General features: G+C 34.6%; 3 protein-coding genes across 4 annotated transcripts in view; 2 read left to right on the plus strand and 1 right to left on the minus strand.

Annotated features, from left to right (window-relative positions):
* Positions 1-1,701: 1,701 nt before the first annotated feature.
* LOC148939475 (zinc finger matrin-type protein 2-like) lies at positions 1,702-44,757 on the minus strand. 2 transcript variants are annotated; one of them, XM_089106977.1, is made up of 4 exons: positions 44,663-44,757; positions 39,844-40,048; positions 17,368-17,593; positions 1,702-2,219 (listed from the first exon to the last, which is right to left on the minus strand). In XM_089106977.1, the coding sequence occupies exons 3-4, from the start codon at positions 17,429-17,431 to the stop codon at positions 1,942-1,944; spliced, it is 342 nt and encodes a 113-aa protein (XP_088963103.1). In that variant the 5' UTR covers positions 17,432-17,593; positions 39,844-40,048; positions 44,663-44,757; the 3' UTR covers positions 1,702-1,941. The 2 variants fall into 2 exon arrangements, with proteins under 2 accessions (XP_088963103.1, XP_088963102.1); XM_089106976.1 differs by having other exon boundaries at positions 1,712-2,219; positions 17,411-17,593.
* On the plus strand, positions 6,190-11,729 carry LOC148939476 (zinc finger matrin-type protein 2-like). The gene is made up of 4 exons (XM_089107226.1): positions 6,190-6,207; positions 6,925-7,157; positions 9,524-9,597; positions 11,374-11,729. The coding sequence occupies exons 1-4, from the start codon at positions 6,190-6,192 to the stop codon at positions 11,727-11,729; spliced, it is 681 nt and encodes a 226-aa protein (XP_088963352.1).
* A 9,712-nt stretch (positions 44,758-54,469) lies between the features above and the next one.
* Positions 54,470-72,089, plus strand: part of LOC148939477 (uncharacterized) — a 100,180-nt gene continuing 82,560 nt past the window's right edge. The window contains exon 1 of the mRNA XM_089107021.1: positions 54,470-54,517. The gene's annotated coding sequence lies outside the window, so the exon portion shown is untranslated. The remainder of the gene's footprint in view (positions 54,518-72,089) is intronic.

Consider the following 72,089-nt stretch of genomic DNA (forward strand, 5'->3'; position numbering starts at 1 on the left):
TCTGCATCAAAACTGCCAATTCTTGTATTTGGTTTAACCGAAACTTGCTTTACCTTGGAAACAAAATCAGCGGAATTTTTGAAATAGGATTTTTGAGCTTGAATTAGTGGGCAAAATATCACTGATAAGAATTTACCAATTTTTCCTGTAGGAGAATTAAAAGAAGAAACAATGGGTCGAAGTGGATTACCCGGCTTATGAACTTTAGAAGGACCATTAAAGTGAGGGGACGTGCAACCGGGTGGGTAAAACCTTTTGTACTATTGATCTGTAATTTCACCTTTTCCTTTTAGATAAGAAAGCTCTTTTCGGACTTCCTGTACAAATTTTTCTGTGGGATCGGTAGCTAATAGTTCATATGTGTTAGAATCATTTAAAATTTCTCTGACTTTTTTGTCGTAATCATCTGAATCTAATACTACAACAGTATTGCCTTTATCGGCTTTCGTAATAATCCTGGAATATTTGTGTTTTCTGTGGAACTATCTGATAATCTTTTAATGCGTTTTGCAATTACAGAATTTATTAAACTAATTGGATAACCATTCACACAATCCAAATCACACCATCCAAATTACACCATCATATTCAGCGTATCAGAGAACCCTACTGTAGATGTTTCAAGCTCCTATCTACAAAAATGTGGAATTTTGCATTTTTTGCCAGAAGAAAGATCGCGGATGCGTGTTTATTTGTTTTTTTTCCCCTGGGGTGATTGTATTGACCCAGTACTCCTAGAATATCATGGGTGGACTCATTGGAACGAAAATCAAAAGTTCTAGTGCCATTTTTAAGTGACCAAAAAAAAAAGGGAGGGCAACTAGGCCCCCTCCAACGCACATTTTTTTCCCAAAGTCATCCGATCCAAATTTTGAGATAGCCATTTTGTTGAACATGGTCGAAAATATGATAACTATGTATTTAAGGATGACTTAATTCCCCGAAGTCCTCGGGGGGAGGGCTAAAAGTTATGAACTTTACCCATTGTTAACATATGGTATTGGTTATTGGGAAGCATAAAGACGTTTTCAGGGGGGATTTTTTCTGGTAGTGGGGGAGGGGGGTGGGTTGGGGTTTATTTGAGAGGATCTTTCATGGGGGAAGGGACATTGCTATGAAGGGGGCGCCAGATTAGCATTCTTTAAAAAAAAGACCAGAAATCAAATAAAAAAAAAAAAAAAATTCAACTGAAAGTAAAGAGCAACATCACAACTTAAAACGAACAGAAAATATTACGTATATGATTCGGTTCACCCCCTAGTCAATACCTCCCTCTTTAAGCCAAAGATGTTTTAGTACTTTCATAAGAGCTATTCATTCTAATTAACGGCCTTTGTGATTAAGGGACATTTTTAAAGAACAAAATTCGAAATTTAGCTTAAAGAGCAAGGTATTGACTAGGGGGCGAATTCCCTAATATACGTATTAAGAATATATGAATATAGAAGTTCGTTACGTAAGTTTATTCGTAAGTTACGTATATTTATTGCTAATAAAATCGTTCGTAAATAAAATTAAAAAAGTGTCGAGAAAGCCATTTAACCTAATAAAAGTAAAATTAATATGAAAAATTTGTTGTAATTATTCATGTACGGTGAGCCAAAATCAAAACCTGTATTAATTCAAAAACTTTCAAAAATTAAATGAAAAAAAAACAAGTTTTTTTAACTGGAAGTAAGGAACGACGTTTAAACTTAAAACGAACAGAAATAATTCCGTATATGAAAGGGGCTGTCCCCTCCTCAACGCTTCGCTCTTTACGTTAAAGTTTGACTTTCTCACAACTCTATTTTTTAAACAATAAAAAAATTTAGCGTGAACGTAGAGCGTACACCTTTCTCAAAATGCCACATCGGCTGATTATTACCCAATATGTGAAACAAATAAATAGAGAAATGTAAGCAAAGCTGTTTGACATAGTTTCGAATCATAACGCAGCTGTTATCTTTTAATAGAACCAAATCCACTGAAACCCATGATTGCTGACATCTCATCAAAATCCTTACCCGGTTGTCCGTCATCAGTTCGTCTTTTCTTCTTTCTCATTCGACACAATGTCCTCTGTCTAGCTTCATCATCCTTCACTTCTGCTAGTCTTGCTTCTAAATCATATTCCTTGCTCTTTTCTTCTTTTTTCTTTTTCAGAATATCCATTCGTTGCTTTACCTGATCTAAGGTTGATCTTTCTACGCGCATTGACATGCCCAAATTCTTTTGGTCTATAAAAAAAACTAATGAGTAATAAGGAACATAATACTACTACTACTAACAATTCCCAACAATACCATACCGCCTGAGGCCAACCCATCTACGCACGCTCCTCCTTAATCCAAAGCCTCCCTCTTTACACTCTTCCAAGTAGTTCCAGTTTTCCATAAATTTTTCCACACGACCTCCTCCTATGTATGTATTGATACAATCTTAATTTCCCTATTACCCATAAGTTTTTTTATTATTAAGCTAAATGAACAAGGAGAAGATTCTCTCTTGTCATAGCTGACGATTAGAAATCCGCGCATAAAGATCTAAATAGTTGGTCAAACAGTTCATGGTAACTAACTGTAAGTAAGGAGCGACCTGGCTCAATAGTAACCAAAAATCTAAAAAACCAAATTTTTATACCAGTAGATACATCAAAAATCCGACATAAAAATAGGATTTTATACTGATTTCAAATATATAAGTTTGATCAAATTTAATCCTACCCATCAAAAGTTTAGAGCCTGAAAAAATTTGCCTTGTTTTCGAAAAAAGGGTGAAAAACCCATTAAAAGGCATAAAATCTTGTAGAAAATCAAACCATCAGATTCAGCGTATCAGATAACCCTACTATAGAGGTAGGGTTTCTAGCTCCTAGCTTCAAAAATGTGGAATTTCGTATTTTTTGCCAGAAGACCCCACATAACCCCCCCCCCCCCCCCCCCCGACTCCCAGCAAAAAACCCCCCAAAAAACGTCTGTATACTTCCTAATAGCCCATACTATATGTTAACATTGGGCAAAGTTCATAACTCTTAGCCCTCCCCCGGGGACTTCGGGGGATAAAGTCATCCTAAAGGATATATCTATCATATTTTCAACCATGTTGAACAAAATGGCTATCTCAAAAGTTTTATCAGGTGACTTTGGGGAAAAAATGAGCGTGGGAGAGGGCCTAGTTGCCCTCCTTTTTTTTGGTCACTTAAAAAGGGCACTAGAACTTTTACTTTCCGATCCAATGAGTCCTCCCACGATTTTCTAGGACCACTGGGTCGATACGATCACCCCTGGAAAAAAAGTAAAAAAATAAAAATAAGAATAAACACGCATCCGTGATCTTTCTTCTCGCAAAAAATACAAAACTCCACATTTTTGTAGATAGGAGCTTGAAACCTCTACAGTAGAGTTCTCTGATACGCTGAATACGATGGTGTGATTTTCATCAAGTTTCTATAACTTGTAGAGGGTCTTTCCCCCTTTTTTCGAAAATCTGCCAAATTTTCTCAGGCGCGTAACTTTTGATCGGTAGGACTAAACTTGATGAAAGTTATATAAAACCGTTTCCTAGAGTTTAGGTTACCATTGGGCCGGGTCGCTCCTTACTTACAGTTCGTTACCACGAACTGTTTGATTGAGATTAAAAATCAACAGCATTATCTACATTTACTCCCGGGATCAAATATTATATTTATAATAACGGATTTTTGAAGGAGAACCAATAATCATATTTAACTCCTTTCCACCAAAAAAAGAGATTTAATTTCTATTATCCCCTTACTCTCAGTCTATTAGTTTTTATTTCTTTCGAATTCACGAGATAAAAATAATTCCATATACTCGTTAAAAGATGTTTATAAAAGAAAAAAAAAGTTAAAAGTAAATATTCTAAATCCTAACCATTTACTATTTTTTCTGTTCGTTTTAATTTTTGATGTTGCTGCTTAATTTCAGTTGAAAAACTTGTTTTTTTTAATTTAATTACTGATCTTTTTTTTTAAATAATGCTGGGAAATCCGGCGTCCCCTTCATAGCAATGTCACTTCCCCGATGAAAATTTCCTTCATCCTCCCCCAAAACCCACGCCCCCCCCCCCCCACTACAAGAAAAAATACCCCCTGAAAACGTTTGTATATTTCCCAATAACCAGTACTATATGTTAACATTGGGTAAAGTTCATAACTTTCAGCCCTCCCCCTGGGGACTGCGGGGATGCTGAGCAAAATGGCTATCTCAAAATTTTGATCGGCTGACTTTGAGAAAAAAAGAGCGTCGGGGGACCTAGTTGCCCTCCATTTTTTTTCGTCACTTAAAAAGGGCCCTAGAACTTTTAATTTCCGTTCCAATGAGCCCTCCGATGATATTCTAGGACCACTGGATCGATGCGTTCACCCCTGGAAAAAAAACAAGAAATAAACACGCATGCGTGATCTTTCTTCTGGCGAAAAATACAAAATTCCACATTTTTCTAGATAGGAGCTTGAAACGTCTACTGTATGGTTCTCTGATACGCTGAACATGATGGTGTGATTTTCATTAAGGTTCAATAGATTTTAGGGGGACTTTCCCCCTTTTCTCAAAAATCAGCCAAATTTTCTCAGGCACTTAACTTTAAATACGTAGGAATAAACTTGATGAAACTTATATATTTGAAATCAGCATTAAAATCTGATTTTTTTATGCATATATTGGCATCAAAATCCTGTTTTCTAGAGTTTCGGTTACCATTGAGCCGGGTCGCTCCTTACTTACAGTTCGTTACCACGAACTGTTTGATTGAGTATCCTGTGCTGGGTATGGAGGTTGGGGGAAGTGGAGGGGAAAAATCTACTGCAATAGCAGTGTTGAGTCCGGCTGAAAAATGTTGGGTGTATGCAACATTTAACCTTGCCCACCCGAAAGCTTGTCTACGCTATTCGCCTGTAGCTGCTCATTCCTGACAATTTTAGCAAAAGCCAAGCGCTAATATTTAGTACTGGTTAACGTGTATTTATTGCTTATAATGTGTTGCGTATTTTTTTAGTACACCATGTAGCGTGTTTTTTAAATAGTTACTTTTCTTCATTACTGCTTTAATACCACCTATTTCAGAAGCTCCCCCCCCCTAATAAAAATAATTTAGCTACACCACTGAGTAGTTCCCCGCGTATACATAAGCCCTTTAACTGGAACTCAATTCCCATCTCAAGCATAATTACTAAAATTTGAGGAAGGGGGATATTACTAGTTTGAGGTTGTGTGGTGTTTTTAAAACAGAACCAGGTTGCATTCCGGAGTACCTGGATTTTATTTGTATTTCTTGTGTGTGGAATGTTTTCTTTGATGGAAGACCTATTCCCTCCCCCCCCCCCCCTCTCTGCAGACACTGACAAAGAACAGTTTCTAGAAACCACATATTGTGGTATACATGGATGTTTGGGCTAAATATTCAAACAAATTATAATAAATATTTCTCCCCCTCCATGATTGTTTGGGCTACTTTTCACAAACATTTATTACTTATTTAATTGCCTGGAATAATAAGAATGGAGGGGTAGAGGAGCGTAAAATATACTTTTTCAAAATCTAGGGGGTTGCACTTTAAATGTTTTTTTCAATGGAATTATAAAAACGGTATTTTTAATTAAAATATTATAAAGGAAATAATCTTTAAAATCTAGGGCGCGAACATTCCTTTCCCCACCTCAAAATGCAGATTATTCACCCCCCCCCCCTTGGTTCTTTAGCTCTCCCCTCTTCTTGCTGCATCCCCCTCGTTTTCTAGGTTGCTGTTATCCCTTAATTTAGAAAAAAGTCCCGATCCTTAGCAGCAGGTTTTGCAGCACTTGGTTCAGACAGAGTATTTTCCTTTGGTTCCTCCTGCAATATACAAATATTTTTTGTTTTATTTTTAAAGAAAAAGTAATAGAGCGAAATATTTATTATTTACAGAATTGAATATACTAGTGCACACTGATAATCTAAATCGACTGTGTCCCGGAAATAGCAAATTATTGGGTCATTTGAATAAAAAATTTGTGGGGCATCAAAATGTTAATGATATTATTTGAATTTGTAATGAAACATAAGTCTCTTGGGTTACTTTTGATTAATTAAAACTTAGTATTTTAAAACTAGATAAGTGGAAAAACTATCATTGCCTTGATTCAGTCAAGTTTTTATAGTGGTATATGCAACATATATGAATAACTTTAAAAAAAAAGAGAAGAAAAAAATGGAAAACTGTATTGCAGTAAGTGTCTTAGGCTAAATTAAGAGGGTTATCCGATGCATTTAGACTGAACTTTTGTATGTTTAAATTGTATATGTGCAAACCTTTTGTAACTAAATTTAACTAAAATAATTTGCAATGGAAAATGATGTATACACACTGTATAAGCTTGCAAACAGCCGGAATGAAAATTTAAATACAAAATTTATCTGAATATCACAAAGTACACATCTAGTTTTGTTTTTCCACAATTTTTTGGTGCAATGTGGAAAAGTCCTGGGCCTGAGAAAGTAGATATTTATCTTCACCCTTAACCCTCATCCTAACAATAAAAAAAAAATGTATTTTCGTCACTGGACTTTTCTTTTCTTGTGTAACTTTTTCACTAACTTAGGCTTTTGTGAATTCAAATCCTACCTGTTTCCTTCAAATTTATAATCTATAAAAATTAATAACCCACTGCTCCACTTAAGTAAGTCCTATGTCCTTTTTTTACCATGAGCTTCAATGTTTTGCAACAAAATTATAGAAATTATGTGTCTATAATTCAAACGTGTACCATTTAATCAATGAGGATTAGTCCTGGTTAAAAAATGGGCCCTCTTTATGAAAAGTTCACATAACTAGCTCTTATAGCATGGGCTGCTTTTATGATACTACAGATTTTATTGCTAGGCATGTCACGCTTTATTATTAAGCTTAAGATCAGTCTTTTTATACTGAATGTGTATTTTCTAGGCTCAAATTCCTGGTGTTCGCCGTACCTGGGACTGCGACCAATATGAAAAAAAAGCAGAAGAAACGTACAAGGAGATCATAAAATTTTCAGACGAAAAAGAAGATGGAAAAAGAAAGTATCATCTTGTAAAGAGAGAATTCCTGAAGAAAAGGAACTATAAAGTGGAACTCGAGTCAAAACTAGGGAAAACTAAAATTGTCACGAAAACAACTCCACAGTCTCAGTCTGGAGGGTAATTGTTTTTTTTTTTAAGTATAAATTTTAAAACTTCAATGCTATTTTTTTTTTTTTTTAGCATTTAATTATGAACTTAGAACATTTATAAGGCAATTTGAGAAATTTTCTGCCTAATATCTCTAAATGTTAAAAGCCCTATTACAGCTACATTTCAAGGCACTTTTCTTGCAAGCTTATAAGCTAAATAAAAATTAACACGTAAACGGATCTCTCGAAGTTTCTCTGTCTTTTCTCGAAAATAAAATACATAGTAAATCATATAATAAAAGACATTAATACTACCGTTCAATAGTAACAGAAATAGCTGATAATCAGGTTTTCTTTTTAAAATTTGTTTTTTTTTTCCGTTTCTATTAAACAGAAGACATGTCATGGTTTTGACAAAAAGGTTCTAGAAATGTTATCCAAATAAATAAAACTAAATAATGTCAATTTCATCTCGTATAAATGCCAACATAATGTTGTATAATAGTGAAAATATTTAAAATACAAAAATAATACTCCTTTTATTTTTAAACCCTGCGTTCAATGTAGCCCCCACCCCCCCAAGTCACTGTGTCGATTCTGGTAAAATAAAAGGTGATGAGACCTGCCATGTGCTCAATATAGTTTTTTGTAATAGCAATTAGTTTGTGTATAATCGCAATTATTGTGCTCTAAATAATACCGCCTGGACAGCAAAAATTTCTTTACGTGAGTTAATATGAAATTGTCAAAATTATTAAGTTTAGCGGCCTACCTTTTCCCCTCTATACGCCTATGTTGTTCGTGTTTTACAAAAATTATTATCAAAAATGGAAAAAATCTTTGGAGTTATAGATCTTGTGCCTCCATGCGCCATTTAAGAAAGGTTCTAAAAGGAATGATTTTTAACTTGTCTAGATAGACTAATACACTAAATATTTTTTATCTGGGACAGAAAGAATCAAAACTAATTAAGCTTGGAAGTGCAATAAGCAAATAATTAATTTAATAGGTTTCAATAAGTGCTTTCGAATGTCATTCAAATATTTGCATTTGCCTATTGAATACCAAAAATTACAAAAATCAATTACATTAAGCTTAATGAATGTGGGGTAAAGTAGGTTTCTTTGAAAAATTTATTTTTTGGAAAAATTTTTCTTTTAATTAATTAAGTAAAAGGCTTTACATATCGTCTAATTTTTTGCTATTAACAATAATTGATATCGGACTCAAAGGCAAAAAAAAATTAAACGAATATTATTAATATAAATGTTGTATAATAACGTAAGCAGAAAGAATCAAAACTTATTGAGCTTGGAAGTGCAATAAGCAACTAATTAATTTAATAGGTTTCAATAAGTGCTTTCGAATGTCATTCAAATATTTGCATTTGCCTATTGAATGCCAAAAATTACAAAAATGAATTACATTAAGCTTAATGAATGTGGGGTAAAGTATGTTTCTTTGAAAAACTTATTTTGTGGAAACATTTTTTTTAAATTAATTAAGTAAAAGGCTTTACATATCGTCTAATTTTTTGCTATTAACAATAATTGATATCGGACTCAAGGGCAAAAAAAAATAAAAGAATAATATTAATATAAATATTGTATAATAACGTAAGCAGTTGTAAATGCTAGGGTAACTGCTTCAATTACTTGTTCAAACTAAAAGGGCAAGCGCTTGCCTAGAGATTAGTTATAACGGAACTACGTCCTAAGATGAGATTTGCCATATTTAGGAAATGGCTTTGGTTATTTTCCTTAAAAAAAACAAAGTTTATCTGATAAAAGCAAGAGTGTTTAAGTTGAAATTTAAAATGAACTGACTAAGACTGACTCATGATATTCATGAACTGATTGAAACTGACTCGTGATATTTTTTTATTTTTGTTAAATCAGGAAAAAGTAGCTCTTAATTAAAAATTGAGATGTTAGAGAATTTGCATTTTATTCTAAAAGTTACCAACATATTGGTCGGTGAGGTACTATTGAGAGCCTTATAAAGTCCTTATGAATTAGGCGTATTCATGGACATATTTTGTAGTTCCTGCATTAAATGTCTTCATGGCCAATAGAATAATTCTGAAATTAGTTTTTTTTTTCGTTTGCCTTTTTTGTGTGCGATCTGCAGTGTTGGTAGATATCTCTTTTTTGTGAAGCCTTGTTTCAAGACACAACAATTGCTGTCATTACACGCAACTTGGTAATTTCAAACTCCTATCGCTCAAAATTTATATTGATTCAGGATGGTCTATTTTATGCTATTTTAAAAATGATGGCTAAAAGAATAATTCAAGTATGAATCTGTGTTTGTGACCCAACATTTTTTTTTTGCACTATGATTTTCTATTACTTTTGCTGTTCAGCCAAGTTTCTTTTTAACTATTTCTTTTAGATGTTATTGTAACGTCTGTGATTGCAGCGTGAAGGATTCTATCAATTTTCTGGATCACATCAATGGCAAGAAGCGTAAGTGTATTTACATTTTGAAGTTGTAATATATATTTGTTTGATTTTTGACGTTTGGAAAACCATCAAATTTGTTTCACCCCCATGATTCGAAAGGATCTAGCCAAAGTACAATTTCAAAATGATTGTATGGGAATAATTAATATATTTTAGTTTTCTTTTCACCTTTTGATTGATTTATTTAATTCTATGTTCACATATTTTTCTGCCCTTGATTAGTTGCACACTCATGCAAAGTTAGTTTTTTTATGGATTGCTGGTTTTTTGTACTGTATTTGATATCAAATATTGTACTACCAAACTGAGTCCCAAATAGCTATTCTCTTGCGTAAGTTCCGTCATCCACTTAATTTAAAGTTTGTGGTCCTTAGTAAATGGTTAGAATTTAGAATATTTACTTTTAACTTTTTTTTCTTTTATAAACATCTATTAACGAGTATATGGAATTATTTTTATCTCGTGAATTCAAAAGAAATAAAAACTAATAGAATGAGACTAAGGGCATAATAGAAATTAAATTTCTTTTCTTGGTGGAAAGGAGTTAAACATGATTATCGGTTCTCCTTCAAAAATCCGTTATTATAAATATAATATTTGATCCCGGGGGTAAATGTAGATAATGCTGTTGATGTTCAATCTCAATCAAACAGTTCGTGGTAATGAACTGTAAGTAAGGAGCGACCCAGCTCAATGGTAACTGAAACACTAGAAAACGGGTTTATATAACTTTCATCAAGTTTAGTCCTACCCATCAAAAGTTACGCGCCTGAGAAAATTTGGCTGATTTTCGAAAAAAAGGGAGAAATACCCCCTACAAATTATAGAACCTTGATGAAAATCACACCATCATATTCAGCGTATCAGAGAACTCTACTGTAGAGGTTTCAAGCTCCTATGTACAAAAATGTGGAGTTTTGCATTTTTTTGCGAGAAGAAAGATCACAGATGCGTGTTTATTCTTATTTTTATTTACTTATTTTTTTTCCAGGGGTGACCGTATCGACCCAGTGGTCCTAGAATATCGTGGGAGGGCTAATTAGAACGGAAAATAAAAGTTCTAGTGCCCTTTTTAAGTGACCAAAAATGGAGGGCAACTAAGCCCCCTCCAACGCTCATTTTTTTCCCAAACTCACCTGATAAAACTTTTGAGATAGCCATTTTGTTCAACATGGTTTAAAATATGATAAATTTATCCTTTAGGATGACTTAATCCCCCGAAGTCCCCGGAGGGAGGGCTAAGAGCTATGAACTTTGCCCAATGTTAACATATAGTATTGGTTATTAGGAAGTATACAGACGTTTTTAGGGGGGATTTTTTCTGGTAGTAGGGGGTGGTTGGGTTGGGGGTTATGTGGGGTCTTCTGGCAGGTCTTATGGCAAAAAACACAAAATTCCACATTTTTGAAGATAGGAGCTAGAAACCCTACCTCTATAGTAGGGTTTTCTGATACGCTGAATGTGATGGTTTGATTTTCTACAAGATTTTATACCTTTCAATGGGTGTTTCACCCATTGTTCATTTAGCTTAATAATAAAAAACCAATTGGTAATAGTGAAATTAAGATTGTATCAATACATACTCGGACACATACCTAGGAGGAGGTCGTGTGGAAAAATTTATGGAAAACTGGAACTACTTGGAAGAGTGTAAAGAGGGAGGCTTTGGATTAAGGAGGAGCGTGCGTAGATGGGCTGGCCTCAGGCGGTATGGTATTGCAGGGACTTGTTAGTAGTAGTAGTATTATGTTCCTTATTAATCATTAGTTTTTTTTATAGATCAAAAGAATTTGGGCATGTCAATGCGCTTAGAAAGATCAACCTCAGATGAGGTAAAGCAACGAATGGATATTGTGAAAAAGAAAAAAGAAGATAAGAGCAAAGAATATGATTTAGAAGCAAGATTAGCAGAAGTGAAGCACGATGAAGCTAGACAGAGAACATTGTCTCGAATGAGAAAGAAGAAAAGACGAACCGATGACGGACAACCGAGTAAGGATTTTGAGGAGATATCAGCACTCATGGGTTTCAGTGGATTTTGTTCTATTAAAAGAGAATGGCTGCGTTGTGATTCGAAACTATGTCAAACAGCTTTGCCTATATTTCTCTATTTATTTGTTTCACATTTTGGGTAATAATCAGCCGATATGGCATTGTGAGAAAGGTTTACACTCTACGTTTTTTAGTGCTTCGTGCCGGTATTTTTTAAACTATAGTATGTGTTATGTATCTTTCTTTTAAAATAAATGAAGTTACCACAGTTTTATAATATTTTAGGACTATTATACAGTAGAGAATCAATATTTGCCTGAAATCAAAACCAGCTGTGCTGCCTAATTAGTAGAGAATAACTCCAATATTTGCCACAACTAATTATTATCAGTTTTATCATTCAGCATAGGTAACCAAGCTTTGCTTGTGAAGGGAATTGTAGACAGAAAAATGATATTCAGTGCAACCTCCTCCGGGAATGTTTACCTCCAACACCCTGAATTGCACAAGAAAAACTTTTGCGTAATTCTAATAGAATTCTTTTTTTTAAACAAAGATACAAAGGGACAGGTAATTTTCAAACTCTAGGAGTCAGTTTTCCCCTCCAATTGGAATCCCTGGCAATGTTTAATTAATTTAAGGTTTCTGCCGCAATGATGCCAAGATATGTTCATATTCTCTAGATATTCCTTATCAAACAATACCCGAAGGACAAGACAATAATTTTAACTTTTTTGAATACTTTCAAATTTGAAATACGATAGCAATTTAAATGTGGGGAATGTGTTGCAATATAATGTTAGACAATCTATGGTAATGGTTTAACTTATATCCCTTATCTTTACTTAGACAGCGCTATTGCGCTGCCTATGATTTTTGTTTCGGCTTTATGTGGCCCGCCGATATTAAGCTATTTATTAATATAAATTGACGAGCCCACAAACAAATAAATTTAAAAAAAAATCACAAGTGATATTTCAATAAATTAAGTATATTAAAAGTTTAGTACAACGAATTAAATCTTTCAAAATCCATTCAAAATTACGAGCGTGAAACCCGTTATTAGAATTAAATAAAAAAAACAAGTTTTTTTAACAGAAAGTAAGGATCGACATTAAAACTTAAAACTAACAGAAATTATTCCGTATATGAAAGGGGCTGTCCCCTCCTCAACACCTCGCTCTTTACGCTAAAGCTTGACTCTGTCTCACAACTTTTTTATTTTAAATAATAAAAACCTTAGCATTGAGGAGAGGACAGCCCCTTTCATATACGGAAAAAATTTCTGTTTGTTTTAAGTATTAATGTCACTCCTTACTTTTAGTTAAAAAAACTTGTTTTTTTATTTAATTTTTGATCGTTTTTTAGTTAATGCAGCTTTTATTTTGGCTTACCGTCACTGAATAAGTAAAACAAAATTTGCATATTAATTTGCTTTTCTGTATCCTCAATGCCTCGCTCTTTACGTTGAATTTTTTTATTGTTTAAAAAATAGAGTTGTGAGAAAGTCAAACTTTAACGTAAAGTGTGAAGCGTTGAGGAGGGGACATTCCCTTTCATATATGGAATAATTTCTTTTCTTTTTAAATTTCAATGTTGCGCCTTACTATCAGGTAAAAAAAATTTTTTTTTTTTGTTTAATTTTTGAACGTTTTTTAATTAGTACAGGTTTTGATTTTGGCTTACCGTATATGAATAATTACAACAAAATTTTCATATTAATTTTACTTTTATTTGGTCAAATGGCTTTCTCGAAACTTGTTTAATTTTATTTACGAACGTTTTTATTAGCAATAAATATACGTAACTTACGAATTAACTTACGTAACGAACTTCTATATTCATATATTCTTAATACGTATATTAGGGAATTCACCCCCTAGTCGATACCTTGCTCTTTAAGAAAAATTTCAAATTTTGTTCTTTAAAAATTACCCTTAATCACAAAGGCCGTTAACTAGAATTAATAGCTCTTATGAAAATACTAAAACATCTTTGGCTTAAAGAGCGGGGTATTGACTTGGGGGTGAACCCAATCATATACGTAATATTTTCTGTTCGTTTTAAGTTGTGATGTTGCTCCTTACTTTCAGTTAAAAAACTTTTTTTTTTTATTTGATTTCTGGTCTTTTTTTTAAAGAATGCTGGCAAATCTGGCGCCCCCTTCATAGCAATGTCCCTTCCCCTATGAAAGTTCCTTCATGGAAAGATCTTCCCACATAACCCCCAACCCACCCCAATCCCCCACTACCAGAAAAAATCCCCCCTGAAAACATCTGTATACTTCCCAATAACCAATACCATATGTTAACAATGGGTAAATTTCATAACATGCAGCCCTCCCCCCGAGGACTTCGGGGAATTAAGTCATCCTTAAATACTTAGTTATCATATTCTCAACCATGCTGAACAAAATGGCTATCTCAAAATTTTGATCTGATGACTTTGGGAAAAAAATGTGCGTTGGAGGGGGCCTAGTTGCCCTCCATTTTTTTTGGTCACTTAAAAATGGCACTAGAACTTTTGATTTTCGTTCCAATGAGTCCACCCATAATATTCTAGGAGTCCTGGGTTAATACAATCACCCCAGTGGAAAAAAAAACAAATAAATACGCATCCGTGATCTTTCTTCGGGCAGAAAATGCAAAATTCCACATTTTTGTAGATAGAAGCTTGAAACCTCTAGGGTTCTCTGATACGCTGAATATGATGGTTTGATTTTCATTAATGTTCTATAGCTTTTAGGGGCCTTTCCCCCTTTTTTTGAAAATCAGTCAAATTTTCTCAGGCACGTAACTTTTAATGGGTAGCACTAAACTTGATGAAAGTTATATAATTGAAATCTGATTCTTTTGATGTATCTATTGGTATCAAAATCCCGTTTCCTAAAGTTTTGGTTACCATTGAGCCGGGTCGCTCCTTACTTACAGTTCGTTACCACGAACTGTTTGAAAGTTTGACTCTGTCTCATAACTTTTATTTTAAGCAATAAAAAACTTTAGCGTAAAAACCGAGGCGTTCAGGATGGGACAGCCCCTTTCATATACGGAATAATTTTAGCTCGTTTTAAGTTTTAATGTCGCTCCTTACTTTCAGTTAAAACTACTTGTTTTTTTATTAAATTTCTTAAAAGACTCGCCTTATTGCCCTTCGTATTTTGGGAAGAGGAAGATAAACATGCATACCTTTCCTATATAGCATACACAGTATGAAAATAATGAAAAAATTGTCTAACCTACAGCCCGTGCCCTGAGGCCTAAAGGGCAAACGAATAATTATTGAGCCTTTCAACGATGATTAAAAATTATAGATATCTCAAAGCTAGGCTTAGTTGTTTGTTTTGGGAATGATAGCCGTGGGGAGGGGGGGCTTGTTGATCTCAAATCACTTTTGACTCTTAAAAAGAGCACTCTAACTTCCAATTTCAAATCAAATGAGCCCCATCTGAAGTTGATACGCTCTCCCATTCCATAAGGACCTTATATGACCCCAGGGCATACCTTACAGCCCTTGCACAGGGGTTCTGGAGGGGGGGGCAAACCTGGTTTTATGCATTGTTATATGTTTCTTGGACTTTTTTAACCAAATGGTTATCTCACAATTTCGATCTGATACATTTGGTGAAGAGGAGGGGTGAAAGGTGGTCTAGTTGTTCTCCATTTCTTTTGACTCTAAAAAGGGAACTATGAATTTCAATTTTTAACCAAATTAGCCACCTCTAAAGTTTATACAACCATCCTTTCGATAGAAACCTTAAATATCCCTAGGGAATAGCTTACAACCCTTGCTCCCTGGCTCTGTTGGTTTGTACCAATCGCAAAAGCCTATTTATATTACCTTTGGACTATTTTGAATAAAAAGGCTATCTAAAAATTTATATTGGACACATTTCAGGAAAACACGACGCGTGGGGAGTGGGGAAGAGGTAGTTGCCCTAAGATCATTTTGAATGCTAAAAAGGGCACTAGAGCTGCTAATTAACACTCCAATGAGCCCCCTCCGAAGTATTTACGGCCAACCTTTCTAATATAACCTTATATGCCCCCAGGGCATAACTTCTAACCCAGATCTGGGAGCCAGGGGGGGGGTTTACCATCCTCAGAGACATGATTTCTGGACTTTTCAACTACGATGAATAAAATTTATATCTCAAAATTTTGATTGGATGTGTTTGGGGAAACGCTTGGTTGGGGGGGGGGGGCTGGTTGCTCACAAATCACTTTTGACTATTAAAAAAAGGCACGTAAAAATTCCAATTTCCATTTAAATAACGCCATCTGGTTTATACGACCGCCCATTCCGTAGAAACCTTATATGCCCCCAGGGCATAGCTTACAACCCTTGCCCCAGGGCTCTAGGGGCCTATGTTAACGCTGGAGGCACTGATATATGCTCTTTGGACTATTTTAAACAAAATTACTATCTTAGAACTTCAATCAGATGTGTTTTGTGAACAAATAGTGGTAGTCGGTGGTAGGAGGGCTAGCTGCCTCCTATCACTTTTGGATCTTAAAAGGAAACTAGAATTTTTAATTTTTTACCAAATGAGCCTCCTCTATAGTTTATACAACCATCCATTCCATATAAACCTTAAATGTCCCCTGGGTATTACTTGCAAACCTTGCTTTCAGGCTCTGGGGATTTGTTTCAATTCCAAAAACATTTCTATATTATATTTGGACTGTTTTGAATAAAATGGCTATCTCAAATTATCTACTGAATGCATTTTTGGAAAAGACGACTTGCATGGGGGGAAGGGTTGCCCTCCAATTACTTTGACTCTTAAAAAAGGATTCCAATGAGCCCCCTCCGAGGTTTATACGACCACCATATAAAAACTTTGTATGCCCCTATAACATAACTTACAACCCTTACCCTGAGGGTTTTGAGGGAGGGGGAGAGTTATCATCCTCAAAGACATAATTTCCGCATCCTTCACCCCCCTTGAACGAAAAAGCTATCTCAAAATTTTGATTAGATATGTTTGGGGAAATGACGGGCGGGGGGGGGCTGTTTGTCCTCCAATTTCTTTCAACAATTAAAAAGAGCACTAGCCCTCTCAATTTCCAAAAGAATAAGCCCCTTTCGAAGTTTCTATAACAACTCCTTCTATACGAAGTGCCCTGGTGAAAAACAAACCAAAAAATAAATAATACATTCTGCCAACGTCGTTCTTTACTTTGGCAGCTCAATTGCACTGCCAATAATCAACACCCTATGAAAACCAAAAAATCGCTTACCAAAACTGCAAAGGGAACACAGCACTTATTAAAAAAGGAGAACAAAAAATAAAATCAACAGTTTGACCAAATCCAGAGCCAATAGATGGTTCAAAAGAAGCCTCAACCACCATTCCTTTCAAAAAAAAAAAATTATTACCCCAATACTTTGACTATGTGTCACAAGTGAATGGACATTTCTTAACCCAGGCTATTCCTCCATCCTAATTGTCGCAGGAAAAGACCCCTCCGTCTCAGGAAGACCTGGTTGCCAGGAAATAGCAAGGTTTCTTAATGTGAAAAGTGACTTTTATGTTAGAACTATACCGTTCGAACCCAACAAATTGTGATTAAAAATGGAATTAACTATTGAACTGTATCTATAGACAATAGATTGTGCTAGAAAGCAGTTGAAACTTTAGCCCCCGTCTCAACACCATAAATTGTTTAACCCCCTTAGGTCTGATTATATGCATCTAAAATAGAGAAAAACCTCGCAATTTTCAAAGAAAAGACTTCTTCGAATGCGACGTTGGGGAGGAGACAAAGTAATTCTTTTTACCATGGTCTTTGGCCAGGGCAGTCAAATAACCAACAATCCATACCGTGTAGTTTTTTCTTTGCATACGCTGCCGCGCTTCTAAGAAAACGAACACTAAGAATTAAATCTGACGTGCAGTCTCTGGCCAGGGCAGTCAAATAAAAACAATCTATATTGTGGAGTTTCTTCTTGGCAGACGTTGCCGTGGTTTGTGTGCTGTAAACGGCGATGTACATTACCCATGGTCCTGAAAAGGGAAGAAAAGCAATCAGTCCAAGGGAGAAAAAAAAACCTAATTTTGCATCTTTTTCAATTGAATTTATAATCTGACTCTCATAAACATTATAAAATACGAACTATTCCTCCAATTGGCATCTTCTTTACACAAGTGCAAAGTTATTGATCAAAATAAATATAAAGGGAAATTTACTCCTTATCGGATCGTGAAACTCCTTATGATTGGTGAACACGACTCGATAAATGAAATTTTCGAACGGGGCATTATTTTTCCCACGAACAAAGATTCCCAATCATGGGTGTTCCCATCCGGACTAACTTCACTCATCAGGTTAGTAATTTGTCCCATTGCTATTTCCAGAGGAATAATCTATAGGTAGATAAATATTTGGCAAAAATAACACTACATGAATATTAATAGGTATAACTGCTCGTATCCACAAACATTGTTGGTAAATGAAAATTGAGGATTCTGTGACTATAAAGCTAATTATTCCTAATAAGATGCTAATAAGATGAATAAAAGCTAATAAGATGAATAAAAAGCTAATAAGATGAACATGATCTAGGATCTACACTTTCTTCGTCTTCGAAGTGAAGATGAAATATTCCAAGAAGGCGTGTATATATGATAGCCTTGTAGTAGCATTTAATGCCGAGAAAGACAAATATTTCAATTATGAAACAAGTGCTAATAGTAACATTATTGGGTATTTATGCGTGCATTGTCATGACAGTGAAGAGTTAAATTTCTTAGGAGTACCGAGAAAATTCAAGTGCTATAGAGGTGGATATGCGAGAGTGACGTTTCCAGAGATGTTAATGATCAAAGAGAATGCAAATCTAAGACTTTTAGTTGATGACGAAGGCCAACTTCTTGCTACTGCTGCTGGTAACATGTTACCACTTGATAAAGCTTTTAACCCTCCTCCTACTATTACCAGTCAACAAAAGTTAAACAGAAGACAGGTATACCATCGTAACATTATCATGCAACATATCTTTTCTAGGTGCCGAAACTGCAAACTATGTAAAAATAATGTGGTAATAGACATTGAAACAACAAGTAAAATAAAAAGACACTAGTAGACATTATCAGCAAGGAAATTAAAAATCAATTGATGAAAACAAAGCCCGTGCAAACGTTACTGGCGTCAATGATACCAACTATGTTTACCAACGGATACATTCATTGAACTATGAAACAATCTATAAGAAAGGAGCGAGTTTCTTGGATATTTTACTAGCAAGAATCATTGATAGGATGGCAAACGGGGTCCAAAAGTCTCATTGGGCGTAGCGTCTGAGTATCATAGGCAGCGCAAGCTTAAGTAAAGAGCAATGTGGAGAGAAGGATTTTTTTTGTCCTAGACCAGGGAACTTATTATCAAAGGATTTGCCGTAGAAAGTCAAAAAAAGGCTAATTCGATTGGAAACTGAAAGCACTAGTGCCCTTTTCAGTAGTCGAAAGTGATTGGAGGGCATCTAACCCCTCTCCCATGCCCAAAATTTACCCAAACACATCCAATCAAAACTTTGAGATAGCCATTTTGTTCAACGTAAATGAAAGATCCGGAAATTATGTCTTTAAGGAAGACAACCCCCCACAGCCCTCAGGGCAAGGGATGTAAGGTGTGCTCTGGGGGCATATAAAGCTCATATAAAAAGGGTGATGGTATAAACTTCGGAGGGGGCTGATTTATGAGTCCCCTCCGAAGTTTTTCATCCGGAATTCACAAAACAATTTTTTCATAGAAAAGGGAAGAGCTCAATTTAGCCAAAAATTAGCAGAAATAAAGTCAAATAATCTTCCAAGCGTAAAACTACCATAAACCACTATCAAAAAATAAATGAAACTCGAAACGAACAGAAAGTACAATAAATAGCCGAGTCTAACTCAAAACGAGCAGAAATTAACATGAGTATGGCTGATAAACCCCTTGCCTTCTCAAGACCAGAACACAGTTTGCGCTTTACTGAAAAAAAAACAATAAACAAATAACCTTGGATTGTCAGTTTAAATGACATATACTTATATTTATTCCTTAAAGTTTTGAGAATTTTTTATTTATGAAAGTAAAAAAAGGAAAAACTTTGAGTTTTTTCAACAAGTCCTAGAAGCTTCAACTCAATACAATTAGTCATTGCTCTGACATTGCTGATATGTCCTTTTGATAACCTTTATCTTCATATAAAATGTTTATTTCAATGCTCTTAACCTAACAGTAGTATTCGCAGTAGTGTGCATATATTGCCTTTTGGTGAGACGATTTTGCCCTTTAAGCATTTTCTGAAAGTTCCAACTTGTTACCCAAAATGGTTATTTGTTGTCTTAGAAACTTCGAAAAAAGCTCACTCTATTGGAAATTGAAAGGGGTGGTGCCCTTTTTCACTAGTCAAAAGTGAATGGAGGGCAACAAGCCCCCCACGCCCATAAATTCCCAAATGACATCTAATCGAAATTTCAAGATAGCCATTTTGTTGAGCGTGGTTGGAAGGTCAAGAGATTATGTCTTTGGGGATGACAACCCCCCAACAGCCCTCAACGCAAGGGTTGTGCGTTATGTCCCGAGGGTATATAATGTTTATATGATTTTTTTCGTAAAAACTCCGGAGGGGATTCATTTGATTGCAAGTCACACGTTTTTGTGCTCTTTTTATGAGTCAAAGTGATCGGAGGGCAGCCCCCTCCCCCTAAGTCATATTTTCCGCAAATGCATCCAATAGAAATTTTGAGATTCCATTTGTACAAAAATAGTCAAAAGATCATATATTTAGGCCTTTGGGATTTACAGATTCCCCCAGAGTCTGGGGGTAAGAGTTTTAAATTATACCCCAGGGGCACATAAGGTTTTATGGAAGGGTTTGTCGTGTGAACTTTAGAAGAGGCTAATTTGATTGAAAATACATAGTTCTAGTTCCCTTTTAAGATCCAAACATGATAGAGAGCAGCTAGCCCCCCCCCCCTCCTTGACATCCTTTTTTTCTGAAACGTATTCAATTGAAACTGTGAGACAGCCATAGTCCATAAATCATATAATTAGTCTTTAGTGTGAACACAATTCCCCAGATCCCATAGGCAAGGGTTGTAAGTCATGCCCAGGGCATATAAGGTTTTCATAGAACGGTTAGCTGTGTAAACTTTGGATCGGATGGAGATCATTTGATTGGAAGTCGGAAGTTTTAGTGCCCTTTTTAAGAGTCAAAAATAAATGGAAGGCAATCAGCCCTCCCCCCCCCCCCCCTTCACCAAGCCTCTTATTTCCCAAAACCTATCAGATCGAAATTTTAACAGATCTAATTTGTTCTGCCTTGTTGAAAGGTCCAGTAATAATGTCTTTGGGGATATCAACCTCCCCACAATCCTCAGGATAAGGGCGCTAAGTTAGGCAATTCGTTCATTGTTCATTGTTGACTTATACTTATTGGTGTTGATTTTGCTCTATTTTGGACTTGATTTTCGGACTATCGGTTTGGATATACTTTTTTATCCTAGGGGACTGTATGGACGAGTAAGGTGTAGACCTTGTTCAAGTGGTCATTTATTTCAGTTACTAAAGTAGGAAGACATTTTTTTTTTTTTTTTTTTTTTTTTTTTTTTTTTTTTTAGCCAAGTAATTACCGTAATACATTATAGTATATATTATTGAGAAAGGTATGCATGTTTGAACTTTACTTTCCAAAAAGACGAAGGGCATTCAGGTAAGCCTTTCAGAGAATGTTGAGGAGAGTGTTCAACTAAATCAAAATGGCGAAACACAGGAATAACTGAGCAAATTAATTTGGGAAATTCAGGAACTGGTAAAGGATATTGTCAAAAAGACAATATTTAAATGCTACCAATACTACTACAACTACCACCATTACTACTGCCACACTATTTTATTTACAATATTGAGGGGAAATTTGAACTATATCAAAAGACGCTAAGTGCAAGCACATTGTCAAAATAGCGTTTCTCAGGAATAGATTTGGGTAATAAGTTGGAACTTTCAGAGACTTCTTAAAGGGGAAGATCGTCTCACCAAAAGGCAATATACGCACACTACTGGTAATACTACTGTTAGGTTAAGAGCATTGAGACAAAATTTTTATATGAAGATGCAGGTTATCAAAAGGTCATATCAGCAATGTCATAGCAATGGCTAATTGTATTGAGGTGAAACTTCCAGGACTTGTCGAAAAAAATTCAAATTTTTTACTTTTTTTATTTTCACAAATAAAAAATTATCAAAACGTTAATGAATAAATAACAGTATGTGTTAATTAAATTAAACTGACAAACCACGGTTATCTGTCTATTGTTTTTTTTTCAGTATAGCGCAAATTATATTCTGGTTTGGAGAAGGCATGGGGGTTATCACCCATAATCATGTTAATTTCTGCTTGTTCTGAGTTAGACTCGGCTATTTATTGTAATTTCTGTTCGTTTTTAGTTTCATTTATTTTTTTTAAAATGCTTTATGGTAGTTTTAGGCTTGAAAAATTATTTGACTTTATTTGTACTAAATTTTGGCTAAATAGAGCTCCTTATTTTTCTATGAAAAACATGTTTTGTGAATTTTTTTTTAATCAATCACTATTTAGGACCAGAAAGCTTACCCACTGTATATGCGCGTATGTGGCCAGAATTAGAAATTTTATACTTGCAGCCCTGGTTAAGGCAGAGTGAAATAAAAACAAGGTTTTTTGAATCAAAATTTTTAAGCTTAAATTTATTTATTTTTAGAAAAGAAAATAGGTAGCCGATTAGAAACTTATTTGTTTCAGCCCATCCAAAATAATGTTGTAAAGTGACAATTATTATGAATTTATGGTTTGACATAATTATTATGCCAAATTATAATTATGCTAAATTACAATATAATTATGCCAAATTACAATTCATAAAACTTCGTCCTCATGATCACCCCCTAGGTAAAAAGGGAGGCGGAATACTATTATTTGTAAATAATTATCTCTTTCCTAAATTAATTCATACTCCCAACCTTTCAGATTACGATGAAATCATTTGGGTAAGTGTAAGACCCAAAGTTTTACCACACCCCTTTAATATGATTGTGTTTTGCTGCTTCTATTATTCCCCAAATCAAAACGCTGCACAAAGACAGCGATTCTACCAACAAGTGCATAGTAGTGCCGACTTTGTCCTATGCAAATTCCCGAACGCGGATATTGCCTTAGTAGGTGATGCTAATGATCTAAAGTTAAATTAGCTTTGTAGTTCCCTAAACTTAAAACAAATAGTAAAAATACCAACAACAAAAGAAAATTAAACCCTTGATTTGATTTGCACCAATATGCAGGTTTTCTATCCCCCTCCTGTCCCCTTGCCCCCGTTAGGAGGAAGTTACCATTTTTGTTTATTAACGAAGCCTCTCAATAGCTTTAATCATACTTTTTCTGTTACTGAGTTCTCTTATCGCCCAATTTGCAATGATGGTCTTTACACATTTTGATCTTGGATTACTAATGAAAACTGGCTGGCTCTCAAAGGAAAAAATGAAATTAATTTTAAAGTCTCTGAATTCCAAAATCTGCTTAAAACAAAATACACAAATTTCTTCTCTGTGAAAAAAGTAAAAACATGTTCTAATGACAAACCATACATTAGTACCCAATTGACGAAACTAATTAGAATTAAATTGAATCTACTAAAGAGTGGTAAAACATCCGAAGCGAACTCACTGCGTAAATATATAAAAAAGAAATACGTAAATGTGCTTCTTCATATTACAAATGCAAAGTCCAGTATTTTTTTTCTACAAAGCCAAAACAAATGTATAACAGAACAGAAAAAACTTGTGGTGAAACATAGAATAATATATGTATTAATGTCCAACAAAATCCTTCAGTTACAGCCAATGATCTGACCAGGTTTCTCTCTTTGACAGCTAAAGATCTCCCTCCTTTTTTTTTTGACACTCCTTATGATTTGTGCTCTCTTAATTTTCCAGTTATTTCACCATCGGATGTGGCGGCAAAAATTAAGAACATTAAAAAGTGTAGTACATGTCCACTAGACATCCCGAATGTACTAATTAAAACCTTTTCCGACAATCTCTCAGAGCCTTTGTCCTTACTTTTTACTGAAATTACCTCTAGCCTACTGGTAAATTCCTAAATTGTTGGAAATTAGGTTTTATTACTAGTAGATAGGCCTCATGAGCTCGTACACGACACCCCTGCTGCCATCTACAATTTAGTGTAACGCTGACATGACCACATGGTTTATGGTTTTCTCACTGAGAATGAAAAAACAGAATTTTTCTCACTTGAAAAAACAGGAATTTTCTCACTTTTATGGTTGTTTCATGGACGGTTATGAGTGTCGGTCAATTTATTTGATGTTTTTCTCGGATGTCAACAGTAATTCATGTCTGTTTTATGGTTTTTGTCAGTGAGAATGGAAAAACAGTATTTCTCTCACTTTGATGATTATGTCTGACAGGTGATGTCAAGATTGATTGATTTGTCATGAAAAAGGAATGGGTGAAGTTTATTTATGTCTTTGATGTATTTCCAAGTGAATTGTTTCCGGGGCAAAATTTATTAATACCTTTGGAGTTCGACCAGAAGAATTGTTTTCGGGGCGAAGTTTTTTAATTTCTGACAGATGATGCCATGGTTGATTAATTTGTCACGAAAGGGGAATTATTTTGTTGTTTCTAAGGGTAAATTATTGATTCACGAAAGGGTTTCCCAGTAATTTCAAATGTGACAGCGCAGGGATGCCAAAAACAAAAGGAACACGCAGAAATTGCGTTTAGGAGTTATTTGAGCGAAACCGTTTTAGACATTTTAGGGAATTTTTTCGGCGAAACAGTTAGAGACATTTTAAAAGATGATTTTAGAAGAGGATTTGAGGGTGAAACTCTGTGGTCGTTATAAAAACAAATTGTATTTGAATAGTGTCGTGAGGTCCCCAACCCCAACCCCAAAGGGCCATCATACCCCGCCCAACCCCGAAGGAAGCCTCCGGTCCTCAAAGGTCCCCCGGGCTCCCAAAGGGCCCCCCGGCGTCCCAAAGGCCTCCTGAGCCCGCATTTTTTAATACTTTTTTAAGGCTTTATTATATTTTTTCAGAACAAGTTATTTTCTTAATGTCAATCCTAAACCCACTTTACAAGTTGAAGTAGCCATCCTTTTCACACAAAACTTTACTATACTGCTTTTTTGAATGCTCCAACACCAAGCAATACTTTTCAAAGGTATTTCAGAACAAGTTCTTTTCTTAATGTCCCTCCTAAACCCATTTTCCAAATTGAAGTATCCATCCTTTTTACACACAACTTTATTTTAAAGATTTTTTGGATACCTCAACACCAAGTAATACTTTTCAAAGGGCATTTCAGAACAAGTTTTTTTCTTAATGTCCGTCCTAAACCCATTTTACAAATTGAAGTACCCATTCTTTTCACCCACAAATTTACTTTACAGCTTTTTGAATGCTACAACACCAAGCAATACTTTTCAAAGGGCATTTGAAGTAGCCATCCTTTTCACCCACAACTTTACTATACTGCTTTTTTGAATGCTCAAACACCAAGCAATACTTTTAAAGGGCATTTCAGAACCAGTTCTTTTCAAAATGTCCATCCTAAACCCATTTTACAATTTGAAGTACCCATCCTTTACACCCACAACTTTACTTTACAGCTTTTTGAATGCTCCAACACCAATCAATACTTTTCAAAGGGCATTTGAAGTAGCCATCCTTTTCACCCACAACTTTACTATACTGCTTTTTTGAATGCTCCAACACCAAGCAATACTTTTCAAAGGGCATTTCAGAACAAGTTCTTTTCTTAATGTCCCTCCTAAACCCATTTTACAAATTGAAGTACCCATCCTTTACACCCCCAACTTTACTTTACAGCTTTTTGAATACTCCAACACCAAGCAATTACTTTCCAAAGGCATTTCACAACAATTTGTTTTCTTAATAATCCTCCTAAACCCATTTTACAAGTTGAAGTATCCATAGTTTTCACCACAACTTTAATATACTGCCTTTTTGAATGCTCCAACACCAAGCAATACTTTTCAAAGGGCATTTCAGAACCAGTTCTTTTCATTATGTCCATCCTAAACCCATTTTACAAGTCGAGGTACCCATCCTTTACACCCACAACTTTACTTTACAGCTTTTTAAATGCTCCAACACCAAGCAATACTTTTCAAAGGGCATTTCAGAACAAGTTCTTTTCATAATATCCTTCCTAAACCCATTTTACAAGTAGAAGTTCCCATCCTTTTCATCCACAACTTTACTTCACAGCTTTTTGAATGCCCAACACCAAGCAATACTTTTCAAAAGACATTTCAGATCAAGTTATTTTCTTCATGTCCCTCCTAAACCCATTTTACAAATTGAAGTACCCATCCTTTTCAGCCACAACTTTACTATACTGTATTTTTGATTGCTCCAACACCAAGCAATAATTTTCAAAGGGTATTTCAGAACAAGTTCTTTTCTTAGTAACCGTCTTAAACCCATTTTACAAATTGAAGTACCCATCCTTTTCACCCACAACTTTACTTTACAGCTTTTTGAAAGCACAACACCAAGCAATACTTTTCAAAGGGCATTTGAAGTAGCCAACCTTTTCACCCACAACTTTACTATACTGCTTTTTTGAATACTCCAACACCAAGCAATACTTTTCAAAGGGCATTTCAGAACCAGTTCTTTTCATAATGTCCATCCTAAACCCATTTTACAAGTTGAAGTACCCATCCTTTACACACACAACTTTACACCTGTTTGAATGCTCCAACACGAAGCAATACTTTTCAAAGGGCATTTGAAGTAGCCATCCTTTTCACCCACAACTGTACTATACTGCTTTTTTGAATCGCTCCAACACCAGGCAATACTTTTCAAAGGGCATTTCAGAACCAGTTTTTTTCATAATGTCCATCCTAAACCAATTTTACAAATTGAAGTACCCATCCTTTACACACAAAACTTTACTTTACAGCTTTTTGAATGATCGAACACCAAGCAATACTTTTCAAAGGGCATTTGAAGTAGCCATCCTTTTAACCCACAACTTTACTACACTGCTTTTTTGAATGCTCCAACACCAAGCAATACTTTTCAAAGGGCATTTCAGAACCAGTTTTTTTCATAATGTCCATCCTAAACCCATTTTACAAATTGAAGTACCCATCCTTTTTACACACATTTTTACTTTACAGCTTTTTGAATGCGCCAACACCAAGCAATACTTTTCAAAGGGCATTTCAGAACAAGTTCTTTTTCTTAATATCCTTCCTAAACCCATTTTACAAATTGAAGTACCCATCCTTTACACCCACAACTTTACTATACAGCTTTTTGAATGCTCCAACACCAAGCAATACTTTTCAAAAGGCATTTCAGAACAAGTTCTTTTCTTAATGTCCTTCCTAAACCCATTTTACAAGTTGAAGTACCCATCCTTTTCACCCACAACTTTACTATACTGCTTTTTTGAATGCTCTAACACCAAGCAATACTTTACAAAGGGCATTTCAGAACTAGTTCTTTTCATAATGTTCATCCTAAGCCCATTTTACAAGTTGAAGTACCTATCCTTTACACCCACAACTTTACTTTACAGCTTTTTGAATGCTCCAACACCAAGCAATACTTTTCAAAGGACATTTCAGAACAAGTTCTTTTCATATTGTCCTTCCTAAACCCATTTTACAAGTTGAAGTTCCCATCCTTTTCATCCACAACTTTACTTTACAGCTTTTTAAATGCACAACACCAAGCAATACTTTTCAAAAGGTAATTCAGAACAAGTTCTTTTCTTAGTAACCGTCCTAAACCCATTTTACAAATTGAAGTACCCACAACTTTACTTTACAACTTTTTGAAAGCACAACACCAAGCAATACTTTTCAAAAGGCATTTCAGAACAATTTCTTTTCTTAATATTCTTCCTAAACCCATTTTAAAAGTTTAAGTACCCATCGTTTTCACTCAAAACTTTACTTTACAACCTTTTTGAAGGCTCCAAAACCAAGCTATACTTTACAAAAGTCACTTAACAACAAGTTCTTTTCTTAATGTCCTTCCTAAACCCATTTTACAAGTTGAAGCATCTATCCTTTTCACCCACAACTTGACTTTACCGCTTCTGGGGAAATATTTGGAACAGAACTTTAAAATTTTTCATCTCTTTGAGAAAGGTCGGCACTGAATTTAAGAACATTTAAAATTAAAGTGAAACTTTTTATCTTCATAGAAAAATAATCACAATCATAGTATAACTTTTCTTATCTTCTAAGGAAAAATTTAGAACTGAACTTTAAATTTTTTATATCTTGGTGAACTTAAAACTGAAGTGGAAGCTTTTTATTTTCTCTGAAGAAATTAGAATTGAATTGTGTTCGTTGGTAAAATTCAGAAGAGAAATTGAACTTTTCTATTTTCTATAAAAAATTTTGAATAGTATTTTAATTTTTTCATCTCTTTGAGAAAAATCTGAACTGAAGTGGAAACTTTTTATATTATTTTGGGAAAATAAAATTGATCAATAACTTATTTCATTTTCATTGAGAAAATTCAGAATCGAAGTTGAACTTTGCTTCTTCTGGGAAAATATTTGAAACAGAACTTTAAATTTTTTCATCTCTTTGAGAAAGGTCGGAACTGAATTTAAGAAAATTTAGAATTAAAGTGAAACTTTTTATCTTCATAGAGAACAATAACAATCATAGTTTAACTTTTCCTATCTTCTAAGGAAAAATTTAGAACTGAACTTTAAATTTTTTATGTCTTGGTGAACTTAAAACTGAAGTGGAAGCTTTCTATTTTCTCTGGAGAAATTAGAATTGAATTTTGTTCTTTGGTAAAATTCATAAGAGAACTTGAACTTTTCTATCTTCTTAAAAAAATTCGGAACAGTATTTAAAATTTTTTCATCTCTTTGAGAAAAATCTGAACTGAAGTGGAAACTTTTTATATTATTTTGGGAAAATAGAATTCATCAATAACTTATTTCATTTTCATTGAGAAAATTCAGAATCGAAGTTGAACTTTTCTTCTTCCGGGAAAATATTTGGAACAGAACTTTAAATTTTTTCATCTCTTTGAGAAAAGTCGGAATTGAATTTAAGAAAATTTTGAATTAAAGTGAAACTTTTTATCTTCATAGAAAATAGTCACAATCATAGTATAACTTTTCCTATCTTCTACGGAAAAATTTAGAAGTGAACTTTAAATTTTTTATGTATTGGTGAACTTAAAACTGAATTGGAAGCTTTTTATTTTCTCTGGTGAAATTAGAATTGAATTGTGTTCTTTGGTAAAATTCAGAAGAGAACTTTCAGAACCAGTTCTTTTCAAAATGTCCATCCTAAACCCATTTTACAAGTTGAAGTACCCATCCTTTACACCCACAACTTTACTTTACAGCTTTTTGAATGCTCCAACACCAATCAATACTTTTCAAAGGGCATTTGAAGTAGCCATCCTTTTCACCCACAACTTTACTATACTGCTTTTTTGAATGCCCCAAAACCAAGCAATACTTTTCAAAGGGCATTTCAGAACAAGTTCTTTTCTTAATGTCCCTCCTAAACCCATTTTACAAATTGAAGTACCCATCCTTTACACCCCCAACTTTACTTTACAGCTTTTTGAATCCTCCAACACCAAGCAATACTTTTCAAAAGGTATTTCAGAATAAGTTCTTTTCTTAATGTCCTTCCTAAATCCGTTTTATAAGTTGAAGTACCCATCCTTTTCACCCACAACTTTACTATACTGCTTTTTTGAATGTTCCAACACCAAGCAATACTTCTCAAAGGGCATTTCAGAACCAGTTCTTTTCATAATGTCCATCCTAAACCCATTTTACAAGTCGAGGTACCCATCCTTTACACCCACAACTTTACTTTACTGCTTTTTGAATGCTCCAACACCAAGCAATACTTTTCAAAGGGCATTTCAGAACAAGTTCTTTTCATAATATCCTTCCTAAACCCATTTTACAAGTAGAAGTTCCCATCCTTTTCATCCACAACTTTACTTCACAGCTGTTTGAATGCCCAACACCAAGCAATACTGTTCAAAGGGCATTTCATATCAAGTTATATTCTTCATGTCTATCCTAAACCCATTTTACAAATCGAAGTACCCATCCTTTTCACCCACAACTTTACTATACTGCCTTTTTGAATGCTCCAACACCAAGCAATACTTTTCAAAAGGTATTTCAGAACAAGTTCTTTTCTTAGTAACCGTCTTAAACCCATTTTACAAATTGAAGTACCCATCCTTTTCACCCACAACTTTACTTTACAGCTTTTTGAAAGCACAACACCAAGCAATACTTTTCAAAGGGCATTTGAAGTAGCCATCCTTTTCACCCACAACTTTACTATACTGCTTTTTTGAATACTCCAACACGAAGCAATACTTTTCAAAGGGCATTTCAGAACCAGTTCTTTTCATAATGTCAATCCTAAACCCATTTTACAAGTTGAAGTACCCATCCTTTACACACACAACTTTACAGCTGTTTGAATGCTCCAACACGAAGCAATACTTTTCAAAGGGCATTTGAAGTAGCCATCCTTTTCACCCACAACTTTACTATACTGCTTTTTTGAATCGCTCCAACACCAAGCAATACTTTTCAAAGGGCATTTCAGAACCAGTTTTTTTCATAATGTCCATCCTAAACCCATTTTACCAATTGAAGTACCCATCCTTTACACCCACAACTTTACTTTACAGCTTTTTGAATGATCTAACACCAAGCAATACTTTTCAAACGGCATTTGAAGTAGCCATCCTTTTCACCCACAACTTTACTATACTGCTTTTTTGAATGTTCCAACACCAAGCAATACTTCTCAAAGGGCATTTCTGACCAAGTTCTTTTCTTAATGTCTATCCTAAACCCATTTTACAAATTGAAGTACCCATCCTTTTTACACACATCTTTACTTTACAGCTTTTTGAATGCTCCAACACCAAGCAATACTTTTCAAATGGCATTTAAGAACAAGTTCTTTTCATAATATCCTTCCTAAACCCATTTTACAAATTGAAGTACCCATCCTTTACACCCACAACTTTACTTTACAGCTTTTTAAATGCTCCAACACCAAGCAATACTTTTCAAAGGCATTTCAGAACAAATTCTTTTCTTAATGTCCTTCATAAACCCATTTTACAAGTTGAAGTACCCATCCTTTACACCCACAACTTTACTATACTGCTTTTTTGAATGCTCCAACACCAAGCAATACTTTACAAAGGGCATTTAATAACTAGTTCTTTTCATAATGTCAATCCTAAACCCATTTTACAAGTTGAAGTACCCATCCTTTACACCCACAACTTTACTTTACAGCTTTTTGAATGCTCCAACACCAAGCAATACTTTTCAAAGGACATTTCAGAACAAGTTCTTTTCATAATGTCCTTCCTAAACCCATTTTACAAGTTGAAGTTCCCATCCTTTTCATCCACAACTTTACTTTACAGCTTTTTAAATGCACAACACCAAGCAATACTTTTCAAAAGGTAATTCAGAACAAGTTCTTTTCTTAGTAACCGTCCTAAACCCATTTTACAAATTGAAGTACCCATCCTTTTCACCCACAACTTTACTTTACAGCTTTTTGAAAGCACAACACCAAGCAATACTTTTCAAAAGGCATTTCAGAACAATTTCTTTTCTTAATGTCCTTCCTAAACCCATTTTACAAATTGAAGTACATATCCTTTACACCCAAAACTTTACTATACAGCTTTTTTGAATGCTCCAACACCAAGCAATACTTTTCAAAGGGTACTTCACAACAAGTTCTTTTCTTAATGTCCTTCCTAAACCCATTTTACAAGTTGAAGCATCCATCCTTTTCATCCACAACTTTACTGTTGTGTTTGAATTGTGTTCGTTGGTAAAATTCAGAAGAGAAATTGAACTTTTCTATCTTCTATAAAAAATTTTGAATAGTATTTTAATTTTTTCATCTCTTTGAGAAAAATCTGAACTGAAGTGGAAACTTTTTATATTATTTTGGGAAAATAAAATTGATCAATAACTTATTTCATTTTCATTGAGAAAATTCAGAATCGAAGTTGAACTCTGCTTCTTCTGGGAAAATATTTGAAACAGAACTTTAAATTTTTTCATCTCTTTGAGAAAGGTCGGAACTGAATTTAAGAAAATTTAGAATTAAAGTGAAACTTTTTATCTTCATAGAAAATAATCACAATCATAGTATAACTTTTCCTATCTTCTAAGGAAAAATTTAGAACTGAACTTTAAATTTTTTATGTCTTGGTGAACTTAAAACTGAAGTGGAAGCTTTCTATTTTCTCTGGAGAAATTAGAATTGAATTTTGTTCTTTGGTAAAATTCATAAGAGAACTTGAACTTTTCTATCTTCTTAAAAAAATTCGGAACAGTATTTAAAATTTTTTCATCTCTTTGAGAAAAATCCGAACTTAAGTGGAAACTTTTTATATTATTTTGGGAAAATTGAATTGATCAATAACTTATTTCATTTTCATTGAGAAAATTCAGAATCGAAGTTGAACTTTTCTTCTTCCGGGAAAATATTTGGAACAGAAATTTAAATTTTTTCATCTCTTTGAGAAAAGTCGGAATTGAATTTAAGAAAATTTTGAATTAAAGTGAAACTTTTTATCTTCATAGAAAATAGTCACAATCATAGTATAACTTTTCCTATCTTCTACGGAAAAATTTAGAAGTGAACTTTAAATTTTTTATGTATTGGTGAACTTAAAACTGAATTGGAAGCTTTTTATTTTCTCTGGTGAAATTAGAATTGAATTGTGTTCTTTGGTAAAATTCAGAAGAGAACTTTCAGAACCAGTTCTTTTCAAAATGTCCATCCTAAACCCATTTTACAAGTTGAAGTACCCATCCTTTACACCCACAACTTTACTTTACAGCTTTTTGAATGCTCCAACACCAATCAATACTTTTCAAAGGGCATTTGAAGTAGCCATCCTTTTCACCCACAACTTTACTATACTGCTTTTTTGAATGCCCCAAAACCAAGCAATACTTTTCAAAGGGCATTTCAGAACAAGTTCTTTTCTTAATGTCCCTCCTAAACCCATTTTACAAATTGAAGTACCCATCCTTTACACCCCCAACTTTACTTTACAGCTTTTTGAATGCTCCAACTTCAAGCAATACTTTTAAAAAGGCATTTCAGAACAAGTTATTTTCTTAATGTCCTTTATAAACCCATTTTATAAGTTGAAGTACCCATCCTTTTCACCCACAACTTTACTATACTGCTTTTTTTGAATGCTCCAACACCAAGTAATAATTTGCAAAGGGTATTTCAGAACCAATTGTTTTCATCATGTCAATCATAAACCCATTTTGCAAGTCGAGGTACCCATCCTTTACACCCACAACTTTACTTTACAGCTTTTTGAATGCTCCAACACCAAGCAATACTTTTCAAAGGGCATTTCAGAACAAGTTCTTTTCATAATATCCTTCCTAAACCCATTTTACATATTGAAGTACCAATCCTTTTCAACAACAACTTTACTTCACAGCTTTTTGAATGCCCAACACCAAGCAATACTTTTCAAAAGACATTTCAGAACAAGTTATTTTCTTAATGTCCCTCCTAAACCCATTTTACAAATTGAAGTACCCATCCTTTTCACCCACAACTTTACTATACTGCCTTTTTGAATGCTCCAACACCAAGCAATACTTTTCAAAAGGTATTTCAGAACAAGTTCTTTTCTTAGAACTGGTGATTGTTCGTATTGGTGAACTTAAAATTGAATTGGAAGCTTTTTATTTTCTCTGGTGAAATTAGAATTGAATTGTGTTCTTTGGTAAAATTCAGAAGAGAACTTGAACTTTTCTATCTTCTAAGAAAAATTTGGAACAATATTTTAAATTTTTTCATCTCTTTGAGAAAAATCTGAATTGAAGTGGAAAATTTTATATTATTTTGGGAAAAGAGAATTGATCAATAACTTATTTCATTTTCATTGAGAAAATTCAGAACTGAATTTGAACTTTTCTTCTTCCGGGGAAATATTTGGAAAAGTACTTAAAATTTTTCCATCTCTTTGAGAAAGGTCGGAACTGAATTTAAGAAAATTTAGAATTAAAGTGAAACTTTTTATCTTCATAGAAAATAATCACAATCATAGTATAACTTATCTGTTTGAGAAAAATCTGAACTGAAGTGGAAACTTTTTATATTATTTTGGGAAAATAGAAATGATCAATAACTTATTTCATTTTCATTGAGAAAATTCAGAATCGAAGTTGAAATGTTCTTCTTCCAGGGAAAATATTTTTAACAGAACTTTAAATTTGACTCTTTCAGAAAGGTCGTAATTGAATTTAAGAAAAGTTAGAATTAAAGTGAAACCTTTTATATTCATGGAATATAATCACTATCTTAGTATAACTTTTACTATCTTCTACGGAAGAATTTAGAAGTGACCTTTAAATTTTTTATGTCTTGGTGAACTTAAAACTGGAGTGGAAGCTTTTTATTTTCTCTGGTGAAACTAGAAATGAATTGTGTACTTTGGTAAAATTCAGAAGAGATCTTGAAATTTTCTATCTTCTATGAAAAATTTGGTTTTTTCAAGTGAGAAAAATTCTGTTTTTTCATTCTCAGTGAGAAAGCCATAAACCACGTGGTCATGTCAGCGTTACACTAAATTGTAGATGGCAGCAGGGGTGTCGTGTACGAGCTCATGAGGCCTATCTACTATTACTCCCGTAAAAAAGAAAGGTAACAATCAAGATTTTGATGCTTTCCGTCCCATTACTCGTACTCCAGTTTTTTCGAAGCTATATGAAAGCTTTTTAGCTGAGTGGTTGAAAGTAAAGACAATTCGGAAACCTACGCTCTACATCTACTACCCACTATCTTGTTCACCTTATGGAAACAATATGTAACACACTCGAAAAACCCAATACCTGGCTCAATGTTATCGCTGTTGACTTGCAAAAAGCTTTTGATTTAATCAACCAGCATATACTATAAGAAAAGGTATCTAATGACTTTCATGTTGACCCTTATTTAATTAGAATAGTTGCGTCTTTCCTCTCTAACAGAACGCAAGTCGTGAAATACCTGAATGTATGTTCTGATCCCCTCCCAATTTATAATGGTGTGCCCCAAGGAGCCCTCTCTGGTCCAATTTTATTTCTTACAATGATAAACAACCTTGGTGTATATTTTCCGGATAGATGGAAATTCGTCGAAGATCTAACTGTCTTAGAGACATGTTTCAAAAATTCAAAAAGCAACCCAATGGACATCTTGGAATCGATATCAGCCAAAGCTCTTGCTGATGATATGAAAGTCAACCCTTTAAAGTCAACTGTTCTTACTATTAATTTCCTTAAAACTCCTCCTTCTTTATCCTGTCCAATCCCCTTTGAAATGTCTGTTACCACTATTAGATTACTGGCCGTTACCATCTCAAGCGACTTGAAATGGGATTGTCATATTAATGACATCTTAAAACGTGCAAATGCCGCATTTTCCCTCCTTAAACTCCTTAAAAAATTTAAATGCCCTAAGTTGCACTGTTTGAGGATTTTTCTGTCATTTGTACGCCCAACCCTTGAGTACGTCTGTCCTGTTTGGCATCCTGGCATTTCCATTGAATTGTCGGACAGAATGGAGGCAGTACAAAAAAGGTGCCTAAGAATTATCTTCAATGAGGGTAAAGTACCTTATATTACCCTTCTTAGGAGAGCTAATCTTGTCACCCTTAAGGAAAGGAGAGCAAAAATTACCTTGTGTTTTGCTAACAATGCCCTTCATAACATTCGAACAGCTCTTCTTTTCTCGGGTCAATATTCACCTCTTCGACCCCGCCTCCCACGTTCTGTGTCAACAAAAATCCCCCTTCTTGCCCAATAAGATTTTACTACTACTACTACTAACAACTCATCGCAGCACCAAGCCACCTGAGGCCAACACAGCTACGCACGCTCCTCCTCCACCCCAATCTATTCAAAGCCTCCTTTTTACACCCGCCCACGAAGTTCTCATTTCCTTTAAATCTTTCTTTATGACGTCCTCCCACCCCAGACGGGGACGACCTGCTTTCCGTTTAGCCCTAGATGGTTGGCCGAAAAGAACAATCTTCGGCAATCTGTCATCCTTCATCCGCACAACATGCCCTAACCACCTCAACCTTTCTTTCATTATAGACCTAGAAAGCGGTATTGAACCACATTTTTCGTATAGCCTATTGTTTGAAATATGGTCAGTCAGCCGGGTACCCAGAACAATCCTTAAGCAATTTCTCTGGGAAACATCTAGCAAATCTTCATCCGCTTTTCGGAGCGTCCATGCTTCAGAGCCATATTTGACCACTGTCATCACTGTAGCTTCTAAGATTCTAATCTTGGTTTGTAGATTTATCTTCCTATTCTTCCTGACTTTTTTTAACTGTGAAAAAACACCCTGAGCCTTGGCTATTCTACTTTTAACATCTTCACTGCTCCCACCATCTTTACTAATAATACTACCAAGGTAAGTAAAGCTGCCCACCTGATCAATCTTTTCATTACCCAACGTCACCTTTTCATCTTCACTTATTCCTAGCCTTAGTGACTTAGTCTTCCTAACATTAATTTTCAAACCAATACTAGCACCCTGAACTCGCAAAACCTCATTCATTTTACTCACACTTTCGTCTAGGATGATTAAATCATCAGCATAATCTAAGTCCAGGAGACATTTTCTTCCCCATTTGATTCCGTGATCTCCCATTGCCTTTCCTGTGCTCCTTAAGACAAAGTCCATCAAAATAATCCATATAAGGGGGAATAGAACATAACACTGCTTAACTCCTGATTTGACACAAAACCAGCTGCTAACTTCATTTCTTACCTTATTCGCAGCAGTGTTACCCTGGTACATAACATTAATAACATTGTTATGTTTGTCTGGTAAACCATACAATGATAAGACCTTTACTAAAGCCCCTCTATCAACAGAATTGAACGCTTGCTCATAATCTATAAAACTGAGGACCAAAGGTGTTTGGAAACTCCGGCACTTCTCAATTATTAACCTAAGAGTGAAAATTTGATCAACACATCCTCTACCTTTTCTAAAACCACACTGCTCTTCTTTTAAAACTTTGTCTACGGCATCTCTCAGTCTAAAAAGTATCATTTTACTAAGCAATTTGCTACCTACAGAGACCAGACTAATGCCACGATAATTACCACATTCACTTTTATCACCTTTCTTATAAAGTGGCTTAATTAAGGTTTTCTTAAAATCGTTAGGTACTGCCCCTTTTTCAAAAATCATATTCATAATCTTCAATAACTTATTTCTAACCTCAGAGCCACCATATTTAAGAAACTCATTTTCTACCCTATCAGCACCTGGAGTCTTATTATTCTTTAATCCTTTTAGTACTGTTGCTAATTCCTCCTCACAAAACAAATCTTCCTTCAGATCCAAGGTATCACAAACTTTTTCATTTTCCTCTATATTTTTTCCTGAAACTCTATCTCGGTTAAGCAAATTCTCAAAATGTTCGGCCCATCTCGCTTTAGCTTTTTCCTTATCGCTAATTGCCACCCCATTCCTATCTTTAACTCGGACAAGTCCGGATTGACTACTACCTCTCAATTTGTTAACGTGCCAGTACAATATTTTACTATCATGCCGTCTAGCTGCATCTTCTAAATCCTCGGCAATTTTATCCATGGCCTCCACTTCACACCTCCTTAGTTCATTTTTCAATGCTTTCTCCACTTTCTTTACATTTCTTTTGTTTTCATGCGATCTATCACTCAGATAATTTTTGTACAAGTCCTTTCTCCTTTCTATTAAACATAAAGCTTCTTCACTAATATTCTTAGCTGCAGTTCTAGCTTTCTTCCTAATACACCTTCAGCAACTTCACAAATTATTTTTCTAAAATTATTCCAACCATCTTACAAATTATCAAATTTTAAACTCGAGTTTAGTATTCAAGTGTTCCTGGAAAGTTTCTCTCAAATTCTCATCCTGGAGTCTACTAACATCATAACTTCCAGGGAGGTAATTACCCTTCCGATATTTCAGCTTTAAATTAACCCTTGACACTACTAGATGGTGATCTTTACTTTTAACATCAATGTTTGTTAGTCACCAACTAACTTAAATTTACGTTTTAATTTTACTTTATCTCCTTGTTAATTTTACGAGTTTTCGTTTTTTTTGGCATTTTTGCTGACTTGACATTGGCCTTCTAATTTTATAAGTTTAATTTGTTTTTGTTTTTAACATTTTTACGCATTTGACATTTACTCTTTTATAATTTCCTGTTGTTTTTTTATTGTTTGTTTTTCTTTTTCTTTTTTTAGCTTTATTTGACGCTAAAGTGCGAATTCGGCCCTTTTGGGCTTGTGTCAGCCGTTTTTCAGCAATAAATCTTTTCTTATCTTATGCCATTATAATTATATATTATAATTATATATTATGCCATATTATAATTATTATGGTTTGGCATAATTATTAGGTTTTGGCTGTTTTAATAGCACAGGAAAAGGGAAAACAAAACTTGTGATTGAATTCCTATCACTTTTGACTATTACAAAGGGTCAAAACTTTTGACCTTTTCAATTTTCAATCGAATGAGTCCCTTTCAAAGTTTCTAAGACAACTTCTTCTGCGCCCCGGTTAAAAAAATAATAATAATAATACATTGTGCCAACATCATTCTTTACTTCGGCAGTGCTATCGCGCAGATGTTGCAAGGAAAGATTTATATGAAATAAGAACATCCTTTGATGGTCTAAAGAGTTAGACTTTGAATAGGTTGGAACGCAGAAGGAGTGGGGGTAGTGTCGTAGTGGCGTTGGCCTCAGGTGGTTTGGTGTTGCACTGCCTTGTAGCAGCAGCTGCAGTAGTTGAATAATTGGCAAATTTAATGATTCACAGCCCTTCCCTCAAAGGAAAGGGGTTCATGTCATCTCCAGATACATGGTTGTTGGACCTTTTAACTAAGCAGAACGACAGTGCTATATCAAAATTTTAATCAGATGCCTTTGGGGAAAAATGGCGTTTGAAAGATGCCTGTCCCGATCCCACAATCTTCTACGACCTTTGGTTTGAAACTATAACCTCCAAGAAAAACAAAAACAAATAAATGCTCATCCGCATTCCTCTTTTAGGAAAAAAAGTCATTTTCCTCATTTCCCCGACAAGGGAAAAAATTCTCTCTATCGAAAATTTCTCCACACAGAAATCTCCTCCTCTGAAACAAAATATTTATATGCTTCCCTACAACCAAGAGCCTATTAAATGTAAATAATTGGCAAATTTTCTTAACTTACAGCCCTTTTCTAAGGGACTGTGAAGCTCATGTCATCCCCAGAAGCATGACTACCAAACCTTTAAACTATGCTGAACAAAATGTATAGATAAAAATTTTGATCAGATTACTTGGGGGGAAAAGGGGGTATGGAAAGGGGGCTAGTTTCGCTCACATCTTTTTGATAACATAAAAAGGGCATTATATATTTTAATTTTTCTTGAAAATATCCCTCTCCCCATCTTCTTGGACCTTTGGTTTGATAAGATCACCCCTGGAAAAAATTGCCGAAACCCTTATCCTTGATCATTTTCTGGCTTAAAATTCCAAATACCTACTTTTTGTAAATAGGACCTTAAAACTTCTAAAATAGGGCTGTCTAATGCGCTGAATCTGATTGTGTGATTTTATTTGAGATTCATCAACTTTGTGGGTGTGGTTCCTCTCTCATCAAAAAATCAGACATATTTTCTCGGGCTATTAGCATTTGATAGGTAACATTAAACTTAATGACTTTTATATATTTGAAATCAGCATCATTATCAAAATTCCATCTTTTATAGTTTTGTTATAGTTTCGGTTATTATTGCAGCAAGTCGTTCCTTGCCTAGAGTTTATTTACCATGAACTGTTTGATAAAATATGAGAACAGTTCAAGCTAATTATTTATCAATTATTTTATTTTTATTTTCAAAAGAAAAAGATACAACCCAGCAGGGACGTACGCAGGGAGGATTTGGCTCCTCTCTAAGAGTTTCCCCCCAAAAATTGTTTTCTGAATTTCTTGGTACTTCTCATTCAAAAGAGCAAATTTATATTTAGTGGCCCCCTCTTTCCCAAAATAATGCAGCGTATTTATCACCAAAATAGTTTTCTGGACATCATGACAGTAAACATTTATTCACAATTACAAACTAGCACAAATCAACAAAAAGACAACTTACTTTGCCTTTTCTAGAAACCAAGCTTTGGCCGAGTTATTTCTTGTATTATTTCTGTGTAATAAAAGTTTCAGATGCAACGTAGATACAACGTAGTTTCCAGGTTAACCTTTGCCAGGGTCGGTGCCAAATGAGTGCTATCAATACCTGATACAAAGTGAACACGACGGTCAACAGCAAATGCTTTGAGAGCTGTGGTAAGGGAATCCTGAAAAATATAGAATTCAAGAAATATTATTGTCCTCCAAACTATAGATCCTAAGTAGAATCGCAAGAATCTATAGAAAATAAAACAGTTTGGGCCAATCATTTTCAATATTTCAGCAAATGTACTGAGAAATAATCCTAATGACTAGGATTAATACAATGGTAATACAGGATAATAGGTAATACAATGAATAGCGTGATTTTCATTGAGTATACGATATTTCAAGTGTTGTTTCTTGGGGTTTAGGGGGGAGGTACCTAGGTTAGGTTAGCTTACGTTAGTTTACGTTATGATATATGCTAAGCTTTACCCGTATACTTCCGATCTAAGCTACTTCTTGTTTACTTGAAACTAGCAACAAGGTAGTATAGTCAACTTTTGTCACTTCGCCCATATGCTCGGTTCTTTGGCCCCATTAGGTTCCATTACATTCTGCACCTCTTATCATAACGTGACATAGCCTTCGCTAGGGTGTCACCCAATCTTTCAGCCTTGGCAAACTTCATAATATTCTTTTCTACTTTTTTCTACTTTTTCAACTTTCTACTATTTCTACTTCAACATTATTTTCTACTATTCACCGTGTTGCTGATAAGATTTTTCTTGTCAATTCTGGAATGGAGTCAAGCTTATTCAGTTTTTGGCCTATATCTCCCAATCTATTTAAAAAAAACTCATATTTTAAATAATTTGATTCATTGAATAATGTCATATGAAACACTTTATAGTTATTACTATTATAACTACCAACAAATCTAGTATTAGAAGTTGGTGGTCATAATTTCACGAGTCGTAAGTATCTAGCAACTTGGAGCAATAGTAACCTGAACTCCAAATACCAGGATTTTTATAGCAATAGATGTGTCAAAAGGATTCACTTTTTACGCTGATTCCAAATATGTTTAACTCATTAAGTTTAATGTTATTTATTAAAATCAACGAGCCAGAGAATATTTGCCTGATTTTCAAAAAGGGAAGAAAACACCACCAAAAAGTCCAGCGATCTTTCTGAGACTCATATAATCAGATTTTGCATGTCAAAGAGCCTTGCTGTTGAGGTTTCAAGTTACTATCTACAAAAATACATGATTTCTATTTTTCTTGCCAGAAGAAACATCACGGAATATTTTTTGTTAGTTTTTTTTCCCATGGGTAATCGTATATAATCAGTGATCCAAGAAGATCAGGACAGGCCTCATTTGAACAAAAATCCAAAGCTATAATGCCCTTTTTAAGTGACCAAAAACATTGAAGGGCAACCATCCCCTCCAACGCCCCTCTTATCCCAAAAGAATCGATGAAATCTTTGAGATAGCCATTGATTAAACATACCTGAAAGGTCCAATGTTTATACGTTTGGGGATGACATGACCCCCATGGTCTGTAGGGAAAGGGCTATAAGCTAAATGTTTCAAGTAGATTCTACTGTAGATGTTTCAAGCTCCTTTTTACAAAATTTGCAATTTGCAATTTGTCAGGAAAAAAGTCACAGATACCTGTTTTTTCCCATAAGTAATCGTTTCGAAACCATACTCCTAGAAGTTTGAGAGAGGGCCTACTCAAACGGAAGTTCAAAGTTCTAGTTGACTTATTAATTGGCCAGTAAGATTGGATTGCAACGCCCTCCTTCCCACGCCCTTTTTCAATCAAGAAAATTGAATCAAATTCGAGATATTCATTTTGTTCAGCATTAAATTTAGGTCCAATAATCATGTCTTCGGAAATGAATTATAGAGTTGGTATTGAAAAATATATGAAAACTTGGGGGGGCATTTTCTGAAGGTAATTTTCCTCTCAGGGGGTTGTTTTTTCATAAACTGATTTAAAAAACGATCAGAAAAAGGATAAAACACAAGTTTTTCAACTGATATTAAAGAGCAAGATTTTTCAGCCCAAATTGTCTGCGTAGTACATACAGTCCCAGATTTAGAGAAAAGGACGTGCTTTCTCTCTGTTTCTTAAGAACGGATTAATACTTCATTATTTTTAACTGTTCCTTTTCTTAGTAAATAAAATATTCGGGCAAGATTGTTTTTCGTTCTTACCTTTAAAATTTTTTTTTCAATTACTTATCTTTATATTTACAAGCCTTTAAAAATGTATCTTCTTGAGCATGCTGTGGTTTAGGTCACTTTTTAATTGGAAAGTAATTGGTTGATTTAGATAGGAAAAAGAAAGACCCTTGCATTCCATCTCAAATTAGGAATCAATATTTTTTCGCCAGAAGTAAAATTATTGCTGCTTACAAGAAGTTTTAAATATTTTGTCAACTAGCGATTGAACCTGTCAGTAGACAGTCATAAAATAGAAAGAAAGCAGGACATACTCTTTTGAGACCACCAAAGAATTTTCTTTCAATTGTGTTCACTCATACAAAAATCATTCTTACGCCTCAAACAATCCTTTCCTTATCCTCATCCTTCTTTTAATCAAATCCTGAATCTTATCTTGATCTCTCCCAGTCGTCAAACAAAACACCATGTCCTTAAAAAACTATCTCCCCAATTGGTGCCTTTTTAATGAAGCTACCTGACTGTTTACAATCTCTTTAAAGAAATATATTCGCTTGCCTTCAGGCTTCAGGCGAAAGCAGTTCAGATACCGTTGTAAAAGATGACTTTAATCACAATACTAATTGCCTTAGAGATACGGACAGTTACTTAACCAATTTAGTAGGAAAGGCAATTATTGTTACACTATATAAAAATGATAGTCGCCTTTTTTCAACACTGTAATTACATGGCAAAAATTATTTTGCGCCAAAACCTGTAATTTGTATATCTATGGAAAATTTATGGAAAAAGAATGTTGTCTATTCTCTCTAGCTCTAGAAAGACTATCATCCCAGTTAATTTATTCTGTATACCCACATAAATACTGCAGGTTTTAAAAGATACCTTTCTTGGAGTCTTTTCATTGAAAATACCTCTTTTTTCTACTGAAGCTCACTGTCTTATTATTTCCCGTTTTTCAATTTTTTTTTGTTTCATTTAATTTTAAATGTGCTAAATTGTATTATTTAATACTTAATTGTACTAAATAAATGATTATTTAATTGTAAATGTTCATTTGGTGGCCAAAGACTAGTAATCAAATATAAAATCAAACTTTTGTAGAGAATAATAGAGTGACCTGAGATTGAATTTGATGAATAAAAAATGAATTAAAGGTAACAAGGTGCATCAGAAATTTCACAAAACCTCAAAAAAGTTTTTGTAATCTGGTGTGTATTGTGTGTGGGGTGCGAGGTCCGTCCTCTGATCACTTTTAATCTTAAAAAGGGAGCTAGAACTTCTGATTACCAATCAGGTATACTTGTACTTACTTATTTGTACTTGTTGCACGTTCAAGCCACATGAGCCCCCTCCAAAGTTCTTACGACTACCCTTTCCATAAAAACCTTATATGCCCCCAGTGCATAACTTACAACCCTTGCCCTGAGGGCTGTGGGGGGTTGTGTGTATTTTTATACTGCATTTGATTATGCAATCATATTTTATTTACAACCCATATTTTTGCGTAATGGTCATGTAGAGATAGTCTTATTAAGTAAATTAAAATAGGATAACAAATTTGTTAGATTCGGCCCAGGGTAGAGTATTAGGAGCTAGGCACTTGCCTATTTTTTACGATGTTAGTAAAATTTTACGTAAACTATACGAATTATGACAAGCTATAATTTTTGTTTTCTTTTTCTTCTCTACCCGTGCATTGAGCGAGTGATTTATTGTCAAGAAGTTTTCTAGGAACACCCAGAGGGAGGAGGTTACCAGGGTTGAACCCCCTATCTTTGTTGTTAATATTCTTTTGAAACTAATCTTGAAACCTTCATAAAGTTTTTCTTTTCTTTTCCTTCTATGCTAGTGAATTGACTCAGCAAGTTACTGTCAAAAACTTTTCTGAGAGCACCCATAGGGTTCTCAGAAAAGTTGACCATTGGTAATTTGGTTCGTGCCACTTTGGATGCAAGCTCACGATAGCAGCTTACTAGTTTCAAAGCCAAAGGCATCCAAAGTTGGGGTAACCGTTTTTTGCTTCTGCTCCCCTGATAAACAGTTTCGGTTTCGGCAGGTCTCTTGGATATACTGTTTAGATGGAGGCACCAACATTTGTGTTATATTGTTTAATTGATTTTCATAAGTATCAAATTTACCATAAGCAAAATTAGCAATCAGTACCACTGTTTTCAGATCCCTTAAAACTTGAGGGTACAAAAACCAGGAACAAAGTTGAGTTTTAATAACTTCCATTTTTTACGATTGTTGTCTCTTTTCGCGAATCTTAAATGGCGGAATAAACTAAAATACAATAGTTTTGTAAAATCAAATTGAAAGTACAACATCAAATATTTAGACCAAAAGAAAGTGACATCTCTATGTGAGGGGGGTCATCGCAATCCCCAGTCCCATGCTCTTGGCACTAAAGCTTTACTATTAAGTAACTGAAAAAAAAATGGCTAACAATTTTTGCAAAAAAAAAAAATAACATACGCTTGGCTACTATAAGACTTTTAACAGCACTAGCAATTACATTTGGAAAGAAAAGTAAACAGAGAAGCTAATGGTATCTATTTTTCATAAGCCCCAACCCAAAATCAACCAAAGTAGGACTTACTAAACAACTGGGATGCCCTTCACCTAATGTTCACTTCACAAGAACTCGAATCAGACTAGCACATTATATGAACGAACAAAAAGAAGAAACAAAAGAAAAATTGTTTCATTCAAACTCGTTTAACCTGGCTTTTCAAAGATGCATACTTTTATTTCATGTTTTAATCTCCCCAGCGACCTTATCTTAAACCTTGTCTTGAAATTAAACTTTTATAATCTCTTGACTCTGTTAGCTGCATATATTTAAACTGGTAGGATCTGTGCTAGACTGATTAAACTGATTAACCTAATCTAATTAAACTGAGTAAGATTTTTTTTTCTGGCTATTAAAGTATGAATTTGTCTTCAAGGAGAAGAGGGGGGGTGGCTTTAGGAGTCAGGACAAAGTATATTTTGCTGAGGCTCAGAAGGGATACTGTACTTCTTAAGTACATTTTTTACACTTCAACAAGTAAATAGCGATGAAGACCACACAACCTTTCCATAACAAACACACTTAGAACCAATAGCGAAAATTTTCTCATAGCAGTGGAATTCAATTCAGAATATTTAAGCCTTATGTCCAATTGCTGTCCTCAGCAAAACACCAACAAATAAATATACACATACATACATATATATATATATATATATATATATATATATATATATATATATATATATATATATATATATATATATATATATATATATATATATATATATATATATATATATATATATATATATATATATATATATATATATATATATATATATATATATATATATATATATATATATATATATATATATATATATATATATATATATATATATATATATATATATATATATATATATATATATATATATATATATATATATATATATGACATAATGTATTCATTTTTTCCATACCAGGGCACTTCGTATCGAAGGATTTGTCATAGAAACTTCGAAAAGGGCTCATTCGATTGGAATGGCTAGTGTCTTTTTTAATAGCGAAAAAAGATTAGTAGGCAACTAACACCCCTTCCACGCCCACCATTTCCCTAAACACATCCAATAAAATTTTGAGATAGCAATTTTGTTCAGCGTAGATGATTTACTCATAGAAATTATGTTTTTGAAGAGGACACTCCCCCACAGCCCTCAGGACAAGAGTAGTAAGTTATGCCCTAGGGGCATATAAGTTTTTTATAGAAAGGTTTGTCATAGAAACTTCAAAAAGGGCTCATTCGATTGGAAAATGAAAGGGCTGGTGTCCTTATAGTTGAAAGTGATTGGAAGGCAACTAACACCCCTTCCACGCCCACCATTTATCCAAACACATCCAATCAACATTTTGAGATAGCCATTTTGTTCAAAGTATATGATAGGTCTGGAAATTATATCTTTGAAGATGACATTCCTCCCACAGCCTTCAGGGTAAGGGTTGTAAGTTATACCCTGGGGGCATATAAGGTTTTTATTGAAAGCTTTGTCGTAGAAACTTGAAAAAGGGCTCGTTCGATTGGAAATTCAAAGGGCTTGTGCCCTTTTTAACAGTCGAAAGTGATTGAAGGGCAACTAACCCCCCTTTCACGCCGAACTTTTCCCCAAACACATCCAATCAAGATTTTTAGATAGCAATTTGTTCAACGTAGTTAAAATTTTTAGAAATTAGGTCTTTTTAAAATTTTTAGAAAAGTTTGACTCTGTCTCAGAGCTTTATTTTTTAAAACAATAAAAAACTTTAGTGCAAAAAGCGAGGCGTTGCGATGGGGACATCCCCTTTCATATACGGAATAAATTCTGTTCGTTTTAAGTTTTAATGTCACTCCTTACTTTCTGTTAAAAAAACTTTTTTTTATTTAAGTATATAATGAATCATTAGAACTTATCACGAAAGTTTTAGAAGTTTTTTTAGAGTTGAAATAGAGGAAGGGTAAGCGTCAGAATCCAATTGTGTAAGCACCTGATGGAGAGGAACAAATATTATAATAAATTAAACAAGACAAAAAACAGAGCAGGGTGTATTATTATTATTTTTTTTAATATCATCAAACATGAAGCAATATTATATAAAATAAAGCTTGTAGGGGACGAAGTAAGTCAAAACTCAAAGTTATAATTATTAAAAAAATTAAAATATGATAGGGAATAATTGTTACAAAACAGAGAAATCAGTATAAGATAGAAAGATTACCAACGCCAGTAGGCGTTAAATCTGACGTTAAATCTCAAGTTGCTTATTCTTCTATAGCTTATACGTCATTTGTTATTCTGGCTACATGGATGACCGAATTTCTTCTTAAGCTCCACTTCATTATTATATTTTTAGGGGTACATTTAATGAGATCCTGATAGGGAAAGGTAATTCTTCTAGTTTAATTAAGAGTCTTATTTTTTTTCATTATACGATCTTTGGGACTACTGGTCAATTTTTTAGCCTATGCAATTAAGATGACCTATTTATTAAGTCCCTTGAACAACGGTATATAAGCTGTTAGACAAAACTGGGTCCATTTTTTCATGCGTTCTTGTTTATGGGGCAGGTTACTCTAGTAAGGTTAGAAACCGTCAAATTCATTTACTGCCGGAGGCCTAACAGGGGGTGTATCGAACTTAAGATCTTTTTTTTGGGGGGGGGAGCCAAATTATTTAAAAAAAAGCTTCTCAAATTTATTATAAAAAGCTTGGAAGGAATTCAGCAAAACTTATCTCCGCTTGTTTAACAAAAACATCGCCGGTTCTCGTTTCTATTGAGGTTCTTTTCAAAGGATCCTATCACTGAATATTCAGAAGATATGTCGTGCTTACGCTTTGCTTCGGTCTCTTCCCAACAAGCAACTTCTGTGAAAAAACGCCTAGATCAAAGAAACAAAGAAAAAGATTTCGAAAATAACAAATAGGATCATTCCCCATGGTAGGCCGAAACCGACCCTGGCCGAATGCATTCGTTTATTTATTTATTAAATTTTAAACCCTCTTAGGAGGGTCGTATTAAAAGTAGTAAGATCATAGGGAATATCAAACTTACATGAAAACTTACACCTGAGACAGTACAGTTTCACGGGCGATTGCGTAATTTGTCGTATCTCTAGCATGTACAAGAATATACACTTCAGTTTCACGTGCACATTACAAAAATCATACAAACCTATAAAGTGGCCAAACACGTTTTGAAACTATAGTCGAGATTATATAACACAATCAGACTGGTTATGCTATATATTTCAAACTTCCATGGAATTTCACAAGAATATGCAGTACAGTTTCGCGTGGACATTTTAAAAGGCTGGCAAACCTAAAAAGTGGTAAAACATGTTTTGAGAGTATATTTGCGATTCTATAACACAAACAGACTGGTTTTTCTGATTTTTTGGACAATTACCTTAACTCGAGAGTAGTTTGTTATTTATGCATCGTTGCTAATTAAAAAATTGGATGCTACAATCAGAATTGTTTGATTGATATTTGCAAAAAGGGATAAGGGATTCGTGAATTGGACTGTACGAACGATCTTATTTGAATAATAGGGAAAAAGCTAGATAACATTTGAGAATTGGATCGTATGAAGATGGAGAAAAAGGGTTAAAGTGATTAGCAGTTAAGGTAACCTCAATGGCGTTTGAACAGTGTTGTCAGTTTAAAATAGAGTCTAACGTTATAGTATACTAAAAAGTTGATACTAAGAGAGATGTAGATGGCAATAAAATAATTTTAATAATGAAATTCAGAACAAACCTTAGAAATCCTTGCAAATCAAGTAGTAAGGTGTATGTGAGTACGAACCATCAAGGATCATAAGCACCAACGACCCTAACCAGCAGAGACATCAACCCCCCAAAGTTCCCCAATCCCCAAACTCGAAGTGTGCCCCCCTCCCCTCCAACTTTTTGGCCCCCTCCCCCCCCCATTTTTTTTGATTTTTTTTGTTTTACCTTTTTTAATAATTTTTTTTTAACATGATATATTTTTTCAACTTTTTTTTACATGTCTTTGAATGAGATGAAACATACTTAAAACAAAAAAAAAACACATTTAATATTTTCCAAACTCAAAATGAGAATGGTATAGACATGTTAGTCATGACCTTTACCATTAGAAAAATAATGTTTGTACTAGCACTTTTTTTTAATTTGCTAAAAAATTTTCGGACTTCAAAATTATTCAACTTTTTTTTACGTATCTTAAAATGACATAAAATATGCTTATGGCTCTAACAATTGTACTCTATGCTTGCTCAGAGACACGATGCGGCTTTCCCACTGGTACTTTATGGCGGGTTATCGAAACTATCTAGTTTATTGCATGTATTAAATCATTGTTTTTCTACGCGATGGAACGACAAACACATAAGTCATATCTTTAGAAAAAGTGAAGATGGAGCATTTTAATAAAGTGTGTTCACATAAGTATCAGAGTGATTAAATGCTTTATCATCATCCTTTGTTGGATATCTCGGATAAAAACTAAGTATCAGAGTGATTAGATTCTTTATCAACATCCCTTTCTCGGATACATGGGATAAAATTGATAAAATCTAAGTATCAGAGTGAATAAATGCTTTATCAACATCCTCTAAATGTATTATCAACATCATTTGTCGGGTATATCGGATAAAATTGACAAAATCTAAGTATCAATTTGATTAAATTCTATATCAACAACCCTTTTTCGAATACATGGGATAAAATTTACAAAATCTAAGTATCGGATTGATTAAATTCTATGTCAACAACCCTTTCTCGAATACATAGGATAAAATTGAAAAAATCTAAGCGTCAGAGTGAAAATTTTTTTTACATCAACATCTATTGTCAGATACATCTAATATAATTGACAAAATCTAAGTATCAGAGTGAATAAATGCTTTATCAGCATCCTTTTTCGAATATATCGGATAAAAGTGACAAAATCTAAGTACCAGAGTGAACAAATGCATTATCAACATCATTGGTCGGATATGTCAGTTAAAATTGACATGTCGGATAAAATTGACAAAATCTAAGTATCAGAATGAATAAATGCTTTATCAACCATGAGTGAATAATTTTTTTTATCAACATCTTTTGTCAGATAAGTCGGATAAAATTGACAGAATCTAAGTGTGAGAGTGAATAATTTTTTTTATCAACGTCCTTTGTCAGATAAATCAAATAAAATTGACAAAATCTAAATTTCAGAATGAATAAATACTTTAACTAAATGCTTTAACACCATCCTTCCTTGAGCATGTCGGAGAGACTTGGCAATACCCGAGTTTCAGAGAGACTCAATTCTATGTCATCATCCTTTTCTCGGACACAAGGGATAAAATTGACAATATATAACCATCAGAGCGAATAATTTTTTTTTATCTACATCCTTTGCCAGATACATAGGATAAAATTGACAAAATCTAAGTATCAGAGTGAATAAATTCATTATCAACATCCTTTGTCGGATATGTCGGATAAAATTGAAAAAGTCTAAATATCAGAGTGAATAATTTTTTTTAACAACATCTTTTGCCAGATACATCGAATAAAAGTGATAAAATATAAGTGTCAGAGTGAATAAATTTTTTTTATCAACATTTTTTGTCAGATACTTCAAATAAAATTGACAAAATCTAAATTTCAGATGAATAAATGCTTTAACAACATCCTTTATCGGATATGTCGGATAAAATTGACAAAATCTAAGTAAAAGAGTGAGTAAATTCTATATCAACATCCTTTTCTCGGATATATAGGATAAAATTGACAGAATGTTAAGTGTCAGAGTGACTAAATTCTATATCAACATCCTTTGCTCGGATATTTAGGACAAAATTGACAGAATCTAAGTGTCAGAGTGAATACATTTTTTTTATCAACATCCTTTGTCAGATTCATCAAATAAAGTTGGAAAAATCTAAATTTCAGAATGAATAAATGCTTTAACAACATCCTTTATCAGATATGTCGGATAAAATTGACAAAATCTAAGTATCAGAGTGAGTAAATTCTATATCAACATCCTTTTCTCGGATACATAGGATAAAATATCGGATAAAATTGACAAAATCCAAGTATCAGATTGATTAAATTCTATATCAACATCCATTTCCCAGGTACATGGGATAACATTGACAAAATCTAGGTATCAGAATGATTAAATTCTATATCAGCATCCCTTTCTCGGGTACATGGGATAAAATTGACAAAATCTAAATATCAGAGTGAATAATTTATTTTTTATCAACATCTCTTATCAGTTACAACAATTATAATTAACAAAATCTAAATATCAGAGTGAATAAATGCTTTTTCAGCATCAATTGTCGGATATGTTGAATAAAATATGCAAAGTCGTCATAGCTTTATTTCATTTTTTAAGGTTAATTTAGACGACTTTACGTACGCGCACGTAACCTCGTCTAAATTAACCTTAAAAAATGAAATATAGCTATGTCGACTTTGCATAATTTATTCAACATATCCGACAATTGATGCTGAAAAAGCAGTTATTTACACTGATATTTAGATTTTGTTAATTATAATTGTTGTAACTGATAAAAGATGTTGATAAAAAATAAATTCTTCACTCTGATGCTTATATTTTGTCAATTTTATCCCATGTATCCGAGAAAGGGATGTTGATATAGAATTTAATCAATCTGATAATTATATTTTGTCAATTTTATCCCCATATACCTGAGAAAAGGGATGTTGATATAGAATTTATTAATCTGATACTTAGATTTTGTCAATTTTATCTGATATTTTATCCTATGTTATCGAGAAAAGGATGTTGATATAGAATTTAGTCACTCTGATACTTAGATTTTGTCAATTTTATCTGACATATCTGATAAAGGATGTTGTTAAAGCATTGATTCATTCTGAAATTTAGATTTTTTCAATTTTATTTGATGTATCTGACAAAGGATGTTGATAAAAAAATTATTCACTCTGATACTTACATTCTGTCAATTTTATCTGATGTTTTTGGAATTTAATCACTCTGATAATTAGATTCTGTCAGTTTTATCCGACATCTGACAAAAGATGTTGATAATGAGTTTATTCACTGTGATACTTAGATTCTGTTAATTTTATCCAACATATCCAAGAAAGGATGTTGTTTCATTCTAAAATTTAGATTATGTCAATTTTATTTGATGTATCTGTCAAAGGATGTTGATAACAAAAAATATTTATTCACTCTGACTCTTATATTTTATCAATTTTATTCGATGTATCTGTCAAAGGATGTTGATAAAAAAATTATTCACTCTGATACTAAGATTTTGTCAATTTTATCCGACATATTCGACAAAAGGATGGTTGTACCCGAAAAAAACTTTGAAAACGAATTTATTCTTTCTGGCACTTAGGTTTTGTCAATTTTATCATACATATTTGACAAAAGGATGGTTGTACCCGAAAAACACTTTGAAAACGAATTTATTCTTTCTGGCACTTGGGTTTTGTCAATTTTATCCAATGTATCTGACATGTGATGTTGATAATGCATTTAAGGGATATTGATAAGGCATTTATTCACTGTGATACTTAGATTTTGTCAATTTTGTCCCAACTATCTGAGAAAGGGATGTTGATATAGAATTTAATAACTCTGATACTTAGATTTTGTCAAGTTTGTCCCAAGTATTCGAGACAGGGATGTTGATATAGAATTCAATCAAACTGATACTTAGATTTTGTCAATTCTATCCGATATAGCCGACAAATGATGTTGATAATGCATTTCAAGGATGTTGATAAAGCATTTATTCACTCTGATACTTAGACTTTGTCAATTTTATACCATGTATCCGAGAAAGGGATGTTCATATGGAATTTAATCACTCTGATACTTAGATTCTGTCAGTTTTATCCGACATATCCGACAAAGGATGTTGATATTGAATTTCTTCACTCTGATACTTAGATTTTGTCAATTTTATCCCATGTATCCGAGAAAGGGATGTTGATACAGAATTTAATAACTCTGATACTTAGATTCTGACAATTTTATCCAACATGTCCGACAAAGGATGTTATTTCATACTGAAATTTAGACTATGTGAATTTTATCTGATGTAATTGACAAAGGATGTTTATAAGAAAAACTTTATTCACTCTGACACTTATATTTTATCAATTTTATTCGATGTATCTGACAAAGGGTGTTGATAAAAAACAATTATTCACTCTGATACTTAGATTTTGTCAATTTTATCTGACATATCCGACAAAGGATGTTGATAATGAATTTATTCTTTCTGAAATTTAGATTTGTTATTTTTATCTGATGTATCTGGCAAAGGATGTTGATAAAAAAAATTATTCACTCTAACACTTAGAATTTGTCAATTTTATCCTATGTATCGGAGAAAAGGGTGTTGATATAGAATTTAGTCACTCTGATAATTAGATTTTGTCAATTTTATCCGACATATCCGATAAAGGATGTTGTTAAAGCATTTATTCATTCTGGAATTTAGATTTTGTCAATAGTACTTGATGTATCTGACAAAGGATGCGGAAACAATCAGGAATCAAGTTGCACTATGCTTAACCCCTTTAAAGACGTGGGAAGAAACCGAAGACGACGGAGACGGCAACGTTCTTCAGTTCTGGACACACAATAACGATAATAGTCCGTACATTGTCGCACTTGCCAGAAAGTTATTGTATATTCCTGCGACTAGTGTGACCGCAGAAAGACTATTTTTGGTGGTAGGCCTAAAGTTTTTTTTTAGTACTTTCAAAAGAGCTATCTACTCTAATTAAACTGCCTTTGTGATTCAGGGATTTGTGATTCGAACAAACTTCGAACTTATGCGTAAAGAGCGAGGTATTGACTAGGGGGTGAACCGCCTCATATACGTAATAATTTCTGTTCGTTTTAAGTTTTAATGCTACTCCTTACTTTCAGTTGAAAACCCTTGTTTTTTTTTATTTAAATTTATACGGGACGGAAGTTTTCGTCTTTGGCATTAAATTTTGCTCATGTCATTTAATTATTAAGGTTTTGGTTAGATTTTTGTATTGGATCGAACATTTCCCTTTGTAGGATTCTAGTCTTTTTTTGTTGTTTTAGCCGCTTTCTCTCGCGTTTCAGTTAATGTTGAGGGGTCAAAGTTTTGTATTGTAGTGAGTTTTTTAAGTTAGGTTTCATGTTTGTGTGTGTGAGGCTCGAGTTTATATATGATGTTTTAAATATTGCGTGTGGGTTTATGGTTTCACATTAAGGTTCGTCTTTAATTTCAAGTATTTACGGTTTGCGTTTTTTTTTACGTTTTTTTTCTCTTTTTTTTTTTGGTGTAAGTGATCATTTGTTATATTCGTGTTGTATATAGTTAAAGTTTTTGTATTTATATTTAAAGTTTTACTAGTTTTGAAGTTTTTGTCTATAGGGTTTAAATTGTATGTCTTATTTAACTTTCGGTATTAGTCATGAGGTTTGTCCGCCCATGCCTTCTTTCACAACGGCATAGAAACATCTTACCGAATTTCTTAGAGCCAAGATTTTACGATCCTGCGACAAGGAGCAAAGCTATCCAGCAACGAATTCAAGTCAGCGCTACTTATCTTCATTTGTACCATATTTTGTCGAATCTTTTAATAATTGTACATAGTTAATTGTTTTTAGTGCTTTAGTTTGGTGTTGACAGTTTTTGACAATGCCACTGCTATTTTGGTAATATTGCGACGTAGTAAATAAATTGATTGATTAATTTGTCGGTAATTAAAAAAAAACTTTACCTTCCCTTGGAATACATTTATTCAGTCATATGGAGACAGCATTAGGTTTCGAATTTTAGAGCACTACGTCTGCGCTAGTACGGGAAGAAGCCGAAGGATTCCCCGAACCTTGGGGATTTGTAAATAATGAACTAAACTTAGGGCTGAAGGTAAAATCTGTTTCACACAAACTAGTGTTATATGAGCGCATTTGTGTGTGTAGCCTGCCTTTTTCTCCAAAAAATGAAACCCAACAAGTTCACTAGGAAGGATGCCTAATGGTTCTCTAAGATCCATGAATAGCCTAGCTTTGGTTGAAGGGCCTCACTGAAATGCTAGTCTATCGTCCTTAGGGTTGGTATATACAAGATTCAATAACTGACATAGTGACAAAATAAGTCCATATACATCCCTAGTAAAGTGTTTGTTTGTTGCATCAATAGGCTACAGTTAGCCTGTACCTTTTATATCCTAGGCTATATAAACCAGTTATCTTCTCAGTTTGCAACTTATTTATAGAATAGAATATGATTTACTGGCCAAAATAGCACAAAAGCTAGTATAAGCAGATCAAAACAATTAAATGATAAAACCAAATTTAAATCAATTAGCCAATTAAAATAGGCTAGGAAACAATTAGGGTACAAAAGAGTTTTTGTATCTCATGGTCAAAATTTGGGGACACAAGTCAAGTTGAATATTTGGAGCTCTACAAGCATTGAATCTTGTATTTGAAAGGATTGGGGGATTTTTTTTTAAAGGGGGGAGAGGAAAAAACATCAATGATAGACAGAACTAAGGCACTTGTTACCAAAGTTCATGGCAAAGATGCAATGTTGTGATTCCAATATAGTATTGTAAGTCCAAGTCTAGTCAAACCTTTGTTGTAGGCTAGCCTATTTAGTATAGGACATTTCCAGTATAATTTTTATTGCTCTTTTTTGAATACTTTCAATTTTTGAACATTGGTCTTTGGCCAACTTGGGATGCCAGACAGGGCAAGCATATTCAAGACAGTTTCATATAATAATAATAAATTATTTTTAGGTTCTGGATTGATATAGAGAATCATTTGAAAAGAGAGAAAGATCTACCTTAAATTGCAGCTTAGAGCAAAGTTAAGGATTTTCATCCTTGTAATGCTCTGTTATGACTTCTATGGGTTGTCTGCTAAGTTTGGGTTGAGGACTCAACAGCTTCCCAGTTGTACAGGAACTCTTGCTATAGCTGTTCTTTGTCTAGATTTTTCTTGAATGCACCTGTTGAATCAGCAGCCACTGTATCTTCAGAGAGTAGATTCCACAAGTTTGTTTCTTGTTGTCTGAAAAAATGGCTTCTTTCTCAGACTAAGGAGCACTTCTTGAAGATCTTTTTGGAATGACCTGTATTCACAGAATGTTCTGGCTAGGGGGGGATAAGGAAACAAGGGAGAACATTTTTGGAAATAATTTTGTGGGTCATTATCATGTCACCATGTTTCCTCTGGTATGCAAGAGTAGGAAGCTTCAAGTAACATAAACACTCTTTGTTCAAGGTCTTTTATAATTTTGGTTGCTCTTTGTTGAACTCTTTCTAGAATTTGTTTGTCCTTCTTGAAATAGGGTGATGCCAGGGACCTTCCAACCTCTAGGCACAGGCAAACTAGTGCCTTGCAGAGCTTCATAAACACACTTGGGTGTCTGCTAGAGATAGTTCTTTTGATCATTTCAAGAGATAGGAGGGCAGACAATGATACAGATTTTGCATGTGTGCTGAACTTTAGTTGACAATCAACAAAGACTCCAAGATCTCTTTCACCAGAGACTGCAAAAAGGGGGTTACCTTGGAGATGGCATTGCTGATGCATGTTATGTATGTTAAAGTGGACTACATGGGATTTGTCAGCATTGAACAAGAGGAGCCATGTATCAGCCCAAGTCCCAAGAATATCAAGGTCCTTTTAAATAGATTGCTGGTCACAGGTTGTGGCTGCTTTACCAACAAGTTTTGAATCATCAGCATAAAGAGTGAGGAGGTTTGAGAGTAGATTGGGTGCATCATTTATATATAAGTTGAAGAGACTTGGCCCAAGAATGGTCCCCTGGGAAATGCTGCTTAAAACAGTTGTAGACAAGGAGAAATGAGGGACACCTTGAGAGTCATGAACTCTTGCAACTTGCATTCTTTCTGAAAGGAAACTCTGTATCCACTGGACAATAACATCATCATTAGCTGCTGCTTTTATTTTGGTGATGAGGAATTCATGGCAAACCCTGTCAAATGCTTTTGAGAGGTCCAGGAGCACCATGTTGACAGGTAAATCATTATCCAATAATGATGTAACATGCTTCTATGTATTAGATTAGTATCAACAGATATTAAAGATCAAAAGCCATGATGATTAGAAGTGAGGATATTGTTGATGTCCAAGTGCTGAATTAGGGCTCTGATGACAAATCCCTCAAGCACCTTTACAATTGCAGAAGTGATACTGATAGGATGGTAATTTTGTCCTTGATTGTTGGGCCTTTTCTTTGGAATGGTGTTAAGGACCTTTTCTAATCCAATGGTAGTTATCCATTTTGTAGGGATAGCTGGAAGAGTCTACACAAGGGAGAACTGAGAACAATTCAGCATTCCTTGAGAAGTCTTGGGTGTATTCCATCTGATCCTTTGGAGCATATCTTCAGTAATGGATAATTTTGGCATTGGTTTACATATTAAGTTTGATGGTGCTGCAGGGATAGTTGAACAAGATTCGATGGTGAAGGCAGAGGCAAACTGGGTATTCAATACATTAGCCTTATCTACTGGCAATGAGTGGGTTATGCCATTATTTTTGAGGTCAGGAATGATGTGATGGTTAGGATTTTTGGCAGAAACGTGTCTCCAAAAAGATGTGGGATCTGCCTTGATATCTGCGCTAAGCTTTTCCTCATGTTGAGACTTCAATTTCTTAACTACATTGGAGGCAAGATTCCAAGCTTTTGCATACCTTATCTGATTTTCCTGAGTTTTCTCCTTGTTGTACCTTTTCCAGGCTCTGGCTTTCCTGTTGATTGTTCTTTTTGCATCCTTTGTGAGGAATTAAAGTGTTTTTGGTAGATGACATGGGAGTGCTTTTTTCAGTTGATAGGAGGGCTTCTTAAACATTTGTCCATGATATATTAATATCAGAAATAATTAGTTTTGACCAATTTATTGAGGCTAGTTCCTTCTGTATTGCTTGGTAGTCAATAAAAGTTTGAGGACAAACATTAGGTTGCAGATATAAGTTCAAGGATTACTGAGTGGCTGCTGTTGCCAACTGGAGGAAGAAATAAGGAATTTGGATTGCTCAAAATTACAATATCCAACAAGGATGGATTCTGGTTACCATGATGCCTTGTTGGCTTTTCAACCGTTTGGTGATGGAATTTGTCAGATAAGCAAGACACAAATAGGGAATCTCCATTGCTAGATACTGCATGACCTAGATCATCAACCCACTTAGATTAATGGGAGATTGAAAACACCAATAATTATCAAATCAGATGATACCATAGATGCTATTTCATCAGTGATAGTTTTGAGATGTATTTCACAATCATCAAGACTGGGTGCATTAGGGCTTCTATTTACACACACAATACAGATTTTTTTATTTTCTTGAAGAGTAATTTCAAGCCATAAACTTTTCACCCAGGGTACATTGAAAATTAAACAGTTAATAAGACTAACCTGGAAACCTTCCCTGACATAAATAACAACTCCTCTTCAGCAGTTTGGCTGCCCCAGAGTAGCAAAGTACTGAAAACCAGCTATCTGCAACAAACTTTTGGTAACAGATATTGTAGTAAATTTTGGCAGAATCTCCACTAACCCAGCAATATCAGCTTCTTCATCTTTTAGGAGCACTTGGATATTTAGAAGCTTGTTTGTAAGAGAATCAACATTGCTAGAAATGACACACAGGGTATTATTATTTTGAGGCTTTTGTGACTGGTTGTCCAGTGGCAGAGGTCCCATAGCTGCAAGTGTGGTTGACAAAGGCAGGGTAGGTGTTAATTCAGAGATGGCACTGAGGAAGCTTGATTTACTCAAACTATCACATGAATAGAAAAGTTCATTTGGGCGTGGAGGGGGGGGGATGATGGGCATGGGGGGGGGGCTTGATGCCCTCCAATCACTTTTGACTGTTAAAAAGGGCACTAGCCCTTTGAACTTCCAATCAAATGAGCCTGTTTTTAAGTTTCTATGACAATGCCTTCTATAAAAACTTTATGCCCCCCAGGACATAATTAAAAACCCTTGCCCTGAGGGTTGTGGGGGAGTGTCCTTCTCAAAAACATATTTTCTATCTTGAAATCAACTATGCTGAAGAAAATGGCTATCTCAAAATTTTTATTGGATGTGTTTGGGGAAATGATGGGTGTGGGGGGGGGGGGGGGGTTGTTACCCTCTAGAAACTTTTGACTGTTAGAAAGGGCACTAGCCCTTTCAATTTCCAATCTAATGAGTCCTTTTTGAAGTTTCTACAACAACACATTCTATAAAAACCTTATATTCCACCAGGGCATAACTTAAAACCCTGAGGGTTGTAACTTGCCCTGAGGGTTGTGGGGGAGTTTCCTCCTCAAAAACATATTTTCTATCTGAAAATCAACGATGCTGAACAAAATAGCTTTCTCAAAATTTTGATTGGATATGTGTGGGGGAATGATGGGCATGTGGGGGGGGCTAGTTGCCCTCCAATCACTTTCGACTATTCAAAAGGGAACTAGAACTCTCTATTTCTAATTGAACGAACCCCCCTTGAAGTTTCTACAACAACCCCTTCCATATGAAGTGCCTCTGAAAAAAAAATAATAATAATAAATAATAAAACATTGGAGCTGTATGGCCTTTACTATAGGCAAGGCTATAGCATTGCCTTTGATACTCCACTAGCAGTATTAGAGTAAATATGATACAGTACTTTTGGTAAAATGGTACATATACAATTATGGAGTATGATATTTATGGCTAGTATATGGCTTGTCACTGAATTAGATAACATTGTTAATTGTGATTCAGAAAACTATTGATATTTCTAACTGTAAGCTATACTAAGTTACATTTGTTGCTCTTCTGCAAATTTTACATATAAAGATACTTTTTACTCAAATCAAAGCGGTCAAAACACAACTTGTGTTACTAAAGTGTTGGCAGTTTTTGGAATTCTGCTGCTGGCACCTTTGGAACTTTTTGCACAACTGGGTGGAAATCTGTTGATGATCTAACTGTCTTAGAGACATGTTTCAAAAATTTAAAAATTAACCCAATGGACATCTTGGAATCAATATCAGCCAAAGCCCTTACTAATGATATGAAAGTCAACCCTTTAAAGTCAGCTGTTCTTAATATTAATTTCCTTAAAACTCCCCCTTCTTTGTCCTGTCCAATCCCCCCTGAAATGTCTGTTACCACTCTGAAATTACTGGGTGTTGCCATATTAAACTGGGTGTTGCCATCTCAAGCAACTTATAATGGGATTGCCATATTAATGACATCTTAAAACGTGCAAATGCTGCATTTTCCCTCCTTAAACTCGTTAAAAAATTTAAATGCCCTGAATCGCATTGTTTGAGGATTTCCCTCTCATTTGTACGCCTAACCCTTGAGTACATCTGTCCTGTTTGGCATTCCGACATCTCCATTGAATTGTCGGACACAGTAGAGGCAGTCCAAAAATGGTGCCTAAGAATTATGTTCAACAAGGGTAAAGTACCTTATATTTCCCTTCTTAGGAGAGCTAATCTTGTCACCCTTAAGGAAAGAAGAGCAAAAATTTCCTTGCGTTTTGCTAACATTGCCTTTCATAACTGTGGAACAACTCCCCTTTTCCCTGGTCAATATTCACCCCTTCAACCCCACCTCCCACATTCTGTTTCAACAAAAACCCCCGTTCTTGCTCCAATAAGAGTTTGCATTGAAAGATATTGGAGAACTTTTATCCCCTAAATAGTTGACATTTTCAATCAGTGAATCTCTGCAGCCTCCCCCCCTCACTCACTTTTTACCTCTTAATTTTTAACTTTAATGTCCATTTTGCAAATTTGGAGGTTTTTTATTATTTTTTTTTGTCACTAACTAACTTATGTTTTGTTTTAATTTTTGTATCCCCTTGTTAGTTTTACAAGTTTTCATTTTTTTGACATTTTTGCTGACTTGACTTTGACCTTCTAATTTTATGAGTTTAATTTGTTTTGTTTTTAACATTTTACGTATTTGACATTGACCCTTTTATAATTTTCTGTTGTTGTTTGTTTGTTTGTTTTTGTTGTTCTTTTTTCGTTTTATTTAACTTTAAAGTGCGAATTCGGCCCTTTTGGGCTTGTGATAGCCGTTTTTCAGCAATAAATCTTATCTTACTATATTATGGCAAGGACGACTCATCACTGAACCTATAGGATTCGCAATTGCGAGATATATATGCAATGAGTTTGTCGTTATTGTGACAAAGAAAAGATTGACTTACAGAGAATTTGTAAATGTATACAACTTAGGGTTTGCACATTTGCACAAATAAGCTAGGCCAGGGTAACATTCATTTCTGACAAATGAATGTCATTCATTTAAATTCAGGATAAAATTTTGATTCTAAAGGTGTGCCTCTTACTTAGCCTTTCCATTAGTGAGTATATTCAAAAATTTTTCCTTTTGTTTTAGCATGTCTCCTTCTAGAGAGACCATGTTCTAGACGTTTACCCAAAATATTATTTGAGATGATTTTAAAAAGTTTAAAATTATAGAATGAAACATGACAGTCTGATTAACAAAAACACCCTGCATATTATAAAGTAAAAATTTGAATGTTTTAGTTTCTTCTTTTATTTTATATATTTCTTGGGCTGTATATGTGACCATCAGTTGAGGGGTTTCTATTTATGTTTTTTCTAAATAAATTAATTCTATCAAGTGCAAATCCACTCACACCCCTCCCCCCTGAGGTACTATATATAGCCATAGGATATAGGTTTTTACAAGACAAAAAAAACACCACTTAAACAGCAAATTCCCACTTTCTGATATACAGTGTGTTTCTATTAATCATATTATCATTTTTCTTCTATTCTTATCCACTCATTTTTAAATAGCATCTGTCCATCAGTGAAAGCCCATCACTGTATTTTATTAACCTCCCCCCCCCACCCTAATAGTCAAATACATTATACAAAGGCCAAATTATACATTTTCCATGAATTTTTATGTTGCTTGATGCATTGATATGGCTTATTTGCTGTTGAATTAATTTGAAGAAAAGATCATGTGAAACAATTGTATTTGAAAAGAGCATAAAAAAGACATTGAGTAGTCTATTTACCTTTTTCCTATGTCAGTAACAGAATCATGTATATATCTACCATTTATCTTATACTGTTTCTAAAAATCATGGTTACTCTTATGAAAATCCCCCCCCCTCCAGATGGCATAGCTGTTACCTTCAAGTGCAGCTAGGAGCAATCTAAGGATTTCTCCTTGTGGAGCTCCAGAATGGTCACTTGAGTTGTATACAAAGTTCAATAGTGACCAGGTGCTATTCCATGTTTAGTTGCAACCCAATTGAGTTTACAATCTCTGGAGGACTACTCAGCATCAAGCCTTCATTTGAAAACATCAATGGATTTGACAGCAGCTGTTTCATTAGATAGTTTGTTCCAACTGTTGACAATGCAGGATGAACAGAATTTAGTGCGGACTCTAGATATTGTAGACTGCTTGACAAGTTTCAAATGATCACCTCTAGTTCTTGAGTTGGTACCAACAGTAGGGAATAAAGCTGGGAGAGTATTAGTATTAGCCCTTAATAACTTGTAGGCTAAAATGGCACCCCCTGTATTTCTATGGTATAAATTTAAAAAAAAATCCGAAAAATAAGTGTTTCAATGAAATGTAAAGGCCATTTTGAACTTAAGCTCCGCAGATACAAATACCTGTTAAAATTCAACTCCAAACGACCAGCGTTTACTATTAAAGAATAAATGAAACCCAGAACGAACAGAAATTAAATAAATAATCATAGCAAAAAACATAGAACAAGTAAATATATAAATGAATAAATAGATTTTAAAGAGAGTATGTTTAGATTGAATATGAAAATCAAGCTTAAAACAAAAAGAAATATTTTGCTATTGAAGCATAAATAAAACTTAAAACAAACAGAAATTAAATAAACAATCAATGTAAACAAACATACAATAGATATTAATATAATTGAATAAATAAATCTTAAAACGAGTGAAACTTAAATTGAATATGCAAATCAATCTTGAAATGAACAAAAATCACTACAAACAAGAGTTTAGGTATCTCCTCCTTCTCTCACTACAAAAGCTAAAACCTACTTCAAAGTTTGAGAACTCTTCAAAGTAAGGAGCGACATTAAAGCTTAAGACGAACAGAAATTATTTCGTATATGACAGGGGCTGTCCCCTCCTCATCGTCTTGCTCTTTACGCTAAAGTTAGACTCTTTCTCACATTTTTTTTAAATATAATAAAAAACTTTAGCTTAAAGAGCGAGGCGTTGAGGAGGAGACAGCCCCTGTCATATACGGGATAATTTCTGTTCGTTTTAAGTTTTAATGTTGCTCCTTACTTTCAGTTAAAAAAAACTTTTTTTTATATTTAATTTCTCTTCAAGCTTGACTGCATGTAACTTAATTCCAAGTTGCTTATGACAAACTTTGTCAAAAGCTTTAGAAAAGTCAAGCAGAATCATGTCAACAGGCACCCCAATATCAAGTAACTTGGGGGTGTGATAATACAATTCAAGGATATTGGTATCAACAGATCTTCCTGAACAAAAGCCATGTTGTGAACTGTGTAAAACATCATTGGCTTCAAGGTGTTTAATAACTGCAGAATTGATTACTCTTTGAAGAACCTTAACAACTGCTGATGTCATGCTAATGGGTCAATTATTTTCAGCAAGGTTTTTTTCTACCTTTTTTAAATATAGGAATGATATATGCAGTTTTTCCAATCCTGAGTTAGTCTGGAAAGATTTAATGATAAGTTGAACAGCAGGGAAAGTGGTTGACACAAAACTACAACATTCATGTAAGATACATGGGTAAATGCCATCTAGACTGGCAGATTTATTCAGTTTGAGGGATGTAAGTTCCTTTAGAACTAATGTATCAGTAGTCAGAATTGATTCCATTTTATTTGATATATCATATAAAGGATATGTGGGATAAACAATACTGGAATTGGAGGAAAAAACAGATGAGAATTGTTTGTTGAAACTTTCAAATATCAGTCAGGATGATCAGATGATTTACTTGTGCAAAATATTTGGGACTGTGCATCTACTGCTACACTTTTGAGTGACATAATGCCAGAAAGATTTAGGGTTATCCTAACATCCTCAGCCAATTTTTCCTCAAACCTTCTCTTCAACTCCTTTATTTGGTTGGTTGTCTGATTATGAAAAGTTTTGAAGACTTGATAATCTCCTGTGGTCTTCTTTTTTCTTTAGCAATTCCATGTTCTGTGTTTTTTGTTGATTAGCTTGCTTACTTTGGTAGTTAAAAAAGGTAAATTTTTTGCCTGTTTTACCTGAAAAATTCTGGTGCAAGACTTTTCAACATGCAGAATTTCTGTTTTTACATTTGACCAACTTTCATCAATATTGTCAGTAATAAGCTTTTCCCAGTTGACATTGGTAAGCTTTTAGAGACTAGTTTGTAGTTTACGTAGTTTTATTGCTTAGGAGAAGGTTGTTTGGTAGGCAGACGTAAGCCCAAAATAATTACTACATGGTTGCTATTACCAACAGATGTGTTATTACATTCTTAATGAGAAGGTCAGGGTTACTGAGAATAACCAAATAAAGAGTGTTGGAGACTTGACCTTCCCTGAAACGAGTTGGCTGTGAGATTGTTTGACAGAGGGAATTATCAGAGAGCACAGACAAAAAAATGAGAATCTTTATTACAAAAACCAGATCCATCAATCCTTTAAATTTCAGGAAGGTCAATGTCCCTCAAAAGGATAAGATCAAAGCTGGCAAAATTGGACATCACATGAGATAACATGACAACCAAATTAGATTCAGAGTCCAAAGCAGAGGGAGAACTGAGGCTTCTATAAACAACACTCACTACAATTGAGATTGTTTGATTTTATCCAAACAGACCATCAGTATTATCCAAACAGACCATCAATTTCATCAGCAGTCAGAGAATTAAATTGAATGAGACTAACCTTTATTTCATCTCTTATGTATAAGCACACTCCTCTGTGGCTTAGTGGGGAATTCAGGTTAGAAAAGAGTGTGTAACCATTGATTTTAATTTCATTAGGTGATAAGGCTGACAAGGTGTTTTTTGGTGAAACTTCTGTAATTGCTGCAACATCCACTTCTTCTGATATCATATGAAAGGAGAGTTCAGAAAGCTTATTAGGGGGGCTATCAACATTGTAGGTAAGGAACCTCATTCCTTGTGAGGTAGGAAACTGAGAGGATGCAGGACAAGAGTAAGGAGGGTTCAAAGGACTGTTAAGGTTGTTAGATACAGCACTATGAAACAACAAAGATGGAACAACAGGTGAGTAAATTGTGGCAGAAGAAACAAGAGAAATGTCAGCATCAGACAGGGAAACACTATTATGATCGCTACTAGACAGTTGAGAGAAAAAAAATTGGTGGTGTGAGTCCATAAACTTTTAAACAATTAACAGAGGTAGAAGGAGGCACAGACATTGGAGCGGTCGGGGGGATTGCTCCAACTGGCAAGTTTTTTTGGATGATGGAACCGTTACAAATTATCAAATTCGCCTCTCCATTAGCTTTTCTGCGTTTCTACTCCTCAGCTAGAGCTCTGTGCTTTATTTAATCTTCCTTTGGACTATCACCATTGAAACTGATTGATCCTTCTGTTTCAAAGGACTTTGTATTATTTGTTTTCTAAATCCAGTTGATGGCACAGAGAAAAGGAGAGGAGAGTAGTAGCTACCAGAGGGTTGATGACTATTTAAAAGTATTTTTACTTTGGCTGGGGGGGAGCACCAATGTCAACTCCATAAATATTTAACAGATAGTTATACAGGAAAACAGCATCATTGGTCTGGGCGGGGAATCCATATGTAACAATATTCAAACATCTTTTGAAATGCTAGTGCTCTGAACGTGCTATATGACAAACATCAGTCTCAGTTAATTGGGCTAGAGAAATTTGAGAAGACACTGTAGAAGCCACTAGGTCCTGAACAGTTGAAACAGAACTGACTGATTGTAGTGAATATTTTCAGTGTGTGATACCCTATGGACAATATCACTAACCCGAGCAGAAATGTCACATTTAATGTCTGTTCTCTGCTGGGAGAGTGTTTGGGTCAACTGACTGGTGGTGGCAAACTCCATCTTTAGACCTTCCCTGAAAGATTTCAAGGAATTATCCATAACAGAAGCTAGCTTTGCTATCATAGCTTGCTCACTAAAGGGGAGAAGGGGAGGGCTAACTTTGCAGGCTGGACTTGACTAGGAACAAGTAAGTGATTGCATCGTTTTGCGTAATAATTTATATTCTCTAGGCGACAATTCAAAACAATCACCTCAAATCCACTTCTCACAAATGTCACACTCTATGGCAGGGGACCCCTCATCTAATTCTGTAGAACATGCAGCACACCTGCAAACTGGTACTCTGAAATTAAAAAACTTACCGGCAAGAGTCAAGAACAACTAAATTTTAATATAAATGAACCTCCAAAGACCACAGCTAATAACCTAAATAAGTTTTTGGCTTTTATTGTCCAGAGTCTCCCACCACTATCTTATGCATTTGATGTTGTAAAAAAAAATTGAAAAGCTAAAACGATCAAGTACTTGCCCTATATATATTCCCGGTCATCTGATTAAAGCTTTCTGTTATTACCTCGCGAAACCCCTATCTACCCTGTTCAATGAAATTACCGAATCTGGACAGTTCCCTCAATATTGGAAACAAGGTTTTATTACCCCAATCAAAAAGAAAAATAGGAAGCCTGGCTTTGATGGCATTCGTCCTATTACCCTCATCTCGGTTTTTTCAAAATTGTATGAAAGTTTTCTCGCAGACTGGCTTAAGACGAAAGTCCTCCCCCTCATTGATCTTAGACAGTTTGGTAATCTCACATCCACGTCAACCACTCATTACCTGATCCATCTTATTGATACCATGGATAAATTACTTGAAAAACCTAACACTTGGCTTAATCTGATTTCTATTGATCTTCAAAAAGCTTTCGATTTTATTAACCGCAATTTACTCATAGATAAACTTATAAATGAATTCCACATTGAAACTTTCCTTGTTAAGCTCGTTGCCTCTTCTCTTTCTAATAGATCTCAAGCAGTTAAATATCTAAATTGTTTCTCAGATCATCTCCCCATATTTAATGGAAGTCCTCAGGGGACTATTCTAGGCCCTCTCCTTTTTTATCTTATGGTTAACAGCCTTTCAACCCTTTATAACATTGGATGGAAATTTGTCGATGACTTGACAGTTTTAGAGATATGTCATAAATACATCTTTAGCAACCAAATGGGCATACTCCACGATATTGCCTGTGAGGCCTCTTCCCATGACATCACAGTTATCCCTTCTAAATCCGCAATAGTCTCAGTAAATATCCTTAAATTCCCTCCCATTTTTATTGCTCCTATTCCTCCTGAAACCTCTGTCACATCTCTTAAACTCCTTGGTGTTACTATTTCTTCTAATTTGAAATGGAATGCCCATATAAATAATATCCTACGACAAGCAAACTCCACGCTTTCCCTCCTTAAACTTTTAAATAAATTCAGTTGCCCCCAATCACATTTACTACAAGTATAATTTTCATTTGTGCGTCCCATATTAGAGTACGCTTGTCCTGTGTGCCACCCTGGCCTCTCTACTGAAGCAACACGAAAAATTGAAAATGTCCAAAAGAGAGCTCTAAGAATTATTTTTAAAGAGGGCAAGATACCCTATTTGTATTTGTTAAATATTTCAAACCTAGAGACCCTCGAGAGACGAAGAAATAATTTGTGCCTCCGTTTCGGTAAGTTGGCACTTTTGAACCCCCGTACTGCGAACCTTTTCCCTGAATACCATATACCTGATAGAAATCGTCCTCCACGAACTGTGTCCCAGCCTATCCCCACCTTATCTCCCATTCTTTGTACTACCTTGCGTTATAATAAATCTTTTACCCTTTTTTTTTACTGATTTAATAAATAGTGGTTAATTTGTGCATAAATTTTGTCGTTTCTCTTATATAATAAAAGAAACAGCTCGGTTTTCTCTATACTCTTTTTTTTGTTCCCTATCCCCTTTTTATGTTGTTTTTTAAACATTTGTTAATGTGTATATTATTTATTTTTTTTCAGTTTTATTAGTTTTTATCTTATTATAGTCGGGGAGCCTAAGTTGAAAAAGTCGTCAAATAACGATTTGTAAAAAAACATTTTGGTACATGAGTTCTGACTTTTGGAAACCATGTTTTTGAACATGCTGATTCCATTTATTTCGGGAATTGCGACCACCAATGTGCGCTTCATACTTTAATATGAGGTCAAAGTTTCGACTCAATCATCTATGGTAAACAATTTAAAACTTAACTTGTTCAGTGTTAAGTAGATGACACTGCATCATTCTCGTGGCTTCGTTATGGTTATCTTTACTGCCGTCTGCCATGCTGGTGCAAATTGATGGTTAAAAAGCTAATTAACTCTATTATTTGATCCTCAAAGGTTTGTCTTTACCAGGATTTCCCTTTTTATTGTTTCGCCTCGTCTTTCAGGAATCCTTGGTATATAAATTTATAATGCATAGGCTAAAAGTCTTACCAGTTTTGGGGTCAAAGGATAGTTAGAGGCTTACTTAAGTGGTTTAAAAGTAGGGTAAAGGTGCAGATTAGTTCCCCCTGATAAAAGCAACTTGTTTCTTACTATTATTCAGTAAATTATAGGGGTGTCCACGGGAAGGGTTTTACGAGGTGCTTGGCTCTTTTGTGAGCTAGCCTAGGTTGTACAGTTTTTTTTCAAGCATATTCAAGCAAAGGTGGTACTCTGACAATACTTGGCTGTCTTCTCTTTCCTTTTTTGTGTGTCAAGAATCTAAGTATTTACCATTGCTCTTCAAGTCACTAACTTTATAGCTCATCCAGTCTATCCTATTTATTGAAAAATTTGATGGAAATCAGGAAAAAGGAATAGCCCTCCAGACTTGGCGGTTTTTAAAAAAATATCGATACAAGTTTATCAGCCATCCTTATCAAATCTGTTTTTCTGAGCCAAAACCTATAGAAAACAATTTTAGAGCCTCAGTTAGACAATTTACCTTTTTTCTATTTTAAACCACATCAGACAACTATTTTTATTTATCACTTATCATGTTTAACCGTCTCCTTCTTCTGTCACACTACAGTCTTCCGTCCCATTTTTCCATTTTCGGACCCTCTGATCCTTCCTGCCCAGAAAACGGAAAAAGGGGATGGAAGACCTGTCCACATTTCCAGATTTCCGTCCCATTTTTCAAGAATTTCTTCTCTATTTGGCAGGATAGCATGGAATCATTTGCCAGAAAAAAATTAGATGCTCTATATAGCCCCCCCCCAAAAAAAAAGAAAAAAATTATGCAAAATCTGCCAAACCGATGGAAAAGGACAGCTTCCCACTGTTAGTGATATAAAACGTGTCCGAGAACTTCTATTGACCAGATGCAAGTGCAATGCTAAGTACCATGCTCTAAGAAAGGACTGTCAGCAAGCAAACTTCTTACAAAAAAGGCTTGCTTGGCATAGAACGTACTTTTGCTAACCCTGTAGAAGAACTAGAAGCAGTTAAAAAAGTTCTGCTGAATGTTGGTAAAAATCCAGGATCACCAACTGACATGATAAAAAAAAAAAATACTTCAGCATGAACTCCTCCAGTATTCCCCGGCATTGTTCGAAGCGCAATCCGAGGGATTCCGATTAAGAACAGGAAAGAAATCTGATCTGATAAACTTTATATAAGGGTTGTCTTGCCTAGATTCTAAGGCCTGCTCTTTGCCAGTGTTTGATGTCAATTCGAGGCTATCTCTCATTCTGGACTTTATACCGTTCTTAAGGACTATGACTCCGTCAAGGGATGAGACATTGTCTGATTTTTCAAGAAGGTTGATGTGCAAGGTTTTTACTCAGCTCCCAGAAAATCTATGCCAACTGCATGTGGTTTCTGACCGGTATGATGGAATTTATGGAATCAAGGACCCAACCGGCTCACCAGTGTGCTTAAAAGACAGTAGTGGCTGCCATAGACGAAGGGGTGAGCTGAGTTTGAAGTTCAGTACCACAAATAGTGACAGCATCAAACTCGGTGATTCCTGGCAATCAATTCTTAGAAGTTCTTCCTGCAAAGCTAACTTGGTGGCTTTTATTTATGAGTTTTGGAGCAATGTTGGAAGTAAAAAGTAAGAACTTTGATATTATACTTGCTGGATGTTTCCCTGATCGTCGACATGTTGGGATATTGCCCCCCAACAGAAAAGGATCCCTGGAACCTTTGCCTCCTCTTAGTCTTGAGCTTGCAAGCACACATGAAGAAGCAGACATGCCTGTAGCAGTCCATGTTGCTTCCAGCTTTAGGAATGGAAGTTCTTCTGTTATTGTTTGGGCCAATGACACAAATATTCTGGTGATACTTTTGCAACACTCCTCTACGCTGTTAGCTACGAAAGAGAACAAAAAGGAGCTAGTCCTCCAATTTCCTGACATAATTTTCCCTGTGCACGAGCTAGCTATTTCTATTCCACGGGACTTTATTGACAGCATTGGACTTCTACACTGCCTTAGTGGCACTGACACGACGAGCTTTGCATATTCTGTGGGAAAGAAGACATTTATGAAAGCAGCTTTGAAATTTGATCTTATAATGAAGCTGTTGTGCTTGGAGCAGGTTTTTTTTTTTTTTTTTTTTTTTGGTGTTTAACGATAGCCTAGTGTTTTTGGTAATTTTTTTGAATTAACGATAGCCTAATGTTTTGGCTAGGTATAAAAGAGACAACTACAATATTCTAGTAGAAAGCTGGACTTAGTCTGAGTGAAATAGAAAAATCAACGAACTTAGTTGCAAAAAACCACCAAGCGCACCTTTGGCGCTTATATTCCCGAGATATTCATAATCAGCATAGTCGATTTAGTCTAAAACCTCTCTCAAATCACTTGTCCCCCTCAGATTGCTATTTTGTCAGATTTTCAACTTTGGCTCCCCGGCTATTAACTAGTTGCCATTTTGAAGTTTTTTAATATAAGTGACAAAGGAATCATACAGCATTCCGATTTTTGATTATTTATTTATTTTTTTTTTTTTTATTTTTTTTTCATTGGTTGCCAATCTTTAAATTGTTGTGCTTTTGTTATGATTTTCTTGCTTGTTTGTTTTTTTATGGACTTCGAAATTCGAATTCGGCCCTTCAAGGCTTGTGATTGTAATTTCTCGAAATAAATATCTCTTATCTTATCTTACCTATCATGGCCTTTAACTGGGCTTATGTGTTTTTGCTTTGCCTTGCTGGACATAATATAATTGACTAAATCAGAAAATAGAACTAAACAAGTCCAGGCTATGTGCTAGGCTGCTACCTAGTGCTAGGCTACTACCTTAAAAAAGTCTCTTCTAAAATCTACAAAATCCAACAAAAAATAATTCTCTGCAACAACTCCTCAAGCTGTCGTTAAATCAGAAACTTGGAATTAAGGTAAATGCTTCTTAAGAGTTAGGGCAGGCGCTTGGCTCACTACCTTTATAGGATGAAACAAAAAAGATTTACAAATCAAAATATTGAATTGTAAGTAGGTCACAGGATTTTTCTATCTGTTCCCAAGCTTGTTGTCAAAATAAGCTAGGGTAGATTACATTGCCCCAGGCCGACCTGGGGCAACTGGGTCAGCTGCCCGGTCGCTGCAGCTAGGGGCGCCACAGCTGGGGGATTGCCTACTTTGATCAAATGTTTCACTTTGATTTGTTTTTTGCTTATATTTGAGTTGGTACGAATGTGCTGTGATTAATTTTGCCCCCAGGCACTACCAACCCTTGCAACAGCTCTTTTGGTGTGTATTCAGAAAAGAGGAGTTGTTGTGGATTGCATCTACCAGTTCATTTACTACTGAAGACATCGCAGAGTTCATTAACACACAGAAAGTTTCAGTTGTCCAAAGGGTTGGCCCAACTTTGTCCAATAGAATTTTTTGTACTGGCTCCAGGAAAAAAGAGTTATTGTTGATTGCGTCATCCAGACAGTTATTACTGTGATTCTGAGGACACTGCAGCGTTCATTCACAAAGAACAATTTGCCAGCAATCTAATGAGCTGGCTTCACAATAAGGCATTGCCTTTGAAAAGTTTGCTTAGTTTGGCATGGTTCTCAGCTAATTGGCTCATCATTTTATTCAAGTGCATTCTATGCAAGCACAGTTCATCTTTTACCCATGTAACTTAAGTATGTGTTTTGGTCTAGAAGGTAGCAATATGTATGCAAAGCAGTAGAGTTGATTTCTGCTTTTGGAGGAGGGGGAAATCTCTGATTCCCCTTCTTAGACACATACCTAATCTAAACCTAAATTGTATGTCTATGACTTTGACATAACTGCTGCAATATATCCTGTTGGTATTGTTGTTGTCAGATGGTATCAACTTAGTACCAGAAACAACTGACCACATGGGTATGAGTCCATACAGTACCAAACCTCCGCGCAGAGAATACTTTCCCTAAAAGACACTACCAGCC

This window comes from Artemia sp. Qi Xiang Cuo, chromosome 21 (assembly GCF_049724085.1).
Source record: "Artemia sp. Qi Xiang Cuo chromosome 21, ASM4972408v1, whole genome shotgun sequence".
NCBI lineage: Eukaryota > Metazoa > Arthropoda > Branchiopoda > Anostraca > Artemiidae > Artemia > Artemia sp. Qi Xiang Cuo.

Bases quoted from the DNA above. Each gene is read 5' to 3' on its own strand.
- LOC148939475 (XM_089106976.1), bottom strand. From the start codon at position 17,582: ATGTACATCGCCGTTTACAGCACACAAACCACGGCAACGTCTGCCAAG. The intron at 2,220-17,410 runs GTATGGATTGTT...TTTTTTTTATAG, and splicing joins TGCAAAGAAAAAACTACACG to ACCAAAAGAATTTGGGCATG.
- LOC148939476 (XM_089107226.1), top strand. The intron at 7,158-9,523 runs GTAATTGTTTTT...TATTTCTTTTAG, and splicing joins CCACAGTCTCAGTCTGGAGG to ATGTTATTGTAACGTCTGTG. The intron at 9,598-11,373 runs GTAAGTGTATTT...TTTTTTTTATAG, and splicing joins TCACATCAATGGCAAGAAGC to ATCAAAAGAATTTGGGCATG.